The 67,394-nt window shown below is 41.7% G+C and overlaps 4 protein-coding genes across 4 annotated transcripts in view; 1 reads left to right on the forward strand and 3 right to left on the reverse strand.

The window, feature by feature from the left end:
• The first annotated feature begins 39,018 nt into the window (after window positions 1-39,018).
• s1pr5a (sphingosine-1-phosphate receptor 5a) lies at window positions 39,019-42,669 on the forward strand. The gene is made up of 2 exons (XM_083931585.1): window positions 39,019-39,386; window positions 40,050-42,669. The coding sequence occupies exon 2, from the start codon at window positions 40,332-40,334 to the stop codon at window positions 41,535-41,537; it is 1,206 nt and encodes a 401-aa protein (XP_083787711.1). The 5' UTR covers window positions 39,019-39,386; window positions 40,050-40,331; the 3' UTR covers window positions 41,538-42,669.
• Window positions 42,670-47,081: 4,412 nt separating this feature from the next.
• On the reverse strand, window positions 47,082-48,500 carry spc24 (SPC24 component of NDC80 kinetochore complex). Its single transcript, XM_083931586.1, has 5 exons — window positions 48,330-48,500; window positions 47,933-48,077; window positions 47,708-47,812; window positions 47,518-47,594; window positions 47,082-47,204 (listed from the first exon to the last, which is right to left on the reverse strand). The coding sequence occupies exons 1-5, from the start codon at window positions 48,493-48,495 to the stop codon at window positions 47,098-47,100; spliced, it is 600 nt and encodes a 199-aa protein (XP_083787712.1). The 5' UTR covers window positions 48,496-48,500; the 3' UTR covers window positions 47,082-47,097.
• Window positions 48,501-52,194: 3,694 nt separating this feature from the next.
• On the reverse strand, window positions 52,195-60,599 carry kri1 (KRI1 homolog). Its single transcript, XM_083931583.1, has 18 exons — window positions 60,472-60,599; window positions 60,256-60,329; window positions 60,054-60,156; window positions 59,878-59,977; window positions 58,763-58,817; window positions 58,621-58,670; window positions 58,442-58,544; window positions 58,265-58,342; window positions 58,036-58,148; window positions 57,712-57,940; window positions 57,383-57,553; window positions 56,454-56,529; window positions 56,189-56,304; window positions 55,903-56,065; window positions 55,669-55,799; window positions 53,158-53,222; window positions 52,980-53,075; window positions 52,195-52,876 (listed from the first exon to the last, which is right to left on the reverse strand). Exons 1-18 carry the CDS (start codon window positions 60,554-60,556, stop codon window positions 52,393-52,395), a joined length of 2,292 nt encoding a protein of 763 aa, XP_083787709.1. The 5' UTR covers window positions 60,557-60,599; the 3' UTR covers window positions 52,195-52,392.
• Window positions 60,600-66,961: 6,362 nt separating this feature from the next.
• Window positions 66,962-67,394, reverse strand: part of ldlra (low density lipoprotein receptor a) — a 12,643-nt gene continuing 12,210 nt past the window's right edge. The window contains exon 18 of the mRNA XM_083931582.1: window positions 66,962-67,394. This exon is cut by the window's right edge and continues 1,693 nt beyond it. The gene's annotated coding sequence lies outside the window, so the exon portion shown is untranslated.

Below are 67,394 nucleotides of genomic sequence, written 5' to 3' on the forward strand. Positions count from 1 at the left end.
CAGACACACACACACACACACACACACACACACACACACACACACACACACACACACACACACACACACACACACACACACACACACACACACACACACACACAAACACACACACACACACACACACACACACACACACTGAAGTCAGTTTACCACTGACCTCATGATAATGTCTTTGGAAGTTTGAGCCCTGAGAAAAAAAAAGAAGAAAATGTCCATGTTAACAGTTGTAGCCAAATGTTGACAATAAAGATGTCGGACAGGACCTGAGCTGAAATAAATCCTCTTAAAGGAGCTGATGATGCACACAATGTGTCCTGTCTGTTCAAGCGGTCACAGACTATAATGGAATTCACCGAGCAGCTCTCAGCTGTGAGTGGGCAGAGTCACAAATCAATCCGAGCTACGTCGTTAAAAAAACAATTCGGTTTAATCTGTCCTCAAGATACACACTCTTTTAAACACACCAAGCACATGCTGCTCCCCCACACACACACATAACCAAAGAAAAAGTGTGCTTTTAGCCTCCTGCCCCCTCTGTGCTTGGCAGCAAAGCCTCAATCACACGATACTGAAATCCCTCACACGCTGCACCAGCTATATGGGATCTGCATCTTTTCTAATGAATTCTTTCTTTTGTGCAACTCGAGCTTTGTGAAAAGCCCAAATGTCTTTTTTCCATCTTTTTAAGCCCCGGACTTTATGAGAGGAGTCATGTGAAAGGGAAGTAAAACAGACTACGAGTTCAAATAAACCAGATCTGTTTGAAGTCTGAGTGGCTATATATCAGCTCTGTCAATGCAAAATATTTTCTCTTACCACAGTTCAGTGACATGTGAGTGATGTTTCAATCCCAGTGGTGTATTTAAAGGTCCGCACTCTGTTTTGAAGGATGTGTTGTTTAAGTGGTACAAAGTCAACCAGTGAGGTTTGCAGGAATGTGTGTGTGTGTGTGTGTGTGTGTGTGTGTGTGTGTGTGTGTGTGTGTGTGTGTGTGTGTGTGTGTGTGTACGTGGGCACACATTAAGGACTGGTCGCACCAGAAAGTGGCACATTTATCATCATTACATCAAATATTTGGTTCTAAAGGCGCTTTGACAAAGTGGTGGTTCGCAAACTATTGTAGTTTGTGAGCTAACAGCTAACATGCTAGCCAGCCAGAAGTCAATAGAGTTATGAAGTACGATATGGAGTATTTTTAGATGGTTGTATTAATATTTTACTTGTGTATAGGATATGAGTACTTCCCATCAAACAGTCTCTGGGGTTATGAGTTATGAGCAGCTGTTGAATAGAAATTCTTGTGATAAAGTCAGTTTAAACAAAAGGGGTTGTCTTCCAGAGGCTTATGTCTTGGATGCATACGGACAGAGCTGAAGTACTTGTGTCCAGTCTCGGTCTCCAGTCCAGACTCAAGACAACTTCTTTGAAGTCTTGTACTTGTTTTGGTCTTGTGCCTTGTTGGACTTGACTATGAGAACTGGTCAGGTTGTTTCTGGCTGCTGAATTAGGATCAGTTTTACCTAACTTTGCCTAAATTCTGTGCATTGTTGATACTACCTCAGAAGAGATGCTTAAATGGATGCTTAATTTATATTAGAGGCCCCTGCACATACTGAGGTCAAGCTGACTTGCACACCTGGTAGCGGGCGTCGTTCATCAAATAAATAAAAGGCAGCTTTTTCGTTGTTTTGAGCGAGTGGTGAGCGATGTGAGCGTAGTGAAATCTGATTTGAGCATGTCAGACTGCATTCATTTGACAACAGTTCAAATGATCCAATATTTCACCAAAAAAGCAAAGATTATAGAAAAGCTCAAAAAATTATCATTGCATCTGCCAATCAGCGTTGAGAGTGCAGTAAGCGTCATCCCGGGGGTCACCAGGGAACTAGCCCAGCTGCCATTTTTGCAGTTCTTTAGTACATCAATGAAACCGGACTGTTCCTATGGATATAATATAATGGATATAACTCGGACCTGTGGATGGCAGCAACGTGACTTTAGGCCTTAAGTCTGCCGCAAATCTGAAAAAAGAAGAAGAAGAAGAAGAAGAAGAAGAAGAAGAAGAAGAAGAGGAAAGCCGTCATTGCAGAGAGTGAACAAGCCCCCATAACAGCGACTTCCTGGTTGATCCAGTACAGAAGTGCCAAAAACTGCAGTTCTCTAAGTGTCCACTAGGGCAGTTTGCACAATAGAGCAGTTTCTCATTGACCCCCATGTTAAACAGCTGTTTTCACAGCATCATTAAACCTGTTTAAGGCCCGGTAATAAAAAAACACTCCAGTCTGTATGTTAAGGTCACATCTCCATGACAACACTGAGTGGGGTGAATTATTTTGTACCAGGCTAGTTTTTATTTTATTTGAGGTTAAAGTTTCTGAATAGTTCATGACATCTAACCTCTGGCCCTTACTTCACCTGGACATGGAACTACTTGACTAGATACATAAGATACATATACAATACATACATATAAATGTATATACACATATAAATACATATAGGTTGTTGCATACGGTTGTTTGTTACCCTGCTGATGGTGAGAGTGATAGTGTCTCTCCAGGGCTTCAGCCAGGAGGAGTGGGTCTCCGCACAAAGAGACTTGTTAACCAGATTTTGGACGGCTGCTACTGCTCTGACATTAAAAACACTAAGAAAGTTTGCCAATCTGTGGTGAAAGATCTGCAGAAGAAGTTCAGTGGCAGGCGTCTGCTGGACTTTATTATTATTTTATTACAGGATCAAGTTGTGGACACAGCCAGCATCCAGTCTTTGCAAGCCCACATCACACACTTGTCTTCTCAGCTTGCACAGAAAGCTGCCTCCTGCTGTTTGTGGAAAGATGTGTTCCACTCATCCCATAAAGCAACACACCAGCAGCTGCAGGAGTTAGTGTGAAGCGTTGCAGCAATGTCCACTGTCAGCAGTTTATAAGGCTGCACAGTGGCTCAGTGGTTAACACAGGCCTCACAGCAGAGAGGTCAGGGTCACAGCAACCTCCACTGTCACTGTGGGGAGTGTCTCCCTGTGTCAGCTTTCTTAACTCCACTTACTCCCCTTTTCTCCCACAGTTCCAACTTGAAAAAGTGTTTAACTTTATTGACTTTAGATGATGTCTGAGGCACTTCTTCTTAAATTAACACACACACACACACACACACACACACATACACACACACACACACACACACACATACACAAACAAACTTATACCTGTATATGTGTGTGAAACACTGAAATGTCTAGCCCAGAGTCCAGATCTAAACCCCAGAGAGAATCTCTGGAAAATCCTTGGTAACAAAGTAATGTGTAAGGGCGCACTCACACTGTCCGTCTGTACCGTGCCTCGTGCTTTATGGTACTTGTCCCCCCCTCCCTCTCCCCCCGCGGGCCAGGCCCGTTTGTACTCACACTACCTGGGCCTCGGCGGATGCTTCTTGCTGTCCATACGTCATCACGCCGTAACACGTCACACGCATTGATGACGTCATGCGATGCGTGGCTTTGTTTCCAGATCTTTCCATAGACCTCTGAGTTTTTGTGCGTCTTGTCGACTGTTTTTGAATATTTTCATCTGACCAAATCTGCAGTAAACACTCCACCTCCGCATCACACCAACGTGAACCTTTCGCTGCCATAGTTGTTGTTAAATGTCCGCGCATGGTCCTTCCTTCTTTTTTCTATGTTTGAACAGGCGCAAAGAAAATTACCTCAGAACTGCCGTAGGCCTCAGGCTCGTGCTCGTACATGTGCAAACGTGCTTTACAAAAGCCCACCTCTCACAAACGACCTGTGGCCAGTAAGCATGCTGCAATTAGGCGCGGTGCGGTTGAACTCACACTAGTCAAACAAACTGGACTTTACCCGTGGAACTGTTTGGGCACGGTATGGATGGACAGTGTAAAAAAACCCACTGTGGAAGAGACTGAGTCAGAATGGACCCAGATCAAACCAGAGCAGTGTGAGAAACTAGTGATGTCCTGTGGGAGCAGATGGGCTGAAGTCATTCAAAGCAGTGGACTACAGAGGATATTCTACCAAATTATGAACAATAAAATGTTCTGAACAAAATAAATCAAGAATTAATACTTTGTTCTCTATTTCTTATCTCTACTGTATAAAGGCTGGACCAAACCAGTTTAAACTGGGCTGGAGTAGTTCACAATGTGTTTCTGTTTACTTTCTGAATCTTATACATGTAGAAGTTACTTAAATGTAACTCCAGCTCTTTGAGTTCATGCTGAACTCTCTATTCAACGTAAAGTAGGCTGACATGTTTTATGTGTAGAACCAAAAGAACGCTGTGTCTTTTTCCTTCCAAACACAAGTTCCCTGACTAATAATCGTGAAAACAGTGAAACTGCAATTTGTCCTCTGACAATAATCTTGACAAAAACTCTAATGTGTCTGTACTCTACAAGCTCTACATGTGTTTTCAGGGTGCTCTGTACACGCTGCTGTGTTTCATTGTACAAACATGTACAGTATATACTTTTGTGTCCATATGTGAGTGAGGTGACTGTGATTAGAGGGTGGCGCTGCAGTGTTCCCCCCAGGACGCTTCACCCTGTTATTTTCCCCTCGTCAGCCCGTGCTCTCAATAGGGAGGGTGGGTCCGTGACCTCCCTCCCACGCACCACCACGAGAGAGGGAGGCACCCGTTTCACACAACCCCTCTCCAAAGTGTCCACAGAGGATTGACTGAGTTCACGGGCCCCCTCAGGCCTCCACAGCCCCCCAGCAGAACTCCACATTTCTCAGAATCCTCCACCCTCTCCTCCCCACCGTGACACAGACAGTTAACATACTCTCATCACTGTCCCCTCCTCTGGAATCGTGGAAGTCGTCAAAAGTGATTAACCAGTGACACTGAGTCACAGTCGAGGCAAACTTTAAGGGTTTTGGGCTCATTTCCCTGAAACTTTCCAAATTGTGCCAGATAAATGCAAGTGTAAGAGAGCGCTCAAGTGGTGACATAAGCAATGTCTTTAGAAGCTTGCTTTGGCATCCTCTTCTCCTCTTTCTCTTTTTATACACTCTTTTCTTCTCTTCCTCTGGCTTCTCTTCCCACCGACTCTCCCTCCCTTTTTCCCACCAACAGCTTTCAGAAAGCCTGAAAGGAAAGCACCACCGTAAAACAAACAGCCCATGGCCTTGTTCAGCTGGGGAAGTCAGGGGACCATCTGAAGGAGAAAGGGAAAGAAACCAATAACAAAATCACAGTTGGGTTACACACGGTGGACTGTATTGTGCAGAAAGTTTGAGGTTTGGGTTCATTAAGCTTTAAAGAGAGTTAAAAAAAATACGGGACAGCTGACAGACTGTGCTCAACAGCAGTACAATGACTGGCAAACAACTCTATGGTCCTGCTGTCTGCACTTGGCGGTCTGATGCTCCCAGCAGAACAAAAGGATCAGACTACCCAAGTGCTGCAGATTTTGAGTCACAGATTTTTGGTATAAGGGAACTTTAAACTCTGTTTATATGCACGAATAGTCGGGATACTGAAGGTGGTTATCTAGGTCTGTTAACTCAAGTATGAAAACTCTGAATATACCCGGTGCACAGTGCTTAAATGACGTTTGAGAAACCAGACTATTGCCTTAACCTGAATATAATCAGGTTTTTAAACTGCATGTAAATGGGTGTTTCTCCCCCTGGGAACCAAACCACACTTTAAACATCAGACCAGGGTCGCAGGTTTCTATTTAGCTCAGAGGGACTGATTTACCCCCTGCAGTCCGAGGACATTATCATATAAATGTAAGGGTTTTCACCTTCAGGCATGATAGCATCACCACAGGACACTAAGTGCGCACTCACACTGTCCATCCGTACCGTGCCCAAGCAGGCTCACGGCTAAAGCCTAGCTTGTTTGACCAGTGTGAGCCCTTAAAAGTTTGTAGTCTGTGCTCTAAGCCAGATACATGTCATCAGATTCTGCCGCCCCAACACTCCCAGCTCTACAGAGTGTTTTCGGGTAAGGCGTAACAAAGGTGTAATAAAGGTGTAATAAAGGTGCAATAGCGTAACAAATGTGTAGCTACTGTTTTGGAGACGGCCTTTAGTGGTCATTCAAGGAACTACTATTCCTGGCACTTCTGTGTTGGCTTAAGCTAGGTTGCTTCATGTCTGCTGGAGGAGGAAATAGGCAACTGATTGTCCAAATAATTAATAACACATGTAACATGCAGTATAATGAATCATGAGGTGTGTGTAAAGATTACAAATGCATTGTTTAACAGTGAGGATGATTTGTGATGCGTTTCCACTTTTATTTCTTACAAATTCAAATATGGATTGATGAAAAAGATTTGCCACTTTCCCCATTTTAAAGCCAAGTGGGCTCTGGTTACATCAAACATTTATTCAAATGTGCAGCCGGTCAGTCCAAACATTCCTGCCACAGCATGTTCCCAGACTCCCACCGCTCAACAGAACAAAACATCATATGAAACACAAACATATACTCCAGAAGCATCACTATAACATTTTAAAAACACACTCCTCCCACTTGGCTGTTTGTAGATCAAAGAGAGATAGCATATATGAATTCTGCATTTTAGCATTTCTGGTAGGTCTCATGCAGAATATTGTTCAGTCACACACCCAACCACAACCCCCCCTATCCACACACACACGCACACACACACACACACACACACACACATACACACACACACACACACACACGCACACACACACACACACACACACACACACACACACACACACACACATACAAACACTTTCAGACGACAGCAGGTGCCCCTGCACACAAAGAGAAAGCAACAACAGAAACAAAAGTGATGTACAATAGGAAAAACAAGATTGGGCGTCAGTCGTGCCACCTCCAGACACAAACCACAGAGCAAAAAGGGGCCGTCTGTCTTCTGACTATGACAATTGTGGCTGAAAGTCGATATATGTGACTGAAGCTGAAACAGCAATCTGGGTCAAACCTCACCTCGTGCTGCTCGTGCCCCACTCTCTGCAAACTACCTCAAACTACAAAGAGGCTTCAAGCCATTATTTCTATTAAAATAGTATAAAAGTGTGTGTCACGGCCGGCTCCAGATCCAGTTTAATCATATCAGCTAACATGATTCTGCTCTCAGTTTTATGAGGATGGCTTTAATTAGTTCTCCCAGACCGCTGCGGTCCTTCCTGTCACCTCCTAGTTATGACTTATCAGTGAGATCTGGATGTCTAATAGCATGCTGCTGATGTTTTTACATGCTCAGCTTCCCACAGTGTGCTGTACTAACATCCCCCAGACACCAGCACCGGGTCCAGATTGTCGGGTTCATTTGGAGGCATTTATGGGCAGTTTCTAAGGAGGAAACATGGGGCCTGTAAACATCACAGCAGAGGTGATGGGAATCCAAACACAGAATAAGGCAAAGTGTTACATCACTGCAGTCAGCCAGTCAGATCGCACTTCTCTGTAAGCTGATACACTATCTCATTGTTTCCCCATGGACAGAGGCCTCAGAGAGCTCCAAGGCTCTAGCTGAACATTAATCAAGTACAGTTTACTTAAGAAGGCAATCCCCATATTTACTAAACCGAGAGTGTGAGAGCAGTTTCTCCTGCCATGTTATACGACTTGTGATTAACTATGACATAAGACAGAAGGAGTGATAGCGAGGAGGCAGGGGCCCTGTCCCTGAGGAGAAACATGACTTGTGTGCACTTGGCTGACTTATCTTATCAGGAATCACATGTTCTGTTTAGTATCTCCAGCAAGAAAAGGTTTACAGTGTTTTGGGGGTTAGCCCTAAATCCCAGGCTCAAACCTGTCTGGGCTGCCCTTATTCACTGTTAGTACATATACCTATGTAATCCACGTGTTTGTTACTGCAAAAATGATGTCTGGAGCAAAGAAGGGCCGGGGTGGTGGCCGGGTCCCAAAACAGAGGGGGGCGGATTTTTTTCTATTAACCAAGTCATCTGTATGTGCTTAACTTAACTGTCATGGTCACATAGCATGAATCGAATGTCGTAATTCCTAAGGTATACAAATCCGTTTCTGTCATAACAGTGAGTGAAAAATTTGAATTTCCTCTTGTGGGATTAATAAAGTAATGATTCTTCTTCTTCTTCTTCATAAGATATCAAACAAATTGACCTGTCAGCTCTACTGGGATCTCAATACCCTATGACAGTGATCCCTGAGTAGCCCTTATAGTATTGTATGGCATATTTCTACAGCTGCCAGGATGGATTGTTGAGTAGCTCAGCTAATTTAAAAGAAAACATACAAATCCGGATTTGAGTAAAATAAAAAAAATACATATATATTTCCAGACAACCTCCATCAGTTCTAACGCCTGAACACTCCATGTTGTGACTGAGGGTATGTGGAAAGTGACCAGAGAAGTCTAAACAGTTAGTTAGCTAGAAAATAATGGATGAAAAGTGGAAAAAGATAGCTAAAAGTCCAACTTCTGTCACTCCAAATGGTAGAAGTTCAAATGCAAACTGGACCAACCGACCTTAACACGGAGTTTAGTCAATGCGGATATCGCTTTTAGATGATTCATAGTTTTAAATAACATCCAGTTTAAAGTCCAATGAACACATTTGAAACGTGACTGTTCATGAGTCACATAGAAATCTTTCGTTAATGGAAAACAGTTTGTGGTTGTAGTGTATGCATGGGAGATTCTTGTATATCACCTTTCAAATTGTGTGTCATTGAGTCTCCAAATGAAAGGCATTTTGAATGCACACTACCTCCTACATTTGCATGCCATATCTTCAAATGATGAGCTCCTCAGGACTAAAGACAGCTGTCTTACAAAGCAATGCAGTGCTGTTAATCTCATATAGTGAAATCAACAAACTGTGTTTTGTTGTTTCCACATGATATCACGGTATGATGAGGTATGATCTGTGGCAGATACATCAGCTGTTTAGAAGAAATGACCTAATTATGGCGCTGACAGCTTCCAGCTAAAGTTGACCTCACAGCCACAGCTCACCACAGGCCTCAGCAAGGCATCATGTCAGTGATGTCCTCAAAAGTACAGCAATAACATTTCACACACACACACATAAACATAACCCCCCCCCACACACACACACACGCACACACACACACACACACACACACACGCACACACACATACACACACACACACACACACACACACACAGACAGACAGACACAGACAGACAGACACACACAAATACTTCCTTTAAGAGTAGGCACCTCAGCTACAACAAGAAGCTGTGTAGTAAAGAAACAATGTGCCAGGGAGAAACTTTTTTAGCCCTCTGACATGTGCATGGGGCTATTAAAAGTATATTTTTATATAATTTCTTTGATGTTATGATTAATAAACTAAGCAATGGTGGATGCAATGTTTGAGATTTTCGTACTCATTATTCCATTTTTAAAATTGTATGGTTAAAAAGATATTGAACTAATCTAACCTCATTATAGAATTTCATTTCATTATATCGATTTAAAGCTTTGGAAGGATTTCATTTTTTATTAGGAGATGTAATTATAAGATAGAAAAAATACTGCAAATACTAAAGTACTGCACCAACTGCAAAACTGTGAGAACCAAAGCCATTTGTAAAGAACTTGATTAATGATTTATGTTTTCTTTTATTTATGGTATATGCACTACCTTGAGCGATATTGTTATTGTTACTATTTGTGTAATACAGTTATGAAAAGGAAAAAGAATCACATGAAAAACAAACTATGCTTTTTCCCCCTTGGTTGTTGTGTTAGACTTACCCAGATACAATAATGCTATAACTGTAGTTGGCTGAAAGCTAAGCCAATGCTAACTGCTGGTTGGTTTCTGGTTGGGCTAACAAGCTAGTAATGTGTAGTTTGTCTACTTTTAACTGCTTCGACGTGCTAAAAAAGTTTTCACACCCTCAGCAGAGAAGAATACATGTTATCTTTTCATTGCTGTTGTGACCCGAGTCCTGAGTCCTGAGGATATCAGTGACAGATTTGAGGTTGCTGGCACCGACGGTGGCATGCGCATGTATGCCGTTTTCAAGACGTTTGCCGACCAAGGATCAGTTCTTACGGCCACAGTCCTACCATTACTGTAGTAGTTACAGTGTTGCCGTTTGTTGATGAACTTCAGTAACAACCTGTCAGCCCTAATGAGATTGCTGGGGTGGCCATGGGTAGTCAACAACAAGTGTCAATAAGAGCAGTGATGAGGGATTCCTCAGGGCTCAGACTCTGAGGTGAACAAAGACACTGGTTGTCTGAAAAAAAAGCAGCCAGAGAGACTGACTGAAGAGACAGACAGACAGACAGATCTAGTAAAAGTAAACAGTTAATGACAGACAGAAAAGAGTCTCTTGTTCCATCTCCATGGTGCTGAAGAGTGTTTTCCTCAGACCTGGCCCTGTGCCTATCCAAACAGCCCCGTCTGTGCCTTCCACTGACCCCACGGCTCTTCCGTTAACCTCCAGACGTCACACAAGGCCACAGCTGCATCCCAAAAAGACTGTGCAAAGGCTAGAGGTGGGGAAGATGGGCTGAAGAGGGAAAACTTTCCCATTTATATACTTGAGGATCTTTGAGTCCACTTGTTAAGAATAAGCCAAGAAGTGAGTTTTGGCTCAGCGTGCAGAGATACCCAGTCACCCAATGGCCCTTTCGTCTCAGAGGGAGGAGGGGAACATGAGGGTTGGATCGAGTTTATATCTACAGCTGGGAGGTCAGCTTTCCTCTGGGACAATGTGAGGATATGAGTGTTTGATGACAAGTTGTGATAAGGGACTTAGTGTGTGTGTGGAGGGTAATGGGTACAAGGGCAGCCAATCTTTTTTTACTCCTGTTTTCTGAAGACTGTTGCCACAGACTTTACAGCCTTGCTGTGCCATTTAAGTCGTGAAAGCGTTGAGGAGATCTTGTGCTTATGAGAACAACCATCTATTCAATGATCTGTGGAGTATGAATGTGTGCATGTGTCCATGGCAATGAGAAAAGCAATATAGACAATTATGTTACTGTTTTACAACATACAAAAAAGCATATTACTATTTTTACCTTATCTTTGTTCCTCACACCACCGGTCACCGTGTAATTCCCTCACATGATGTTTTTCACTGACAAATAAACAACTAAACGGCACAAACATACAACTTAAAACACACACAGCTGGCAACTATGTCTGATATATTCAGACCTGAGTATATTCTGATATCAAAACAGTAAAACCGAAATGCTAGTAATGGTCTCTCTTTGCACAGAAGAAAACATTAATATGTACAAATACTGCAAGAATAAAAGTGCTTATGGTCAAAGAACTGACAGTCTACATGATGTGGTGGATAAATACAATGAAGCATCTAAGTTTAAGTTTAAGTTAAGTTTATTATGTTAAGTTTATCCTCCAAATAAACTTGACAAACTTGATGTTTGTTCACCATCTGGATGATGTGTGACTGCTTGTGTTTGTTGCCCCCTGGATCTTTTTTGATAATGTGATGATGAGTACAATGTTACCATAACCAACATAACCAACGGTTGGAGCTGTAAAAATAAAAAAACAAAGAGCCCACAGCTATGCTAGCAGCTCTGTGAGCTCTGTGTAAAGGGATAGTTTGGACTTTTTGTATGTGTGGCTGTATGAGGTCCTATCCATAGTCAGTGTATACAGTAGAGGGTGGTCGGCACGCCCCCAGTTTGGAGAAGCAGACGGTTGTCCCGATAATGGCAAAAAAAATCGATATCATATTGGAACTGAAGCCGTTGCTCTCTTCAAAGCCACCAGACTCACAGAACACAGGAGTTGCTGGTCTACTGCTGCCTCCATCGGTTAGTTTGTTTGTTAGTTTTATTAGTCCCTACCTGTTTAAAACACCAAAGTGGCAAAATAACACAAATGAAGGGCCTACGAACTACCATTCAGCTCATTTGACCACTATGAGTGCAACTATACCGTTCCTAGGCAGAGTACGAGCACGAGCACGAAACATTAACGATTCTGATATCTATTTATATATGACTGTTCCCCACGATGGAAATTTAAAAAGATGCCGCCGAAGGGTTAGTAGTGGTTTCATGCGGAGGTGGAGTGTTTACTGCAGATTTGGAAAAATAAAAATGAGGGGTGATGACGTATAAGTAAGAAACAATCAGGCTGTTGCCGGATCTTTTGAAGTGACTGCAGGCAGGGCATCATCTGGGACAAGTGTGAGCAGACCCTAACTAACCGATCAGGGCAACAGTAGACCTGACTGTTTTTGTCAGTGGAGTCTTTGGAGAGAGCATAGAACATTTTCAGTTCTCCTCATGTAAACTTAAACAGGACTGTCTGACAGTAATACACTATGGATAAGTAGCCTACCTCATTCAAACCCCACTTTAAAGCCTCTGAACTCCCACACAGGTGTTTCCAGTTACCTGGTTGATTAGACCTCTTCTCAGGTGTGGGCGTGTCTACTGTGATTGATTGACATCTTCCTGAGTCTCCTGTTAGCTTTGTTTCACCTGTTAAGGTGGGACAAAGTACAGCTTTATCATTCTTAGTGGTAGATGGACATTAATGACCTCATAAATTCCCATCAAATTCTCATCAAAGCCCCGCCCACCTTCAACCCAAGCAGAGGTCGAATCAGCCAGAAGAACTGAAAACTCCTGTGTGGGTGTTCAGGGGCTTTATCTGAAGCATCCCTCTAAATGCTCATGAGAACAGTGTTAACATGCAGGTGCAGGTGAGTTTACCATGTTCACAATCTTAGTTTTGCACGTTAACATTTGCTAAATAGCACTTAAAGTGTAATTCTGGCACAAAATCATCCCATGGTCTTTTTCCACACTTACACTTAAAATACAAGCCATCGAGACGGATTTTTTCGTGTATAAATTATAAACGGAGAAATCTGGGAGAGTCGCTAACAGCTGCACGTGGCTAACAGTGATTAGCTCGGGGCAGTACGGTGAAGGCATTAAAGCGTCTTTTTTACCACTAATACTTCTCAAAATAACAGCAAACCTCTTACTATGAGAGGAGCTGGTACAGGGGCCAGCAGGTAAGTCTTTAAAACACTCTTTTAATAAACTCTGGGTTTCTCTAACTACGTTGTTGGTGCTTTGTTCTATGTGCGGGGACGTTTTAATGCGTTCATCTTGCTGCCCCGAGCTCATCAGTGTTAGCCATGTCCAGCTGTTAGCGACTCTCCCAGATTTCTCCGTTGAGTGTTGATACACGGAAAAAAAACTGTCTTGACGGCTTATTTAATGTATGTTGGTACCGAAAAAGACCATAGGATGATTTTGTGCCGGGATTACACAAAGCTGCACAACAAAGCACAAAGCTGAGGATGATGGGAAAGAATTTGGTCATACAGTAGAGTATAATGGGACAAATTAAAACTTTTCACCTGATGATGGCACCAGAGGAAGAGTGAGGAGATCACCAAGGTCATTAGTCAAGATTCATTCTCTGGGGAACATGTAGTGTATATCTGTACCAAATGTCATGGCAATCCATCCAGTAGTTGTTGTGATACTTCAGTACCAAAGTGTTGCCGCCTGGTTGTCTAGTGGACTCCCAAAAACTGTCATCAAGACTAGCTCAAGCTGTATAATTGTTGGCCACGTTGACCTTTGGGGGCTGAGACAACGAGCAGTGAACGAAATAGCAAAGAACACAGCTGAAGGTGGAGAAATAAACTGTTTCTTCTTTTGTTGAGCCCAAATTCTCCATCCCTCTCACTGAAAATAATTTCTTCTCTTTGATGGCGAGGATCAAGCCTGTCGAACTGTTTCAAAGGTGACTTGTTAGGACTGGACTGCATCGTAAAGATGACCAATGAAAGCCAGTTTCCCAGTCACACTGTCATCTGTTGTTTCCACATAAACTGAAAATAAACTGGTGTACTGACTGTTTATGAGCTTTTTAAGGACTCTCCTTGCTCCTAGTTCACCTCAGGCCACAGTTTACACTGACGAGCTATTTGGCTTCAACATGTACACCCGACCTCTGTGAATCAAATTACAGAAGCATTCTCATGAATTTAAAGTTGTGCACAGCCACGACCACAATTCAGTCTGACAATCTGCAGGGATGGTGGGCACAGTTTACGGTATGAAGCTGCCCTATTTCCTGTGCAATCAGAGGAAATGAAGGGGGCTCATCAGTGGTCAGTGAGACCATGTGTTTCCTGAACTGCTTTCAATAATGAGCAAACGCACATCCTCCTGCAGGCATTTTATCTGCTCTCAGAGCCCACATCAAGGCCTTGGACTGTCCTCCAAACAATGGGCTCAGGAATCCCACTCTCTGCTCTACAAGAAATCAGGCAGTCATTTAGATAGCTGTATCTCTCTGTCTAGACACGCAAGGCATGTCAGTGGTATCACTTGTCGAAACAATGCAGTGTTAATTGCTATTCGAGTGACTCTGAGCAAAACAACAAACACTGAGCAGAGATGGGAATTTTAACATTGTTTAAGGGGATTCTGAGGTTAAACCTCTGATTGCTGGTGTTTGCTCTTTACTTCGTCTGAGATCTGAGACCAGTTGTCTTTGTAGAAGGTAAAACATTTACGTCTTCTAATGAGAAGAACAACAGACCGGGCATTAGCATGCGTCTTGGTTAGGGGTGTGCATCTCTCCCTTATGAGAAAATCCGATACGTATCAGGCTTCGATATGGTTCAGGGAACAATACATTTTAATATATGACGATTCAGTGTGATTGCATACGATGCAATCTGACACGGTTCTTAACATTTGTTTAATGAAGACATTCCTTTTCCTAAAAGACAAGGGAATCCCGAGAATTTTTGTCATTGTGTTTATTACTTTTCCAACAGACACAGGTAGAAAAAAGGCTTACCCTTCCGTCTAAACAAAAAAACTCTATTGCATTTACCATATCACTGAAGCCATTACTGTCAACTTCAATGTAAGCAATAAAGGAGCCTATAGATGCTGTGGATACCTTAGACCTCGAACAGTTGTGTGAAGAAAATAAGATACATGTCTTTGTCTCGTGTTCTTTCTTGTGCTACTGTGGCTGTAACGTTACTAGCATCCATATAATCCTCATCACCCAAAGCTTTCCCCATGTCATCTCACCAGGCGAGTTTTAAGAATCATTGTGCTGCCGCTGGACTTCATAGCTGTTCTACAGACCATACAAATGTTTTCCTTCCTTCTTCAGAGAATCAAAATTTATTCCAAACTTCAGATTTGAGATTTGATGTTGCACTGCAAACGGTGTCGGCCATGTTGTTTAAGCAAAGCTTAGTCAACTGGTTCATAACATCATAATTGGTACACTTTGAGCGGACCATGTATGGTGTCCGCGTATCAATCTAGTCATATCTGTAATGTTAAAATCTGTTTCTGATTTACATCGGTGAATATTTACCCCTAGTCTTGTGCGATCCAATCAGTAGTGAAAACGAAGACATTTGAGAAATTTGAAAAGCCTATAGAGAGTGTGTGATAGTGTATATCACATGTGCATCAAAAATATTGAGTGATAGACCCAGTCTGTATTGGTTCTATTCCTTTTTTTCATTTCTGGCGGACTAGGCCCTGCTCAAAATGTTTATGATGCCTTTTGCTGGTTATAAATATATATTAGACACATATTTGGCAAACAAAAAATCTGCACATGTATATTTATATATAACGATGAAGTGAGATCCGATCACAAGTGATCATTGAAGACATTTGTGGAGATGCATGTTAATGCCAGGTTTTAAAAGTCTGAGAGGCAAACTGAAAGGACCAAACTATTCTGGCTTCTATGAGGGGATTTTTAGGAATCAAGTATCAGCACTAAAAATCTAGCAGGTCAAGAGACACCCACGCCATTCCTGCCCCTCAGACAGAACGAAAGTAGTAAATAATGACTTCCTGTGAAAATGCTGTGCTACCACTTCCTTTCATTTTCCTTCTCATCTTTCATCTAGATTTGTAAAAATCCCAGTGGACGACGATCGAAAATCCCAAACCGAGCAGCGGGTTTTGGTCATAATTAGTTGAAGGAGCAGTTAAAGCGGGGGAGGAGGAAGTGTGGGTGGGGGAGGTTCAAACAGGGCCCTCTCTGAAGAATGGCTATTTTTGCATCGTGTTGTGCAGGGTGGGTAATTCTAAGGTTCACTGCTTCACTGTAATCTTTTGCAGAGTGAGAACCCTTATGTGGTTAACCGCCCATTACCTTCTGCTGCTGCTGCTGACATACACCAGTCGATAGAACAGGAGAGAGAAAGTCTGGCCTTTGGCTAAAAGTTTCTATTACCTTACCAATATGCATTAAAATGTGTGAACCTAAAGGACTGTGGTAGAAAGATATGCAAATGCATTCACAGTAAAGTGGAGTGTGAGGTTACTCATGCAAGAATAGAGGTGCAAACCATAGCAGCTGAGATGATGTACTTACAGGAAATTACATATAACAGCCTCTTAAACGCCTTCACTGTGCCTCATTTGGTGTTGTGCCTGCATAGTAAATCTTTTACAAGTTCTGTAAACAATACAATCAGGTATCCATTAATCATCCATGTGCTATATATAGTCTGGGAGTACAGCCAGATTTCCTGCAGTGATGCAACTTGTTGTCCAGATGTGGACAGCCCTTCAAAACAGCCCAGAGACGACTGAAAACACTGAAGTCATGGGAAAAAAAACAGACACACCCACCTCAGAGTGCAGCCGAGTGATGGCAGAGTGATGCTATTAACATGTCTGTTCCTTCAGGAGACAGGCATGCAGGGCCAGGAAAGTCACTCGAAGCTTCAACACGGGAATTCTCCCACACAAAGAAAACAGACATGAAGGCTCCCGCTGTGACAATGACAGAGGATGTGACAAGAGGCAGAGGTTTTTTACAAGCTTTTTAATTTCTAGAGTATTTGTGCTTTGTTTGGACATGAAGGGAAAGTTGGGAGCGAGAGGGATATGTGTCATAAAAAAGGTTCAAGCACAGTGCACTGGCTGTCTTTATCGTATAGTTTAGTGAGTTGAATTATTGAGTTGACATATTCACCATTCTCTGTCACACTGTGAGACTGGTTAGACTGCAAGGTTGACCTATGGCAAGGGGGGGGGGGGGTGTGAAAGAGGAGAAAAGAAAAGCATGTTGTGTTCGAGATGAAGGTAAAGAACAGTGTGTTGGAGCCTTTAAAAAAATGGAGGGCACATTTCTCTGAACTTGTTTCTGTCTGTATTGACACAAAGAGTAGTTTTGGGATTTGGCCTGTCAAATAAAAATAACATTTTGCAGATGTAAAAAAAAATGTCTGTGTAAAGAAACAGTCGTCAGGCACCTTTCAAGCTCAATAATCACTCCAGAGACTCCAGGAAATTACTATTTCGGGCCAATTCATAGTCAGGTGGTAGCTACCAAACCTGGATGCTGTGTTCAAAGATGACACTATATTCATTACTAGGAAAGTTACTCACTGGAAAAAGCCTCTGCGGGTTTGAAAGAAACATTTTTTTGTGGCACATTATAAGGAACAAAGCATACCAATTTGTAAGAACATACAACTTCATGCATGTTCAAACCAATTCCACACAGTATAATTAACAGAATCAATGCATAAAAGGAATGGGCTGAATGTCAAAATGTCAGAAATACAAAAGAAAAATAAGTAATCTGTCATTTACACAACCCGCTTAAATTACAATTTCCTTTGCTTAATTTAAAAAAAAGAAGCTAGAAAGCGTTTTTTAATACACAATATATAACGTTTTTTTTTTTTTAAATCCTCACACGCATCAGAAAATAATGTATTCAACATTTTACAGCCACCTGTTAATGATTTTGTATGGGGAAACGTGATGAACGCAGAAGTTAATACCCAATGCAGCCACTACGCCAACATCCCTTCACAGTTCTGTTCCTTGATAACCCCCTGTAAAACTAATTAATTATAGCTTTAGAGGTACTGGAAGGCGGCCGTACCTATGCTCCCCAGGTCCTATGTTCCTCGCTTTGTATGTGACCAGGGAACATAGGACCATTTTTAAGAAAAAGGTCCAATGTTCCCCAATTGTCACAGAAAGGGTCCTGCGTTCCCCGATCTGTTATTTTTTCCACAATCAGTGCTGAATTCCCTTGAAAGTAGGCCTATGTAGACCCTAACCCTACCCCCTAACCCTGACCTCTAACCCTAACAAAATGCTGAATTAAATCCACGAAGGCAGAGACTTATGTGGTGTGGGAACATAGTATCCTGGAAACATAGGGAGGACCCCCTGGAAGGTGTATTTTGTTTCCTTTGGACAGAGCCAGCGTAGCTATTTCCCTGTTTCCAGTTTGTGTGCTAAGCTAAGTTAGCCAGCTACTGGCAGTAACTTCATATTTAGCCTACTGCACAGACTCGATGGTGCTATCAGTCTTCTGGTCTGACTCTCCACCAGACAGTGAATGGACATGTCGAACATTATCTTTGAGGTTTTTATTTGTCTGTGCACTTTTTAGTTCCTGAGTGTGTCCTTTGTTGTTGTTTAGCAGGTTAGTTAGCTGGCTACTCAGTTAGTAGCTGTTGTGAATGTTGTTCATTTCCTAGCCTCGCGAGACCATCCTGATCTCATGAGTTCCATTGTATTTTACTCTCAGATCAGTCTGGTAATGTGCGGTAGAGAAAATATGGAAACGGTTGGTTTTGAGGCGGCTCAGAGTGTGACGCAACGAGAAGCGTCTGTTCGGTGTAAACAACATGGTGGCTTCCATGGATGAGATGAGCGCAGCTATGGATCAAGCTGCTCACTCTTTTTTCTCTTGGATCCTTCTGTTGAATATGGACCGGGCTCCTGAAATTGTGCCTTTTTTCTGTAAATTCACGTTACACAAATGGAAAATATCCTTTACCCACATGTTCTTTACTTTGTCTCGACACTCTGTTAGCACGTCATACGCTTCTTTGATCTGATTGGTCGATTTGGCCTGTCTATCACCAACATAGGTGGTGATTTATCCAATCAGCAACCATTATTTCCGCCTCTTCCCAAAAGATCTGCAACTGAGAGTTCCCAGATGGATCTGCTGAGCAAATGCGAATCAATTCATCTGGCAGAGTCAGGTTCTTCATTTCCCTGTTTAGAGAATAATAGTTTAGTTTACTTCAGTTTTTGTTAGCCACCAAACTGACTAGCCAACGAGTTAGCTTGTCTTAGCTTCTGTCTAGCTTTATTACCTGTTCTTGTAAACTTGTTGGCTGTTTCCCTTCCTTCCCCCAAAACGTTTGTTCCCCTCTTCTTTAATTCTACCCTCCCTGACGTATTGTCAGGTTTGTCTCATTTCAAAACAATTTGGTTTGTATTTTCTTCAAGAGCTGAAGCATGTCTTCTCAATTCTATGTTATCTTTATGAACATGTAGGCTATAATGTGGTAAAACACTCAATTATAAAATCTACATTTTGTGCTGGTTCTACTTTGTGTCTTTGTGTCTGACAACTCTTTTACAGTTAGTAAAAGAGTTGTCAGAAACAAAGACACAAAGGTAACCTTCATCCACGCACAGTCTTCTTGTATGAATCATTTTACTACACCCGAAATTTAGGCTAATATTCTTTCAGATACTTCATGTTGATTTCATGTGAAACGATGTCAAAGATGAAGCCACTGACTCAACAGCTCAACAAGAACATGCAGTGCATTTACTTTTGTTTGCAGGAAATGGGTTTTCATGGGAAAAATCCCAAACACGATGGCATAGAGGAAATACATGAACAGGGAGAAATAACAGGAAACTTGGGGGGAGGGGAGTGGGGTTCAATCCCTATCCGTAGCAAACAAGTGTTTTTCATGCCTAACCCTAACCAACACCTTTTATTGCCTAAAATCAGTCCTGTTACGTTGGTTTTTGTTCGTTGCTGCACTTGCGGTTTAGCGTATTCTAACCTCTGGTTCGTCCTGTGGTCTGTCAGCTTGTTTTTTTTCGTATGAATTTCTAAGAATGTGTGCATAACTTTGCGTAGGATTTGGAAATGGAATAGATGATAAAGGAAGAAATAAGAAGTTCATTTATTAACAGTAATACAACAAGGTGTGTCTTAGGAATGTGGGAATTTTTTTTTCCCAAAGTAAAGTTTTAAAGAAGTTTCACAAGGGGATTTAAAATGTGTGAAAGTGATCAAATCATTTTACTACACCTGAAATTTAGGCTAATGCTTCTTTCAGATACTTCATGTGGATTTAATGTGAAACGATGTCAAAGATGGAGCCACTGACTCAACAGCTCAACAAGAACATGCAGTGCATTTACTTTTGTTTGCAGGAAATGGGTTTTCATGGGAAAAATCCCAAACACGATGGCATAGAGGAAATACATGAACAGGGAGAAATAACAGGAAACTTGGTTGTGATAAAGTTGAGTGTTTGGAGACCCCTGCACATATGTATCCTTACGTTCTTGTGGTATAACCTGCTGATATTGACTTATCTAACACAAGATATTACAGAAGCCCTGAGGGAAAGGTGATTGTTTTTTCTCACAGTACATAGTTATTTAGCTTTACTGTCATGCACACTTTTGTTCATTGTTTTAGAAAAAAGCTTTTTACTCAGCTGTCAAGTTGCATTATTATTGTTGAGCCGGGGGCCTGAACAACTTGCGGAAAGCACTTAACACACATCTTACATGCAGTAGGCTTCACATGCATTATTTTAAAGGGTATTGGGAAAAGATGGCGAATGCAATCTACTGTGACGCCTTCCCATATTTTGTTTCAAGCCATGCAATTAGCTTTAGAGTCAATGCATGAAATAAAGCCTGACTCATTTGCTAAAAACTCTGTGTTTCTGTTAGTGATACTGCTGACTTTTTACCTGTTCTTTGTTTTGCTCTGTGGCCCAGTCAGTGAAAGCATGCACACCTTGACCTACTTTACTGACCAGGAATCCCACACCACACAGAGGATACATGCTCATAGAGACCTGTGGTTAAGGGGAAACCAGAACATTACTACAGTAAGAAGGGTTGTCTGTCGGCCCGGCCTGGTCTGCCCAGTGCAGCATGGTCAGCCACAGCTGCTGCATAGTGTAAATATTTCATCCTAATACTCTCCCTTTTTACTGGAACAAAGACAAGTTGGACGTCTGAAAAAACAAATCCTCTCTTTGTTTTGTGTCAGAGGCCTGGTTCACATTGCTCTCTGCCTTTTCATTTCACAGGTGCGCCTGCCATTACACATTTCAGCCCCATATTTGACACTGTGCTTTGTCTGTGCTCACCACTCCGGCAGTGACACCAGTTTGTGATTCAGTGGAAATGGGACAACAAAGTCTGCGCATGCATGCAAGTATGTATGTGTGCAAGATTCTGTGTGTGTCTGTGTGTGTGTGTGTGTGTGTGTGTGTGTGTGTGTGTGTGTGTGTGTGTGTGTGTGTGTGTTTGGGGGGGGGGTCATTAAAGTTCCTACGGGTGAGTCAGACACTTTGGTCTTCTTCCCTTTTCTTTGAGACCCCTGCCTCTCTTGTGGACCAGTGGAGCCGACCAATTGTGTTCAACGGTCAGGCTATTCTCATGCAGTTTTGGTACATATAACAACAAAAAGTAATGCACAGATATTAAAACACAGGACTTTAAGCCAGGGGAGCGGGGTTCAATTCCTGTCTGTACCAAACCAATCCTCTGCATCTTTTCTGACCCTAACCAAGTGTTTTAATGCCTAACCCTAACCGAAAAGGTCAATATCTGCACATTACTTTTAATATCTGCGCATTACTTTTAATATCTGCGCATTACTTTTCGTTTTCGTTGTTATTTTTCTTGGTGCATAATACCTGCAAATGTTTATCAATCTTTGTCTTTCTCCCTCTTCTCCGTTACAGCCTTCTTTCTTATCCTAGGTGTTTTTCACGCCTTACCCTAACCGTCACCCTTTGTTGGCTAAAATCGGTCACATAACGTTGTTTTTTTTGCATTGTTGCACTCCTGGTTAAGTGTATTTTGACTTCCGGTTCGTCCTGCTTGTTTTTTTCCGTACAAATTTCCAAGAATGCCTGTGCACAACTTTACGTAGGATTTGTCACGAACGTGTTCATGAGAACACATTGCAACGGTGAAGGAATAGATGATAAAGGATGAAATGAGAAGTTAATTTGTTATCATTTAGTAATACAACAAGGTGTGTCTTAGGAATGCGTGACGTTTTTTTTCCAGGTAAAGTTTTAAAGAAGTTTCACAAGGTGCATTTAAAATGTGTGAAAGTGATCAAATATGTGTTCTTTCTTCTGGATAAAACTTTACCTGTGGTGTGTATGCGTTTCTTTGAAGTAAAGTGTAAAACCACAAACAACAGAATCTGGCCACCCTCTGACTCTGCCACAGTTTCCTGAGGAAATGCCCTTGTCACAGTTTGCAAACCTCCCAAAATGTTTCACAGTTCTTAGACCAGAGGGTTCACTGCTTCCTCACAAAGCATCCCTCACCAGAGGAGTTTATGGCCGGAGAGGAAATCCGAGACCTTATATGCTGCAAACCTCATATTGGAAACTTTCTTTATCTACACTAGCTAAAAAAAAACATTACTCAAAATGTAATGTTGTGTGATGTCATTAACCCAACTCACCTTATCTGTAATCAACCAGTAAGAAGCAGTAAGTCTGGTACGTGTTTGACCTTGGCCTAGAGCCAAGTACTGTATAAAAAAAAATGAAGCTACAGCCAGCAGACGGTTAGTTCAGCTCAATACAAAGACTGGAAACATGGTAAAACAGCTAGCTGTACAGAATGGCACATGTTTTTTATGGGGGGTTATGTGTTATAGTCTGGCATATAACCCTCAATTAAACCCCAGCTTGCAGATTTCACACCTTGTTTTTTACAAACAATATATAACATGTTAACCAGTGAGTTTCAGAGGATTTGTTACTTTTTGACACAGCCAGTCTAGCTATTTCTGCTTTTCCAGTGTTTATGCAAACAGGCTGCAGTTTCATATTTAGTAGGGATGTGCGGAGTAATCAGCAAAACATTGGTATCTGCCCAAAGATTCACCATCGGAGCATCCCTAACATTTAGCATACAGGCGTGAGAATGAAATCAATCTTCGCAAATAAGAGTATTCTCTAAAATAACAAACAACTCCTTTAATCTTGTCGCAAAAACAAGGCTTGATGTATAGAATTAACTTTGCGTAGCTACATGGCAGAATTGTATTTAGGTCTAAACTTACGCTTTAAGAAAGCAGAACTAATTCCGTTCATATCTGCAAGAGCATCAGTGAAGCACACCCTCTTACCTACAGCATCTTCAGTCACTCCGTCACACTGATTTACAGCTTTAATGAGTCTTTTGACAAGCCGCAGTGTACAACATTAATCACCAAGCTGCTCATTTCCAACCACAGATACAGAGTCAAACGGCACTGATATACAGTACAGTCCTAGAAGCATACAAAGTATGTGGTTAATAAATTATAAAGCTGGACGTAGAGGAAAAGCGCAGCGGGGACCAACATGTGTGTGTGAGAATCAAGATGACCTGCAGGCGGTTTTCCTGCTCCAACAGAGTGAGCGAGTTTTCTCCAGGAGAAGCTACATGTGTCGTCCAGACGCTTTCTATTGCCGACCACAATACTTAAATCCTAACAACACACATATGGCAGCAGGGGCTCTGACTGACTGAGCTGACTGGAGGCAGGATCATCTCATTAAAACCGCGGGTATCCAAACAGTTCTTAAACCCAGCCTCCCATCCTTCCTGCTCTGCTCAATCATCTCCCTCATAAGCTTTCCAACGAAACCTTGTACTTAAACAAAAACCCACTCCATCTGATCTTAAACCTCATTCGACTTGAACGCAGCAATGATCTGTTTATAGAGATTAAGTGCTGCATCTGCCTAAAAACAAGTGAAAGAGTCATGCATAAACATGTGACTCACGGCAGAGACAGTGGGAAAGGGATTGGGGGATAATTGGCTTGAATTGATACAAGACGAGGACACTGGAGCAGTTTCCAAAGAAGATCTGAAGAACGTGGACGCTCAAAGGATAATCATGATAATAGTAACAGCAACCATGTGTTCAAATAAATTACCATCTCTAGCAGTGACACAGCTCTACAGTCATGTTAGACAGCTCATCATAATAAACAATAGAGTAGGGTGAGACTGTTTCCGAAGAACATACACAAAAAAAGGGTAACACAATCTGATTGCTTGGAGCTGCGATTCTTCTCGGTGAAAGTGTCCAGATGAGGTGGGTTTGGGAGAGTTTCGGCTCTCTGGGAACAGAGCGTGGAGGCTGAGGAGTGTCGCTGCAAGCGTTCTCATGCAAGGCTACAGTTACTCAGCCCCAAGGGTCGGGCAAATGGCTGGAAAGAATATACTCCTTGTCTCCTGGTGAGGTTTTACAGTGAAATACCTCGCATAACTCCACAGCCAACAGTAACAGAGCCAGTACTCAACAGGGGTGCTGGGGACCCCTGGTCACCATGTGCCAGGCCCTGTCACCGTTATACTGGCCAGAGTCACTAAACATGACGTCATTCACAGCAACTGGGGTCCCTCAACTGTTTCTTACCTACTGCTGGAAACGATCCATCATCACAGAGTGACAGGCCAACTGTCACAAGGTGTCCTTTTTTCTATTTTTGCTACATTCTTCAATTGAATTAAAAATAAAATTCTTGATTAAGAATCTACGCAACGATTTAGTTCATTTGTGGTCATTTTGAAGGATCCAGTACAGGGCCTTGTAAATATCCTGACTGCTCGTCCTATCTTAAGTTAATTAAATCCCAAAGTCATGATATTTGTCCTAGCCTATCTCATCTTAACTTCAGAAGTCCTAAGTGCGAATAAAACTGTAAATTTGATTCTTCAGTTGGTTCTTGTTCTACCTGGACCATAGTCCTGTGGTGACACGCAAAAAGGTGATTTGTGGATGGTATCTTAACCCTTTTATCCTAATGTTATGGTATCAGAATCTGACCTGGGCATTGGGCCTCTGGCTTTCATCTATGTATGCCTGTATCTTTAATTACAATGTACCGGTAGGCTAATAGGATGGGATGGGACCGGTGGGCTAATAAGATGGACAAGCATAATAATGACCTGTGTTCAGTGTGTTCCAGAAGTTAGAGCGCAAACTTCAGGAAGTTTCTGTAATGAGTTCCTGGTCACATCATCTTTCAAAATGGGGAAAATCAGTCCATTCTAATGATTACAGTTTTATTTTCAACAAACACATTCACACACAACAGCAATGACGACATTGAGTTAGTACGTCTCACAATACTCACAGATACAGTTTCATTTTCAACTATCAGGGCCCTGGTTTTTTTTTTTTTTTAGCATTGTGCAGATGCATACCTGTTACTAAACTGCGATCACACACGAGTATGAAGCGAGCGTGCAGCCTGCAGACAAGCTCAACGCTTTCACATTGTGACACGTGTATTTTGGTCTGTGTATACAGTATGTGTGATCGTGTTAGTATTCAGACTTTATGATTGTGTGTGTGTGTGTGTGTGTGTGTGTGTGTGTGTGTGTGTGTGTGTGTGTGTGTGTGTGTGTGTGTGTGTGTGTGTGTGTGTGTGTGTGTGTGTGTGTGTGTGTGTGTGTGTGCACTGGGCTAAGTTGGTTTTAATGGGTTCCAGAGGTTGGCCATGTCAGCCAATAAAAACACAAGAACCTACAAAATGTTAAGCAATTCACTTCCCGTTGCAATGTGTTTATCAGTGCTATGAGAGCCAAAGACAGATGACCTGTTCTGATGGTTGTGTGCACTAGGTTACAGTATTGCCTTAACACATTTTTTGTTCCAGCCACAGGGAAAGACATAGGGGAGAGTCAGTGCAATAAATCAGACACAGATAAAAAGGATCCTTTTGGATCTGCAGTCAGAGAGAAAGAGGCCCAACTGCAGTAATTTAAAAAGACTTAATATCTTGTCCTTATTACAGTTATTGGATTGATTAAACACACTTCAAAGTGAAGCGTTGAAGCATGAAATCCATCCAAAAAGCCTCCAAATGGGCAGTGTTCCTTCTCTTTCTCCTGTTTTTATGACAGACACGCATGAAACCAGAGAGGGACTAACAATACTCTTGGTTTCAGTTAAGTACAGGATCAGTGAAACATACCCAGTCAGGCTTCTGTGATGGTTGGGGAGGGCCAAACAGCCCTCTGGTTTCCCCTTGCATGGGCCCACACCACACTCTCAGAGCACGCTCGTAATGAAGGGTTTCTGCTCAGCTTTTTTTGGAAACAACTATGCAACAATGTACAGATTATATTTACTTCCCAAAATGTGCCTCAAATATAAGCAGAGACACGGACCAAGGGAGTCCATACCACCAGTTCTCACCAGTACCGTTTTTCTGCTCTACATTACAGAACCTCTTCTTAGGAGGTCTTTTTGATGTTTGGCAAGTCAAAATAGCAATTTTCCAAATTTGCTTCATTACACCAAAGGATTATCACGTACCAATGAAAATGTTTATCCGTCTGCACTGTAATAGAATAGTGAAGCGTAAAGAGGCTCATAATATTCCCATCATATATAATAAATAGCTTTCGCCACAACATCGACAAAATACCAAGTAAACAGATGTCAAGTAACGCAATTACCAGGAATATTTAGTATCTGTGTTTATTTGTAAAAAATAAATCTTTTGCACATCAGTCTGGTATTTTGGATCTTATAAAATACTTTATACTTATACTTTTATATATATATATATCTATATATATAGATATATATATACCGTATCTCACTACTGTAAATATTACTTTCTGTAAATTTAAATTCGAGTTTTTCTAATATATGTTGTCTGTATAATATTTGTTGTTTGTATATCTGGAGTTTTGTAACGAAATAATTTCCCCCTAGGATTATTAAAGTATTGATAAAAACATGTAAGATGCATTCTCATACAGACAGGCCCTGAGCCTGGAACTGTGTTCGCACAATGTTTATAATGTTCATGGTGACAGATTTACCTATTGAGTACACCATTTTTCGAACAGTGGAGCAATGATTTCAGACAGAGGTAAAGTAGAATTTCTTATTCCTGACCGATGACCATGAATTTACTTGGTGAAACTACAACTTTCAGAGTCAGATCTGATCCCCTTAAGCTTGCTAGCTAATTAAGCTAATAGCTCCAGGAATTGGTTGAAACTTAAGTATGATGTGGTCTGTTGGTCTTTCAAGGAGGGGAAGCTCATTTTTCCAGCCTACATCACAAATGTGAGATAGGCTGCTTAAACGGCCTCGGCCCTGCTGGAGCTGCTGCGCCAGGCTACTGTAAAGTGTGACCGCCTGTGAGGGTGAGTGACTGTGATGGGGGGGAGAAGCTTCACAGCTGCTGCTGCTAGTTGGGGAAAGAAACCCCAGAGTGACAGAACAGAGTCGTCAAACACAACGCTAGTCGTTTTTAACAAAGACAAAGTCTCTGGGGATCGGTAAAGTCTCCGGATCAGTTCAGAACAACAGAATGAAAAACTTGGGAAATGATCCGCTGAATGTTTATTCTTCAAGATCGCTGATTTGTTCTTTAGCTGTCAATCAAAAAAGGATTCCGCCTCAGAGAGCTCATCCAATCATCATGCAGAAGCCGAGCATCCGGGCCAGCCCACTGTCCCATAGACCCACATTCTGAACAAAAGATGAAGGCTTTCTAGTGCGTATTTAGTCAATGAAATGTACACACAGCAGTACATATTTCACAACTTTTCTTGTACTTCCACTTCACTTACAGTCTTACAGTCTTAGAGCTAGCGCCACTGGATGAGGAAAAATAACACGTTTATTCACCGGGATCTGAGAAAAAATGTCATCATCAGTTCAAAAACTGCAGTTCATTGAATCAATCCCCAGAGGCTGCTCTCTATAGCTAATTTCCACGTTTATGACAACTATCGGGGGGAATATTGGCTTGGCTGATTTGAGGCAGGTGACTGCTGTCACAGGTGGATTTAGTTGAAACCACACCAAACAGCGATGAAATGCTGCTCACAGTTTGCCACTGCTTGGTGGTATAACACAGTCACAGTAATCTTGTGCAGCAGTCCACTGATCCTGCCCTGGTTTACAGAGTGGGATGTAAATAGTAGAGCTAGCAATTCCACCCCAGATAATAATCTTTTGATTAAATTTGATATTCTAACATTTAAAAATACCGGTCTAAATCTATTTATGTAATGTGAATCTGGACAACGCATTAAAGTCCTCAAGTTATTTTGAGAAGCGATTCAACATTTGTAGTTATTTTACTGACTTTCTGTCCCTCCCACAAGGTTATTCCGCTTGCCTACAGGGTCCATTACAATAACATGCAATTGGCCTATTATGCAAACTAGGCAATGACGTAATTTTGCGACTTCTAGGACAAAACTGACCTTATGAACCCGGCCACATGATGGCAGCTGATTGGGCAAATGTGTCCGATATCGATCCAATCAGCAACTTAATTATTTTTTTAATGTTTCTAAGGGCCCCAATAAGAGGCAAGTTATTTTTCCCAGTGTAGTGAATTACTTTTTCTTTTTTTTTTTACAATAGTCTAGCCGATCCGGGGCCCCTGAACACCTGGGGCCCCTAGGCTGCAGCCTCGACCAGCCTGTGCATTAATCCGCCTCTGTCGCCCATGACTCTCTTCCACTCCTGGTGAAGTAGTCTAGCTAGCTTCTTCGCCTAGGTTGTTAGGCTTGGCTAGCTTGGGGGCTTTGAGACAGGCTTCATTCAGCCGCCTCAGCTCCACCACGCTCCACCTCTTTGCCAATTCTTGAACTGGAGGAGGCGTAGTCAGACATAGATTAAACAGTTTATCAGTTTTAATCTTTCAAAAAGATAAAGCATCGTTGTAAGGGGTCACAAGTAAAAAAGGTTGATAACTTTGTTGAAGAAAAGAATAATTACCTGTAATCTACCCAATATGGCTGTGCCTGTCACCATATCAGCCGTCTTGCATTTTGCTGCATTTGTCATGGAAAAGTCTTCCTGATAGGAAGTCAGTCTCTCAGACTGGCCTGTGAAATTTACAGCCCTTATTTTCTTTGGAAGCAAAATGCTTTTACAATTGTTTAGTGAATAGAAATGTGTGTGTGTGGCGATTGGCCAGTGTATGCTGAAAGGTACAGCTATTGAACTGAGACAATGGAGTGTTGTAAGAGGGTATTTTTAACCACCACGCTAAGTACCATAAAATCACTTTTACCTCATTTTCTATGGCAGTGTTAAGCTCCTTTTATAATTCTTTCGTCTGGCTGATATCTGAGGCATTTCCTGAATACATACATAAAATTGGCTATTGTATTACTAATCTGCCCCTACCTGTTTGCTGCCTGGCTTCCTTTATATACTGACTAACACCCTTGTGGAAGTAATTCATTACTTTGTCCTAGGAAAAGCAGCGAATAAAGCCCAGTGAATGCAGTGTTTGGTGTTCTAATAAACAACACATGGAGTACAGGACAAAGTCACCATGATACATCCCATGTTTGTTCCTTAACTTGTATCATGAGGTACCTGAAACCCAGACAAAGACCAAGGATCACTCCCAAAGAGATGTGGAATTTCCCCCGACATCGTCATCCCACAAAAGGAGCTGTTAATGACTTTATTCCTCTGTGCTGAATGCCCACGCTCGCTCTGTGTGAAAGTGAAGAGATCTCTTCCGAGAATCTTCCCCCCCCGACAGAGAGTGCTGGTGGGTTGTTGGCGTGTCAGTAATTGAAGAAGATTGAATAAATCTCACAGAGGCCGCTTGCTAATTCACATGACTCATCCCAACCATGCAGCCCTCACACATCCCTCCCCGCCCACACCCACCCTCCTCTCCCCCTTCCCCGATGTGGGAACGCTCTTCTACTCTTTCTTCCATTCTGTCCTCCAAGATGAACTCATCCCAAACCGCTGCTGCATGAACAAAACAAGCTTTCATAAAAATTGCCCATTCACATCTCACCCCCCTAACAGCTAATGTGGAAAAATATACATATGTATTAAAGCATGAGGTAGCCTGTCAGTGACCACTGCATGGCAGCCAATGAGTTGTAAATGACAGTCTCTGTGGAGGATATTGTCACTGTGGAAACGTCTCAGTGTCAAGCTCTCAGGAATAAGGAAACGTTTTCAGATTGACCATCATACATTTTTTTTACTTTACCCAGTTTGGTTTTGTAACCGACATAGCATCATGATGATGCGGTTCTTTGATGTAAGTTAAGACATGAAAATCCCCACAACTGGAGTTTTTACTCTCACAGAGGAACCCTATTAGGAAAGAATGCCTCTTTATCAAGGTTGCCCCGGTGCCTTATTGGGGCTTATCAGCGAATGCAGGACGGGGAAAGGGTAAAGGGTGGAAGGTTAAATGTGGGAATGTGGAGACAGAGAGAACAAAATGTCTGGAAATTGAACTAAACATGAAGTGAAACAAAGCCTCCATAGTTTGTAGAAGAAAAGAGGACTGTAGCTGTCATCACTGGCATATAAGCTGCAAAATATCCAGTCTTTAAATTGTTACATAACACCCATTTCCCCTAATATTTCTACAATGCCCCAGCGCTTTGTTTTCTGTTGTTTAAACAACAGAAATGTCGTTTTACCACTTCCCAATCGATGAAAAGATGTCTCATTGAAGAAAGAAGTGATCATAAAAGTTTTTCAGGGGTGAAATGGCCAGTACAATGCAATCAAATTTTTTTTTCACAATAATCAGAAATAGTCTAATTTCCCACAGACTGGAGTGAGACCATAGACGTATCTGGAGCTGTCACGTTCATCTTCTCAATAAACATCTTTGTCTCAGTCTTTGTGCCAAAAACTCCACTTCGCTTTTAATGGTCTTTAAAGTTAAATTTAGCCAAGAAAAGGTGACAGTAGATGGGTATAGAGCACTGTTCGAACACAGTTATTTTTATCGGGCGTTGCTAAATAGTCCAGACGACAAATGAGACTGCCCTGTGGCGGCGACAGTCAAGTGTAGGCTCCAAACTGATTAAGATTAGAAAAAAAAGGGGGGACTTGTAAGTCAGGGGGGAGGTTTTTGGCACAACAACAGAATGAATTTGTCACTCACTCATCTTCAACCGCTTACCCGGGATCAGGTCGCGGGGGCAGCAGCTCCAGCAGGGGACCCCAAACTTCCCTTTCCCGGGCCACATTAACCAGCTCTAACTGGGGGATCCTGAGGCGTTCCCAGGCCAGTGTGGAGATCTAATCTCTCCACCTGGTCCTGGGTCTTCCCAGAGGCCTCCTCCCAGCTGGACGCGCCTGGAACACCTCCCTAGGGAGGCGCCCAGGGGGCATCCTTACTAGATGATCCTGAACCACGTCAACTGGCTGGAGAAAACCCATTTAAGCCGCTTGTACCCGCGTGTGTTTGAGAATAGTTTGAGATCGTTTTGGCCCCAAGACCTCTAATCATTTACTTTACCAGATAAAACTGCGAGACTCTGAGTACCAGCTGTCCTGAGGGAAACTTTGGAGGAAACCAGCTACTAGATGGTTCAATTAGTCTTTCTTAGAATGCATTTGTATGTGCTGTAAATGATGGTGTTCCAGTTTAAATGGAGATATTACCGCCTGAGGCTGCTGTCCATGGTGATGAAGACTGTATTGCTAATGTTACATTAGGTGACTGGGCCCTTTGCAAAATGTTCCTCTTGACCATAACATTTGTCTCATATCAGTGAGCTATTACTCTGACATGAAGTCAATTTGAGAAATGTTCGCCCTAGAAGTTTAATGTACAGTAATATCAGTATCACTCAGCTCAAGTGGAGGCAGAGCTAAAGCCGCCTACATATGATGAGCGGTAAAACTCTTATACTGATATGAAGATCTACAGTGGTTTATTACAGTAGTTGTCGCTCAGATGTCTTTTAATCCTATAAAGGTGTTTATTCTTGAAATATTTTTTTCTTGTCAATTTAAAGGAAGAATATATAAAATTCAATACAAATCAAACGCTCGTAGTTAATTTGCAAACATGTCACCTTTTTCACCACTTGAGAGTTTGCATGTCTGAAGCACAGTACAGTTGTACTCACACTGATCAAACAAACTTGACTTTAGCCGTGAATCGTGCTTGGGCACGGTACGAATAGTACATGCACATGCCCTAACTTGCCCGTAGGTATGAATGTGAAGGCGGTGACGCTTGCCGGCCACGGAGCGTTTGGGAGAGGTGGGCTTTTGTAAAGCACGTTTGCACATGTAGGAGCACGAGCGTGCGCACGTGTACGAGCATGAGCACGAGGCCTACGGCGGTTCTTACGTCATTTTAATGCGTGTGTCGTGTTACGGCGTGATGACGTATAGGCAGCAAGAAGCATTCACCGAGGCCCAGGTAGTGTGAGTACAAACGGGCCTGGCCCGTGGGGGGTAGGACAAGTACCCTAAAGCACGGGGCACGGTACGGATGGACAGTGTGAGTGTGCCCTGAGTGTGAATAGTTGTCTGTCTTTGTTTGTCTCTATGTGTCCTGTGATAGACAGGCGTCCTGTCCAGGGTGTACCCCGCCTCATGCCGGGTGTCAGCTGGGATCGGCTCCAGCCCCGATAGGTTGAAGATGGATGGAATATTAAAACATTCCTTGACTGATTCCACTGAGCTGTTTGAAAGAAAAATTTTAACATTGTGGGAAAGATTCTCATTTTCTTGCTTGTCAAAAAAAGAAGGCCAATACCACTTTTAAGTCAGTACAGTAAATAAGAAGCAACCACCAACAGTCGGTTAGATTAGCATAAAAATGGAACCATAAAAACACTCTGTCCGACGGTAATAAAAACTGAAACAAATTGAACTTATAACAAATGAGTTGATTGGGCGCAGTTACTTTCTGGAGCCTTATCAATAAAGTGTAGTCACGCAAATTAAGGCACTCTGCCCATCTGAGAAACAATCTGGCTCGTTTTTACACATTGGTTTTTGTTAAGATAAACAAAAGAGGTATAACATTGTAGGGTACGTCCACATGATCGAAAATTACCTTTTTTTCTCTCTGTCGTTCTTAAAATGATTTCTGTCCACATGGCCTCGACTCAAGAAATGTCTGCGTTTGTCTACGTGAAACCAGTGAAACTGACTAAAAACGCTGTAGTTCACATGCCAGGCCTGGATGTGGCGCTGTAACTGCCACAGAAATACACCAACAATGGAGAAGAAGAGACGGGGAGATGCTGTGGAGAATACAAACACCAGAGAGTTTCTCTCCAAATCTGGAGACTTCCCAAATCCTCCTCCATCCTAGAGAGAAGTGTGTCAATGTTTCTGGTATTAGTGGAGACTTTTGTGCTGTTTTGGACTCTGATGCACCAATCACTCTGCAGTTAGTGTCCTCACTGAGCAGAGGGTGCTGCTGGGAGCCCGTTCCCCGTCCCAAAGCACTCACAGGAGAGCAGTTCTCGCTAGATTTAGAGACTGTTCACACCTTCTTAGCAACTTTGTTTATAAAAAGAGACTAGCGACCAGGCGAAAGGGAGAAATCATTCCTTCCCATGCATGTGTCTCAGAGTCCAGTTCAGTAAACAGTCTATGGCTCCGCCTCTCTCCTCTCACACAGCAGCACAGTTGTTGTTTTGTGACGCCGTGGGGTTAGAGGTCAGAGGTGGGGCGATGACTGCATTATTTAAAAAAAATATGAGGTTTCTTCGTCCAGACGACAACGCCATGGGGGGAGTTTTCAAATCTTCCCACTCTGGGACCAGGTTTTTAAAGATAATGTTTTCAGGCTCTGATATCGCCGGTTCCATGTGGATGGTCGGACAAAACGATACTGAAGTTGTGCGGTTGCAGGAAAAAGCGATTCCGTGTGGATGGGCCCTTAGTTAGTGAGTTAAAAAAAGTGCTGGTAGGTAAATTGTAAAACTTTTGGACAAAGCCAGGCTAGATTTAACCCTGTGTTTCCAGACTTCATGCTTAGCTAAGCTAATTGGCTGCTAGCAGTAGCTTCATATTTAGCATACAGATATGTTAGTGGTATCAATTTTCTCATTTATTTTTTGTCAAGAAAGTGGATAAACACAGTTCCCAATATATCCAACTATTCCTTTAATATACATATAGTATCTATTCCAAATTGTCAAACTAGTCCTTTAGAGAAAATAACAGATACACAGTCACCACAAACAAATACAAGTCGATATGATGTCATGCCACTAAGCACTAACTGAGCTAATTTCCTTTAATAACAAATTCAAAGTTGATTTCCTCTCTTTGCCTGCAAAGAGAGGAAATCAACTTGGTGGCCAACTTGGTGGTCAACCTAAATCATGTCTCTGCAAAATTTGTGGGATTCGATTTCAGTGATGCCATCGTGAATTCTAATAAACAAAGCTGTATGTGAGCTGAGACAAGGTCAGAACATGGCTAAACAATCATTTATCTGCAGTATGGAAACTGCACGACAGAGCAAATTGCCAGCCTGAGAGTGAGAACTGGTGAGAGCTTTACATAGGAAATGAGGATGTTTGTGTTTGCATATAGACACAACTGACATCCACATACGCTCTCTTTAGGTCTAATCAAAATGGTCCAAAATAGCAGCCTCTTCCTGTGTTTAGTTGTTCCAGAAAATCTCCACCGACTTTAGCAACTTCAACCAACAAAGCTTTTTCCGCCTCCTGACTCTTATGAAAAATATCTACTTGAGAGCACATAAAAAATGTACAAATGTATTTTACTGTGCAAAGGCTCTCTATAAAGACTGTCTGGCTTTGACACACACAAAAAAACTCCAAGTGTGTTCCCCTTGTAAAAAAGGTCTGGATCAGAGTGAAACACAATTCCACAGTCAGCTCTGGTGGAAGAATTTTCACGCGCCACAGACCCACAACATAAAGAATACTGTATGTAAATGTTACTTTTTACAAGCATTTTCTTTCAGATTCGCATCTGCTTGCATGATAGAGAAAACACAATTAAATGACAAACAGGAGAAATGGTACGAACCGTGCCGTGCCCGTGTTTGGGTCTGAGTTTAAGGTTGCAGACGTAATCTGATCTGAATTCAAATGCTCTGACTGTGAGGCTCTGAGTGATAAGAAAAGAAGGGACAACAAACATGCAGACAGAGCAGCTGGAGACTGGAGACTGTATCGAGGAGACTCAGGTACAGTGAGCCGGCCTGACAGAAATACAGTGGGCAGCTTCGAAGCAATGGAAAAGAAACTCATCCAACATTAACGTATGTTCTTCCCATTTCCCCTTATTAGGAGCTCACAGTGAGGTTGCTGCCCAGCCGGCACAGCTGCACATGAAACTGCGTGGCAGAAAAGCAACAAAGGCCAGCTATTTCTAGGATTCCCATAAATCTCTGGCAGCCACAACAGTACTGGACACTACAAAAAAGAGTTCCTGCGTTCCTCTCTTCTCTTAAATAGGCTCTGGTGCAGCCAGATCACTGTGGATCCCCATGACCTCGAGTTAACCTTCACAGTCGCAACATCACCCTCAACACTTTCCAAATGTGAAATGACTACGCCCTGGTGTGACTGCTAATTCATGGTTAACACCTCGTCCTTAATGCCCCTTCTTCAAGACTTCCCTGGTGTAAAAGGGATCCATTCTGCTGTGCTGCCAGTGTATGGAAGACTTTCACTTAAAGCACACCCTGGCTCTATATTCAAAAGCCCCAAAAAGCATTACCAACTGATTGTTTGAATTAGAAGGGTGTGATTTCGTTCTATTGTCCCTGTGAAATGACATTAAACACAGAGGCTGTGTGTTTTTCTAACTGTAAGCGAGAGGTGAGAATCTCATTTTGAGGTGTGATTTTGCATCATACGGGCCACCAGTAACACCTCAGAGCAGAGACATGCAACAGGTTTCGAAGAAGTGTTTTCAGTGTGGGAATTAAACCCAAACAGGCCTTAATTCTATTTTTTAAAATCTTTTAAACGAGCAACATAGGAAGAAGGGGTGCATGACCTTTCACCCCAGTCCCAAAAGGAAAACAGTCACTTCAGGAGTATTTACTGAAACAGCTCATCAGTCACTGACAAACGGGACAAGTAAAGGAGACAACACAAGCAGCAGTAAATCTAAAGTCGACTACCATGACTTCCTTTCTGCAAGCACATAACGTCACAGGAAAAATCACCCAGAGCCAGGCAGTGAGACGACTGGGTGGGTCCCGACTGTCCCACTCTGTTTCTCAGGCCCGAGCGTACTCACACTGCCTGAGGGGAAGAGGCAGTGACACAGCAGATCCCCACTGTGGGAAGAAAGAAAAGACAGAGCAGCGAGTCCTGCTGTCACGTCTTTGTGTGTTAAACAATCAGAGGCAGCACGCTGAGAGCCTGTCACAGTGTCACTGCAGGGGGGGGTTAACTGCCAATAGAGGAGCAGTTCAACCTGGTTATCACTTGGGTGGCCCTCAGGGCGCAGAGGGAGATGAGTCAGGGAGCACCACTCCTCCGCGGCCAGGCAGACACTTAAAGGGGACGATCCCGCACAAGCAGGTGTGGCGTGAGGAGCTAAAATAAGAACTTTTCTGTTGAGGAAAAGAACTATTTAAAACAAAAGTTAGGACCACCAGCGAAGAGCGCTCTCTTAATAAAAATGACGTGGCTACATTACGCACCGTGAACACATCTTATAAAACCATGTGTGGAAATGAGTAAGGTGTTAATTATGTGTGTGCACGTCACTCGGTAGTCACAGCCTCTTCTCTGTGTGTCAATTCCTACCAGTGACCTCATCCGTATTTTTTCTCAAGGATATCCCTCTCCTTTCGAGGCACAATGAGGCAGCTTCCTGTTTAGAGAAAGGCCCGGTCCAGGCCTTCACTCACCCACCCCTCACCTTACGTAATTTCCCTGTTATTCTTCCAGTATCCCAGCAATGTCGCATCAGTGGAAATTTACGGTTAGTTCCATTCTTCTGTGTGTACCAATTTTCTTGTAATTCCATGGAATGTGCATTACATACAAGCAATTCCTCACCTTTGAAAAATCTGGAGCCTTAAAAAATGACTGAAATATTCAATTAACTAACAAAATTATTAGTTAACAAAAATGTGCTGATCATTTAATCAATGAATGATTTCAAAAATGCTTCTTTTAGAAGTTCTCTTAAGCAGCAGCTAAATAAATACTGCATTCGGTGGTAAGGCTTTGGACCTGGATCTCCAGCTGTGTTTGCTAATGTAATGGTGACTTGAGGTGGAGAATAATGACATATGAAGGGTGATTAAAAATATTAGTAATCTTAATTTGTTTAGAAGGAAGTCAGATAACAACTGCGACCCAGAGCTCCAGTGAAAGCGACTCAACAGTGTGTTTTGAGCATGAGGATGAGAAATGGATGTTTTCTCTTTTTTCTTGGATCTAAATGTGTAAAAGTGCAGGATGGTTAAATGTGTCATTTAAGATTACATGTTTATCAAGAATTACCATTTATTTGTATGAAGAAGTAAAATGAGGTTTCTTTACGTGTATAAGTTTGTATCCTATCATCTGCTAATTTTATTTTTAGTCATTCATTTGTTGTGTTTACTGTCTGTTAAAGGTGTCCTATCTTTTATTTCTACTTTTACAAAGATATGTACATGTGTATGTGTATAGGTTTGTGCTTTTGTGCACTTTGTAAACTTTTGTTTTTAAACGTGCAATAGAAATCGAGTTTATTAATATTATTATAAGTGTGTATGACTGTATGTGTTGAGCCCAAGAAGAATAGCCAATGATTATGCTAGAGTGAATGGGGATCCTAATAAAGACATAAGAGCATAAATATGTGCATGTAACTATAGAAACGAACGGTGGTCCCACATGAAAATTAATAATTACACAAATGCGATTTGAAAACATGACGCCTCCAGTGCGCGTACACACACACACACACACACACACACACACACACACACACACACACACACACACACACACACACACACAGAGGCACACACACACACACACACACACACACACACACACACACACACACACACACACTGAGAATTCACTGTTCACTAAGGTAGGAGACATGTTGAATCCAGCTGTTCGACCTCTAAAATGAAGCTCGCCATCATAGATTCTGGACTTTTCAGTGATGGAGATGTCATTTTTAGATTTTTTTGTTTGTAATTTAACTTTTTGCAAAGAACTGATTGCTCAACGCAGAGTATGTTTATGTTTTCACCCATGAAGATCTTTGTTTAAGATCCATAAATGGCATGTATGCCAAAAAAAAATAGGATTTTTTTTTTTAATGTGTCAGCTAAAACATAATTACAGATGATGCCTGTGAGTGAGTTATTTTCTGAAATGTGGGGTTTCTGGTCCACAAAACAGATCCAGCTGCACCTGCCTCACAAATTACTGTTTTTCCACTAACAAATTAACTTGTGGTTTTTCAGTTTAGAGTTTACTTCTGAGTGTGACTTTTCTCTTTTATGAACTGTGGGAGAGAGAGAGAGAGAGAGAGAGAGAGAGAGAGAGAGAGAGGGGGGGGGGGGGGGAGAGAGAAATTTCAAATTTTAAGTCAGATAAAACACAGACAAAACACAGACTCAATGACCATAAACTTGCCATTGAAAACTGAAAAAAAGTCAGGAGAAGCAGAGACAGAAACTCTCTTTCTCACAAAGTGTCCAAAATACAAAGAGATAAGAGAAGAATTACACACAATCATTATTTCATCTTTCTGGGAGAAGACATCTCCACTGTGGAAGTGGCAGGAGAATGTGTCAGTGCATGCCAAGCATCAAGAAATGTTTATATATGTAAGACTGTTTACTGTTTATCTGTGTGTTTATTCTCATGACCACTTATTATTATAGGATTGTTTATTATTTTACACACACATTCCTACACAGACAAACGCGTGCGTGCACACACACTCACACAAACCACACACACAAACACACACTTCTTTTAAGTTTTATTATTTATTATACCTATGAAATGTATTGTTTTGTTGCATTGAGAAAGAGAGAGAGAGAGAGAGAGAGAGAGAGAGAGAGAGAGAGAGAGAGAGAGAGAGAGAGAGAGAGAGATGCACATAATCTGACAAACCTGAAGGGCAACTTAATGATCTACAGCCATAATTACACTTCCGCGGCGTATTGAACAAGACAGAGGAGAACCGCACTTGGCAGCATTTCCCCAGTAGCCTGGCTGTACCTGCGGGCAAACTGAGCGGTGAGGTGAAAATCTCCCTTTCTCTCTCTTCTGTTGCAGTGACAAACAGAAACATCTAATCTGTCATCGAGCTCTAACCCCTCCAGAGGACACATCAGACACAGGTCCAGGGGTCAGGCACGGGAAGGAGGGAGGGAAAGCTGTTGAAGGGCACAAACATTAGAGACCAACCCACTGCGTGTTGAGTCCTGCCCTGCGCTTTTTCCCACATCACACTCACATGTCGCAGTGATCGACTGAGCCCGTGTCCTCCTCTCTCCGGCCGTGGGATCGCTCCTGCTGCTGCTCGACTTTCACTGGATATTTACACATATGTACAGGTGCGTGGAAAAGTCTTTTACAGGTTACGGTTGTACCATGTTGGGCCGATGAGTCGCTTCTGTGCTGCTCGGTAACACTTTTCTATTGGCTTTGCTGTGAGTGGTCATTTTTAACTCGGGCAGTGATATGGACAGTTCGGACGGTAGTTAGACCCACTGATTTTGTTCCTGTGTGCATGGCAATTAAAAGTGGCCTGTATGTAAGAAGATGTTAACTAATAAGATTAGTTTAATAAACTGTATGAGTAACCTTTGTTGGATACTTTACATGCGTTTTTACGCAAATATGTGCGTATTTACGCATTCTGATTAGGATTCTAAGAGTTAGTTTCTCTGTGCCGTGTGATGTAAAACTGAAACAGATGGTTTGAATTTTGTCTGGCAGAAAAAAACACTGCCAGTAAGGATTGAGAAAAATGTCCAATTAAAACTTTCCTTTAGACCATGAAAGTATCCCCTTATTGCCAAGTGGTAATGATCCGGCTTCCCCCTCATTAATCATGTAGATATGACCGCTATTATGTGCAATCATCTATATGTATTCTGGATATTGGAGATTGTTTCTAAATTCATTCAATACTCCGACTTCCTGTCGTTAATCTCCATGTTTATTTTTGCGTTATGAATACTAACCTAACTTTCCTCTCCTCTTGTGTAATGCAGGCTGGCTCTGGTCGCCTCCTAGTGTGCAGCCCGGGCATTGACAACATGTGATTTTTGGAGGAAAATTCTCAAACCACAGGAAAACACATACGATAGCATCAAAGGGAACATATCCTCTGCGTCTAAGAGCTCACTGCTTCTGTCTTTCAAGCTTTTTAACACCAAGAAAGAATGCACAACCAGAGGACTATATGACTCCTTCTCTGTGGATCTAATTTCAAAATAAGAAAAAACGTGAGGAAAAAAGAGAGAGAAGGCATCTACCTGTGGAAGCACCAAAAAATGGCCACAGAGTCTTTCCACTCTGCTTATGCTGCTGTAGCCCCGTCCACCATCCCCATGTCCCCCTCCTCGGGAAACTTGCTTCGGATGTTTCGTCAGTACCAGAGCAATGCGGTCATCTTAGAGCATTACAACTACACCGGCAAACTGCAGGAGAACAAGTACAAAGACGGACTCAAACCGGAGGCCATCGCTTTCCTTCTGGTCTGCGTGCTTATAGTGGTAGAAAACGCTGTGGTGCTTCTTGCTATCTGGAAGAACAAGAAATTCCATCTGCCCATGTACTACTTACTGGGCAACTTGACTCTCTCTGACCTGCTCGCGGGTTTCACCTACATGGTAAACATCATAACGTCCGGCTCCAACACATTAAACATGACCCCGGTGCTGTGGTTCCTGAGGGAGGGGGGTGTGTTCATCATGCTGGCTGCCTCGGTGATCAGTCTGCTGGCCATCGCCATAGAGCGCCACGTTACCATGGTGAGAATGAAGCCGTACCAAGGGGACAAGCAGGGGCGGATGTTTGCTCTGATCGGGGCGAGCTGGGTGCTGTCTGTGTTCCTGGGCGTCCTGCCCGTCCTTGGCTGGAACTGCATGGGGCGGCTGGACCATTGCTCCACGGTCCTCCCCCTCTACGCCAAGAGTTACATCCTCTTCTGTATCACCATCTTCAGCGCCATCCTCATGTCCATCGTGGTGCTGTATGTCCGCATCTTCCGCATTGTCAAGTGCAACACCCACCGCCTCGCTTCAGTTCCACAGCGCAAAGGCCTCTACAGAAAGTCCCAGAAGTACATGGCCCTGCTGAAGACAGTCACCATAGTGCTGGGAGTCTTCATCATGTGTTGGCTGCCCCTCTTCATCCTCCTCTTGCTGGACTTCTGCTGTCCAGCCAAAAGCTGTGGGGTGCTCTTTAAGGCGGATTATTTCCTAGGCATTGCTATGTTCAACTCCCTCCTCAACCCCATCATCTACACCCTGACCAGCAAGGACATGAGGAGGGCCATTCTCAGGCTACTCTGCAGACACTGCCTCTTGACAAAAGATGGACAAGTTAAGAAGATCGGGATGCCCTTCCTGGAGTGCAGCACCAGTAAGACTGATGCAGCCTCTCACAGACTGGAGGGACTGGAGACAACCGTGTCCTCCGGTAACTTTACACCCTCTACTGTCAAAGCCATCTACCCCAGGATGTCGAAAACATGACACGGTGACTCACTGAACACAGAGGCTAAGCATTCGGACTAAGACTTGGCTGATGCAGCCTCTCACAGAGTCTCTCTAATCTCAATTGCATATGTGCTCCAGTCGGCCGAGCGTACAGCAGGAGGTGAAGTTTTGTGTTGCACTCTGCCAGGGTTTCAGTGAACAGAATAAGCGCAACGTATGTGATAGAAGTCCAAATTGGGAGAAAGCATTCACTTTTTAAGTTTCTATAACACTTTTTCTTGTGAAAAACTAGCATTACATACAGTATACTGTATCTATTAGACACTGAAACAAGGCCAGTATTTCCTTTTCTTCTGGAAAGCATTTAATTTTATCAGTGTTGTTTTCCACATATAAAAAAAACCTGTGTGCAGTCGTTTCACATAAATTCAGCTAGTTACGCTGTACATCTGATAGACTTCATGGGTGTAAAGCCAGAGCATGAGGTTTCTCCTTATCTCCTCTCTCTGTGTAGCATATAATGACATGTTGTTACAAACACGAAGCATCCACACCCAAAAGCTGCTGCCAAACCCATGTAATTTCTGCCATGTGAGTTTTGGTCAGCAGCGACGCCGGGTAGAAGTCCCCCTCGGCCAAGATCAGAGGCTCAGTGGCCTGGAGACGCACGGAAGACGTCATACGGAGGGTTGTGCTGAGCGGTTTGCAGCTTTGGAGGTCCCCTCAACATATGTAGCGACACATGATGAATGACTTAAAGCAATAAAGCCGACAGTGGAGGTTTGTTGACGCCTCCCTGGTTTAACAGACTGGAATATTCTATAGCTTGTGGACAAAAAAGATTTTCCTTGATGGAGGAAGTTCACCAATGAAACGATGGGATTCTGTTTTTCTCATGAGAGCGCAGATGTAATCTTGATCCGCACGGCAGTCAGACAGTCAGAGTGGGAGTGTGTGGGCTTCAGAGTACTGGGGGATTTCCTTGTGGTTCTAGTGACATGAAATGGTTACTTTTCAGACTGTAATATTGTACATAAATGTAAAGAGAAAAAAAATATATTTGTTTTTTAATATACATGGTTAATACATATAGCCTTTTCAGAGCTTACCAGAGCTGCTTTTTGTATTACAGAAACCACACTTAAGTTATGATGTCTTTTTTTATATGTGCACTGAATAAAACATATGTGAATGAAGTTTACATGGCCCTTTGGATGTGTTCTTCACTCGTGAGGTTTCAGCTCTCACTGATCGACACCCTTCCCCTTTCGGACTGCCACACACAACTTGAATATAAAGCCTACGGAGCACTCACTATTCTGATTATACATGCAAAGTACAGTAAAGACAAACTACGGAGATATTACCTCATGATGTCTTAGTAATTGGCTGCTGACATGAAACAAAATACTCCACAAATACTGACACATTGAGCTATTGGGAGATGGGAATCTGTGTATTGGTTTAATATTTGAGAAAATAACTTTTTTCTTTTTTCTATAAATGTATATTTACTATGTTAATAAATACTGAGAGAGCAGAAAAAGTAGAAATAAATGGCCGTACAACAAATTTGATTTTTTTTTAAGCTTAAAGGGTGAAATGTTTGTAAAGACAGAAGGTGATTGTCATTGCTGGGGGCGATACACGCTATCAAACACCACCACGTAAGACCTACATTCAGTTATACACCAGGTCAGTTCATGTGTAGTACTAAAAGTACACTAGTTGAGAGCGAGGTAAGCATCAACAGCACAAAGCTTACTCAAACATGAGGGGCAGAGATGAAAGGGAAATGAAAGAGGGCCTTGACTAACAATACCCCACCTCCATGCAAACCACTTGTTAACCAAGATATCACACGTGTGGCAGAGGAATAGATGAAGCTGCAGAAGCACGCTGGTGTAAGCTAGATGAAGCTGTTTACCGTAAGGAGACCACATTATTGGTGCGTGGCTCTTCCACGTTCTGGTACGTGTGAGAGCGAGCCTCCCCCAACGCCGTGTGTCACCCTGCCCACTCTTAACCACGCGCCACGCTGCAGTGGTACGCTGCAGTGGTACATGTCGTGGCATTAAGTCTGTTTCAAAGCAGCAGGAAGTTTCACTTCTCAGTAACGCAGGCTAATAACAATACAACACACACTACTTGCAGTGCAGAAACACTCAGTGTGCACTATCAGTGTTGTCTGATAGAGGTTTACATTTTTTCATCACTGATATAATATTATGCCTGTTTTTCTAACTACTATCATGCCTGAGGTATGACAAATTGGAGATGAATGTAACTGTTTTCTTATGGCACAGTTACAGATACCTATTACAATAATGTATTGCCACAAGGTGATTTCTAAATACATTAAGAGAGAATAATGCCACATTAAATGAAGCGTTAATATTTAAACAATATTACTTTTTAAAACAATCAAATGTCCTGAAACTCATCTGCTAATGAGAGCCAAGCTTGCATTGCAAAGCATTGATTCATTAACAATGGTGGTACATGGAAGATGGGGTGTAAGAACAAAAATCAGTATACTGGTGTATCTTGATATTATGTTTCATGATACTGTATCCATTTTTGATTATCCTCAGAGACCTGGAGGAGGCACCAGTGAGCTCAGCTTACATGAGCGTCTTTGAGAGTCTGTAGCAGGCTCCATTTGAAACATAGAGTGAAGATATTCATATCATATGAAACTAGACAACCTAAGGAATCCATTGGTGCCATGATATGCTACAAGGGCTAAATAAAGCTCCAATGTTAGACAACATTTGGGCAAATGAAAAACTGGCACGGACATGCCAGGACCAGTCCTGGTCCTGGTCCTGGTCCAGGTCCTGGTCCTGGTACAGTCCCAGTCTGGTCAGATGTGTACATGAACTGATGAAGCCTCTTGGATGAGAGGTGAAACAAATCACCAAGTCCAGTTGCTTTGGACTGAAATTGCTTTGAGGATAACAATGACCTGGACGAATGAGAACATTCACAGGCTTATGGCATGGACATGGAATATTTTTATTCCAAATATCTGAATAAAATTAGGTTATTTGGTTCCCCACAAGTCTCCCCCTCACAGACTATAATAATCCTATGCAGGTTTTTGTCAAAAACAACATGCATGCAGTATAAACCTGTTGTTTTCTGTGGTGATGTATCTTTATTGACTCTTCCTCCCCAGAATGACAACAGATGCATATATCCCAATATACTGAATGGCAACCCCTCTATCATGATATTGTATCAGTAGATTATTGCCAATATACAGCCCTGCATGACGAGCTCAATTAATCACATAAACAAGAGTAAGTGTTTGATTAGAATCTATATATCCACATATTTGTGTGAGGGAAGAAAAATAAACAACCCAATAGAATAACAGGTCTGTGTGATGCTGATCTTTAGTAAATCCACAATAACCAGTAAGCTGCATCAATCAGAGTCAGTTGTGAGCACAGGCAGGGGCTTCTATCCTGATATTAGTTCATTTCACGTCTCAATATCCATATATATCACGATATAGCATGATGTACTGGTAATTCAATATATCTTTATTATATAACCACGTTTTAAGTATATTTTTCTGTGAATTCAATATGTGACAAATAAAAAGTGCCATGTATTTCTTCATTTTATTAAGAGTTTTAGTGCAAAGTGAACATAACATGCAAGAATCAGAACGTAAAGTGTGGTCCAAATGAAAAACATATTGCCGTAATATAGTTTGGCCACTGGTTGTTCAACATCGCAAGAGAAACAATACAATTGTTTTAACAATAAATATCGTGTCATCGCCTGACATCAAAAGTCAGGATGAATGGTTGGAATTGTTACAATAATGAATAAAGGATATATAAAGGATAAAAAATATTAAATATGAAGTAGTTAGCAACAAACCAAACTTGTTGAGATGCTAAAAGAAAAAACAATGGACTAGTTGGCTAAATGTATGGGGAAATGATTGAAATAACTTCTGCCACTAGTATGACCACAAAGGCCAAAGCAGCCTAAACACTGACAGTTCAATTGTCTGAAAAATATATTGTAAAAAAAAGAATCAACATTTATAAAATGAATGGTGTTAAAAACATCTTGATGAGGGGGTACTCGAGCTCATCACACAGAGGTGTGAGGGAACAGCAGTCTGACTAATAGGGATGGAAAACAAGAAGCCGTCCCTCCATAGAGCTAGTAACAAACTGGAATGTGATTCATATGCCCTTTATTTGTACGACTAAGAAAAATTTAAAATAAAAAAGATGTACAACTATCCTCTCAGTTCATCTACACTGTGTTTAGACTCCAATAACAAAACAGTAGCACTGATGTTGAAAACCTGTGTAGGACGACCTTTTCCACCCAAAATAATTGATTAAAGGGAAATAGATATCGGCATTGGTATCAATTCAATCTTATCAGGTCCCATTTCTACCGGCTATTCCACACACAAGCCTCTTCTAAAGCTTTGGACAGTTGGCATTTTGTAAACCAGTTATGGAACTATAACCAAATCTTCTGTGGGGGGTGGACAGACGATGGAAACTCAAGCAACAGAATGTTTCTGGATCCATGGACTGGACGCCTTTGACTATGCTGGTCTTAATGAGGATCGTCTTCATGTTTTCTGTGAACATTCTTCCCTCTGTATCCCTATGTTACTCCATTTAAAAAAAGAACTACACTATGGTACCTATGCACTATTTTCTTTATTTCTAATATACCTCACCGGTCGTGCTATTACTCAGCTGTTGTTATATAGGTGAGGCCACACCCATGTTGTCTTGTTTGTTTAAAGCCCTGACAAACCCACAGTAGTTGAAACAGTTAGACTTTTTTAAAGATTAAGCCACTATAATAAAGGCCTTTTCATTATTTTCCTTCACTGTTTGTCATTTTGGAATGCCCAGATTACCTTCCTATTAATACGATTTTGTTCCCCATTTTCCAAGAGCACCCGACACTTGTTCGATCTTGGTTTGAGCACACGGAGCAACCGGTCTATTATCTTTTTTTTCTTCTTTTTAAAAATAAACTATTTAAAACAACCCCCCTGAGAGACAGTTAAGGTGGTTCGGTATCTGGCTGGGCGCCTCCCTAGGGAGGTGTTCCAGGCACGTCCAGCTGGGAGGAGGCCTCGGGGAAGACCCAGGACCAGGTGGAGAGATTATATCTCCACACTGGCCTGGGAACACCTCGGGATCCCCCAGTTAGAGCTGGTTAATGTGACCTGGGAAAGGGAAGTTTGGGGTCCCCTGCTAGAGCTGCTGCCCCCACAACCCGACCCCGGATAAGAGGCTGAAGATGAGTGATTTTTAAAAAACTGTATAAAAGGGTTTCTCTCTGCAAAACCATGTAGGCACTTACAAAACATACCAAGATAGTTCTGCAGTGACATCTAGTGGCCGACACTCCACTCAGCCTCATCAAACACTAGAATGTTCTGATGAATCCATGTTGCTCAGATACAAGTAGAGAATAACTATTAAACCAAAGGTCTGAGATATTTATTGTTTAAAAACAGTAGAAATGTTGTATAGTACAGAAGAAAACAAACACACATTTACAGACAAACAAAAATAACACCTCCATCATTCAGCTACCATTCCGTGTTGACAAAGCCCCACAGCTGGTCACCTATGTCACTCCGAGATCGCACAGAGGTGTCGATGTTGATGGGAGTAGCCAGGTCTGCCCCGTAGTGCACTGCAAGAGGACAAAACAGAACAACAACCTGAGCCCAGACACACACGATAAAGCCAAAACTAGCCGTCAGTTTACAATCAAACTGTCTAGACTTACATAATATATGTTGGGAAAACAAAAAAGGTATTAAGTGTATTTTTTGGTGAAAAGTGGATGCTTTATACAGAACATCTTACAACCACCACATTTTGAAGATATGTGTCACCAATTCAGTATGTGTACGTACGTCTCCCCTTCTGTTCCTGAGTGATGGAGTTGAATAACGGGCAGAAAAATGATGAGGCATAAAAAATAACAGAAAACAAAACCGTACCTCCTTTTAAGATGTTGGGTTGTGTGTCATATTCCCACTTGACCTTGGTTATTAGGTAGTACACCTGAGCCACATATCTGTCGAGGGAAGATTAAAAGCTATAATCAGAAATACATCAAACTATTCACAGTTCCCAAATGTAAGTGCTCTCACATGGGGGACGGACTTTGTTAGGATATCTGAGACTCACACTGCTGAAGGGATGACCTCGGTCGTGTCTTCATCCACCTCGCACTGAAGAGTCTCGAGCTCGTGTTCAGAGTTTCTCAGACTCTCCAACTCTCTCTGCAGAAATCTGGAGGAGGATTGAGGATGCTAACACAGAAAAAGCCAGGTAGGATTCATAATAACACTGAAATGATTCAGGGTCCCTCCAGTGCATTTTTTCATGGCAAACAGATGTAGAAAAAGATACTGTAATTCTGAGTCAGTCATCTGGCTCTTGGCTGTGCACTGCCTCAGCTGTTCCTGCAGGCTCTCCAGCTCCATGTCTCTCTGCTTCTTCTCCTCCTCCATGTCCAGCAGCCTCTGGCCTGCACTCTCCTCAATCTGAGCCACATCTGGGGATGCAAAAGATGCAGAGACAACAAAAGAGGAAGAGAGAGAGTTGCAGAGGAATGGTTCCAAGTCTGAGACACTGTCATTAGGAAAGTTCAATGGATGCATAAAGAATGCAGTCCAGCTAATTGTTGCTGATATTAAACACTATCCAGGACCGTACAAGCTACTGTAGATGAGAGATACGGCCTGATCCCTCTTTATTTAGCAGTAATAATGTACCTAAAATAGAATATTTCCAGCAAAAAACCTGCCTTTTAAAATCTGCGTCAAAATCTTTTTGGTTTCAATGTGTTGGTCAGAAAGAGCCTGATGCTCATCTTTCACTCGTCTCAGTTTCTCCGGTTGGCTGCTGTTGATCAACGCCACCAGCACCTCCGCCGTCTCCTCCAAGTCCTGGAAGTTAGAACTTTGAGCCATTGTGGTGACACTGAAAGCACAAAACAAAAGAGATTCAATCAAAATTAGAGATGCACGATCCGTTTCAGATACCTGGGCTGAGCGTATCGGCCGATACCCGATACCCAATACCGATCCTACTGTTGAATGAATGAAGTGTGTACTTTGACATGTGAGCGGTGAGTGAAGGCATCAGGCTTGACAAACATTTAGGCTTGTTAAAAACAGGTAACAAATTAACACAGATATAAATGTACTTAATAGTATGTACTAACAAATAACAAAGTGTACATTAGCAGCAAAAGAAAAAAACAACACTTCCATGTAAAGTGCACTGCAAACTGATATTTTAAAATGTTATATAAAACTTTAATCGGTAAAACACAGAATTGTCCACAAAGCAATTTCAGTCAAAAGCAACTGGACTTGGTTATTAGTCTAGGAAGACGTTTCACCTCTCATCCAAGAGGCTTCATCAGTTCATGTACGCACCTGACCAGGCTGGGACTGGACTAAGACCAGGACCAGGACCAGGACCAAGTCCATTTGCTTTTGACTGAAATTGCTTTGGGGATAACGATGTCCTGGACAAATGAGAACATTCACAGGCTTAAACATAGAAGTGACTACATCGCTGTAACTGTATTGCTGTGTATGATATTAATAAAAAAGAAATGACTGGATCGGTATAATAGATCGGCCTCATTCATCCCATATCTGACCCAGCTGATAAGTCAATATCGGAGCTGATATTTGATCCAGGCATCGGCTCTGTGCATCTCTAATTCACACAGTGTTCTGTTCAAGGTGCAGTGAGGTCATCAAGGCTTAACGTCATCAACAGTAAACAACCAAACAATATAAAACAGCGACCTCTCCAGTGGTGGAATCAATATCATGATTTATTCAAAGTTATTTCAATAGAGGGGGCAATATACCAAAGTGTAATAATACTAAATGAGATGTAACGGTCATGTGACAGTTTACCGCATTCAAGCAGTACATAGTCATTTTTAAGAAGTACTCATTTTAAGTGTTTACTTCTAGACTGATAATAGAATACCAGGTCATTTGAACTGAAATTATGCATAGTATGAGGGGTCGCCGGTTCGGGTCCCTGTGTGGACCATGAATGGAGCGTGGACTAGTGGCTGGAGAGGTGCCAGTTCATCTCCTGGGCACTGCCGAGGTGCTGTTGAGCAAGGCACTGAACTCCCAACTGCTCGGGGCGCCGGTCACTGGCAGGCCCCTCGCTCTGACATCTCTCCATTAAGTGCATGTATATAGGTACTGTCTGTGCATGTGTGTGTGTATTTCGGGCCGGTGTGTGTAACCTGTATAATAATAATAACAGAGTGAAAAACATCGAATTTCCCCGTTGCGGGACTAATAAAGGAATTCTTCTTCTTCTTCTTCTTGTTAGTGACAACAAGTTGAAATAGAAAAATAGTGTCTTTGGCTTAAGATAAATGAAGCGGAACAAAAGGTGACATGTTTCCTTGTTGGAGTAAAGAGGAACAGCTAAAGCCCTTAACTACTGCATTTAACAAACTTATTTTAGTAAATCACTTTCCAACACTGACACTTTTGCACGAGTTTGAATGGAACAGTCACAGCAACATACACAAGCAGCCACCGCGTCGGCTAAAATGGGCTGTTTACAACGATAGTTAACGTTATAACTAAGCTAACGTTATTTATAAAACGGTAGCTACGTAGCTAGCGACACTAAAATGACACTGACAAACATTACACGTTTCAAACAATATTGTCACCTCTTTAACTAAGTACTAAGAAAGAGGTTTAAGGGAAAAACCAAGGTTTATTGTTGAAGTGAAGCAGAAAACTTACCGAGCAGCTCTTCTCCGTGATTCAAACTCAGAGCCTGAGCGCGCGCCTCTCCCTCTTCTTCTTCTTCGGTGATGCGCGGATAAACAGCAGCCTGTCACGTGCACAGCGCCGCCTGCTGTACAGGAGCGTCACACCGCGTGAACGCCACAAACTACACACTATCCATTATCAGTTTTTTTTGTCCAAATTATTAAGAATAAGAAATGGAATTATACCACGGTTAAGAGATATGACTTTTTAAACGAATTATTACAATACATCCCACGTCTTTATTTAAGTTTTCTGTATTTATTTTTGGCTTATTGCTTTTTTCTATGCCTCTGTATCTTATTAAGTATCTAAGTGTTCTTATGTTATGTCATTATCATTTTAAAGTGTATTGTTTATTGAAAGGAAAACTGACTGTCTTTACATGCATCCCTATCTGTGTCAAGCCCGATGCATACTGTTCTATGTTTGTACTATATTTGTTGTAATTTACAAATAAAGGAAAAAAATTAAACACATTATCCAAGTTTTCCTTAGTTTATGAAGTAAAGACAGACTCAGACAACCCTTGTTTATTCATCATTTGTTCCTTGTTCCTATTGTTTTTCATCCACTTTGTTTTGAAAGAGCGCTTGTTTGGTACATTTCACGGTTTCTATTAGGGGACGATTCAGGTTAAAAAACACAATTACAAAATACCCCACAATATGCCTGCTCAATACCACCCATCCAGACCATAGACATAGACCAAAGAAAGAAGATCCTGACTGGTTTCCCTCCACCAGCTTTATTTATTTCATTTATCTAATCTTAATGCTTTGGTTCGTTTCCTTTTTTAGACCTTAACGTCTTGTTTGTGGTGATCGCCTGTTAGTCTTTTAAAGCTTCTTATTTACCTTAATGAGTAAATGGGACAAATCATTTTTCTAGTCATTAACTTACTGATAGTTTTATAGCCACATGGTGTCATTTCCATTAAGATTAATATATATGAAATCTTGTAAAAGTATTCTACTACCTCATTGAGGTTCAGTTTTAAGCCCTCAGAGCAGGGCTGCCCAGCCCTGCTCCTGGAGGTCCACTGCCCTGCATGTTATAGGTTTCTCCCTGCTCCAACACACCTGAGTCTAACAATTTTCAAACCTGTGTCAAGCTTCAGCTGCTTGATAACGAGCAGATCATTAGAAAAGGGTGTGTTGGAGCAGGGAGAAACCTAAAATATGCAGGACAGTGGCCCTCCAGGAGCAGGGTTTGGCAGCCCTGACTTAGGGGTAAAACACATTTCAACATTTCCATCTCATCTTTCTAAAAACTGAATTCTGAATGTAAAGTGAAGAGCTAGCAGCACTCAGTTTGATATGGTCTGTAAGGGATCATCACCTTTCCTCTGACGTTTTGGTAGCAAACCACCAGTTCTGATTTATGAAGCATCTGTTTGATAAAAATACTAATTGAACAGATAATCTATACAACTTAATCACCCCCCCCCCCCCCCCCAATAATCTTTGGCTTGGGACTTCCAGGTAGCACTCAAATGTAAGCCCACTCATGAATTTGTGTATGGACATACACCGTGAGAAGGGTCCCAAGGAGTTTCAACACTACCTCCTATCTAGTCCACAAACAAGCATGTACTGCTCTGGTTTATTGCATTCATCCACCAGGTTCAAGACAAGTACATTTTATTAATGATTCACCCATCTGCTTCTATCAGCTGGGGAGACAGGCCCGAGAGCTTGCTAATGTTGGTTCAATTTGGAAATATTCAAAGAAAAACATGACATCTTAATAAGCATTAAACATGTTTTTGTTTATTCTACCTAAAAACTGCCAGAAGCTACACCACATCAAAAGGTTACTGCACGTATACAGCTGGTGAAATCTAAATAGCATATGATTGTCTTGAGAGAAATGTTGAATTTTTCATAATCAATTGTTTACTCAACTGGAAGGAACTATTAAGTAAGTTCAAAATGTATAGCCTCCATTTAAACAGTACATTTGAGGCTATTAAAAATAACATTTTCCATAATGTATTTTTTCCTTTATAAACGGTCTACAGTTATTTCAGCTGGTGGCTCACTCCTTATTTTTCTGCTTGTCTCTCTTCTCCTGTGCTTTTCGTTTCTGCCTGCCGAGCTGTCTGAAGAAGAGTCTCTTAGGGTTCAGACCGTAAGCCTTCAGTCTCTGTCTACTGAACTCCCGGCCGCCGATTTTCACCCCGCGGGTTCCCGACAGGTGTCCACCAGAGGGCTTGTGCTTCTTCTTGGACCATTTTGGCCTCTCAGTCCTGTTTTTCACCTCATCAGCTTTATCTGCTGCTTTCACAGCAGTAGCCACTGCGTTGGGCTCCTCTGCCTGTTTCAGCTTTTTCTTGGGTATCAGAAGCTCTTCCTCCTCATCCCCTGCCTCTCTGAGAGCCTGGGCCAGTTTTTCAGTAGAGTCCATGACGGAGGTGCCGTCACCATCCTCTGCTGCTCCGTCTTGCTTCTCAGCGTCCATCAGACGATCCAGTCTCTTCTTCCCCACCTTGGTCTTAGGCTCCGTCAGCTCTTTATCTTCCCTGTAGATTAAATTCAGATAAATACTGTTAGATATTGCTCCAGTTATGGTGGATTTGTTATCAGGGGTGCAGCTGATTATTATGGGTGTTGTTTTAGACTCACTCAGAATACATAGAGTGCAGGACTTCCATCTTTTTCTTTTCATTCTGGGCCTTGATTTTATAGTTCATCAAATCACTCGTCTCTTCCTTGTCAGACCTGAGAGAACCAAAGAAAAAAGATCTGAGTGTAGGCAATGACCAGAGACAACAAAACAGGTGGGAGTCATTAGATCCAGTACCTGAACATGCAGGTCTTCTTCAGAGAGCACCACCGGTTCAGCTCCTTATCATCAGCTTTTAAAATCTGAGGGAAGAGCCAGAGGATTTTATTACTTCAAATCCAAGTCTCATGTCTTTGTGCAAAAACACTTAAATTTCTACACTGGGATGGACCTCTTGAGTAGGGGTGCACAATATGTTGGTACCAATAGATCATCGTCCAATGACCATGCCAAATTGCTGTCATGAACTTAAGGGAAGCATCTACACAGTTCTATAGAGCAGGTGACAGTATGCACCTTTAAAGTTGTTAAAGTAAAACATTTATGTACACTAAAGGCCCCTACACATGAAACGCTGTAAAAACGTGCCGGCCATTCCATTGATTTCATTCAGCAGCACCCAATGTAGCGGCGCGCACCGCTCAGATTTGCCTCTGTCACTGCTCTCAAAGTTCAAATCAGTTGAACTTTGACCTTGTTGCTGCTGACCTTTCAAAAGCACAACCAATGAGATAGGTTTTGAGTGTGATGTCTACATTTCCTAGGCAACATCAAGCCAGCTAGAAAGATGGAGGAAAAACATTGTTTGTGTGTCCGAGTGTCCTAAACTATTCAACGATACATTAAAGTCGTATCAGAATCTCAGAAGAAATCGTGATGGAGGTTTATAAGCATCACAGCAGGTTCGTGAAGAGGCAGTTTAGAAGCTAAAAGTTGTTAAGCTAATGTTGATTTAGACGTTTACAGGGTCTCTGGACCCAACCTAACGGTGAGCCCAGTGCAAAAAGTGAAACATGTGAAGGCCCTTAACATGAAAGGACATGTCAAAACATTCCATTTGAAATCTTGGCAAAATGTTCTGTGGAAGCCAATATAGGTTTGTGACATTTTTTTCATGTATTTCACTGTAATAATTTGAAGTGTCAGAACTGTTTGTTTTTGTTGTGTTAATAGTGATGTCAGAGCGTTGGGATATCATTAAAACATCCCATCTGCAGCTTCTATACCTTCAGGTGTTCAGAGACTACAGGTTATGAACTTTTAAAAATACAATGTGAAATTATCGGTTATATCCAATCAGCCTTGAAAAGCAGGCAATTATTTTTTTATCTGTATCAGCTGGGAAGAAAAAAATAATTGTGCATCTCTCCTTCTTAAGTTCATATCTGCTTTGAAAGTTTCCCATGTGCTGCTGTGCGGTCTGCTCAGAGAGAAGATTAAGTTGATCATTCCCTGGTCAGAGCTCTCCCCAAAAGGAAAAGCAATACCAGGTCAGTCACATCAAGGCTCATCACTGCAGCATCAGCAACCAGCATCCAGTCAGCCTAAATAACAGCCATTGCTGTGATTTTGCTATAGCCATATTACATTTGACCATTCTCTAGAGCCCTCCTGGCTATGGAGCTGAATGTCGGATTGTACATAAAATTGCTCGCTTTCTCCCAATAAATCACGATATATAGCCTATTTTAGAACATGAGCACTTATAACAGCACTCAAGAATGCAGCACTAGCAGAGCACTAAATATATTTTTGAGTTCTGATTGTCAAAATCTGTGCCCCTAATTATTCATATACTTTAACCTCCAGTAAAATAAAAACTAGCCCTGTACTGTGTACCTCTGTCAGTTCATTCCAATGGTAAATCTGCCACTGTTATCACTGAACTGCATGTGTGCTGTGCAAGAACGGAAAGCTTGAGAGGCATAACCACAGTTACTAAGGGCCTGTCCACATAGAAATGCAGTGTCCTGTAACCACACAACTTTAGTATTGTTTTGGCCGACCATCCACACGCAGCCGGCGTTATCAGAGCCTGAAATCGGTATCTTTTGAAACCTAGTCCCAGAGAGGGAAGATTTGAAAACACCCCCCCATGGTGTTGTTGTCTGGACGGGGAAACCTCATACTATGTTAAAGGGGGGCCTCATGGCCCCACCTCCGACCTCTAACCCCGCAGCGCCACATAACAGTGCTGCTGCGTGAGAGGAGAGAGGCGGACCCATAGACTGTTACTGAACTGGACTCTGAGCCACATGCATTGGAATGAATTAGGCCGAGCACAGATTGTTCCCTTTCCTCTTTGTTCCCTGATGCTCTGAATAAGGAGCTAAATTTGTCGCTAGACGCTTTTTTAAATACATAAAGTTGCTAAAAAGAAAGTGCTTTGGGTCGGGGAAGGGGCTCACAGCAGCACCCTCTGCTCAGTGAGGACACTAACTGCAGAGTGATTCATGCATCTCAGACACTCATACGCAGCATCGCTCCATCTCTTCTTCTATGTTGTTGGTGTATTTCTGTGGCAGTTACAGCGCCACATTCAGGACTGGCATGTGCACTGCAGTGTTTTGAGTCGGTTTCACTGGTTTCATGTGAAAGCAAATATTTCTTGAGTCGAGGCTGCGTAGAAAAAACTTTGAGACGGTCGGAGAAAAAAAAGGTTGTCTTACGATTTTGTGGACGTTCCTAAGGGAGGGCCGGGCTTAGTGAATGGTCAATTATTTGGAGTTGAAGTGCTGCTGTTCTCACCTCATCAGTGCTCAGGCCAAAGTCATTAGCCAGGACCTGTCTGTAGCGGAACCTGCACGGAAGGTCGTCTATGATGTCCTCATAGTCCAGCTTATAGTACTCATCCAAGTACTGCTCAAAGCTTTTCTCCTCTGAAACACAGACAGCCTGCAGTTAGAAGACTACACACATTACTGTATGTTGGAAGCCCCAGGATAGTTTTGTTTCAATGGTAGATGGTTTACTGACACGTACGTGGATCAAACACAGGCTTGTTTTTGGTGATGACTTCTGCAAAGTGAGACTTTTTTCTCTTTTTGCCCGTTTGAGGAAGGTCCTCTTTCTTCATCTTCTTCCTCTCCTTTTTCTTCTTCTTCTTGGAGGCAGTCGGCTGATTGGGGTCATAGTCTGCATCCATCTAATTCAACAGGTGACTGTGAGTTTCTCTTTACCAGAACAGAAAACAAAAAGGCCTCCCAGGTGCCCCGCTGACAACATCCCACAATGAATGGATGCTTTCAGTAGAACTGTGTCTACTCACAATGAAGTTTTCATCATCGCAGTGGGGCCCAGAGGCCTCGTACTCCTCTCCATCATACTCTTCTTCCCCGCACTCCTCTTGTTCTTCCCCTGTCCATGTGTCCCAGTTCCAGTGCTCTATTGTAAGCGACACATCAGTGGGAAATTGAACACGTTTAATTACTGACTTTAATTATTGACTCAAGGTAATGAAAGTACTACTGTATTCAAATAAAACATGCAAGTTACAGCACTGCTGCTTCAGCTAACATGAAACACAAGCTTACCCTCCAATTCATCATCATCATCAAACTGAGGCTTCTCCTCCTCTTCTCCTCCGTAGTATTCATCCCCAAAGAATTTCTGCACACAGCAAGGAAAAACATTAAAACAAATGTCAGGAAAGATTAAGGACATTGGTGGTAATATCTTTATCAATCCACATACAACTTGTAAACCTTAAGAGGCAGCTGCACACTGACTTCCCTGAGGACAGATCTAATCATCCAAACCCAGCTCACCTGCGTGAGAGCACCCTTCTCACCGCAGACAGTTTGTCATAGTAGGAAAAGCACAGGTGTTAACACTAACCTTAACAATGGCCCTGTTTTACTCAAGCATACATGAGGGGCGTCAAACCCTGCTCCTGGAGAGCCACCGCCCTGCATGTTTTAGGTTTCTCTCTGCTCTAACACACCTGACTCTAATGATCTGGTCGTTAGCAAGAAGCTGGAGCTTGTCACAGGTTTGATAATCATTAGAATCAGGTGTTTAATGGAGCCTATGGGAAATACCTAAAGCCAACATGAAAACTGCACCTGAATACCCAATCGCATGGTTATTTCCACTGGGGAGCTCATAGAATATTTTGAAACACGAGTTGCTGAGATGAGATAACCTTTGACCTTTTCATGGCGGCGCACAGCGCAATAGTCGTGAATAGTGAGCATTGCACGCTATTACATGTTTTCTGCTGGTGTTAGCGGATAGTTTTTGTAGCCCATACAATGTTGTGGCATACACAATTTCAATATCACTCAATTAACAATTCAATTTAAAAAAATACCGTTATTGTTTGGTTTACCTACCCAGAGCAGATGCTAGCTAGCAGGTCAGGATCCGAGGATCTGCCATGATTCATTTCACTACGACAACAACACTTGAACACAACGCAATGGTAATTTCCAGTTCACAAATAGAAAGTGTGAACACCCACCTGCATGAGCTGGTCGTGTTGCTGTGGATCAAATTCTCCCTCCAGGTCGGTCTGACTGAAGGCGAGCTGCTCGTTGCCAGTCAGCTCCTGGAGCCTCTTTAGTTTCTCCATGATCTCATTTCGCTTCAGGTTCTTCAGCTGCTTCAGCTGCTCCCGCTTCTGCTCTTTCTCCTGAAATAGTTGGTTGGGAAATGGAGCAAAAGAAAAGCAGACAGAAAGATGGGTTTATATTAGCTGATGAAAGAATGCAGATAATGATTCAACAGTGTGTTAATGTTTATATTGGAAGGATCAAGGGCTCAGTAGTTCTTTTTAAACACAAAACACACCTTGTCTTTCCTTTCTTTCACTTCGTCTCTTTTGCGTTTCCTGCTGTCATCTTTGGAGCGCACAGAGGTGGCGATGCTGCGGGGGTAGGTCTTGATCTGCTGGGCATCGGGCTCTTCGTAACGGAAGTTGTAGCTTCTTTCAAAGTCTTCCTGCCGCGCCAGGAAAGTCTCCCCTTCCTCTTCAGAGTCCTCCACATCATCCTGGACCACCTCGTCGTAGGTTGGGATCCTTAATACACAAGGAGAATTTGCATATGAATATTTCCTTCACTTCACAGCTCACTGGGAAAACCAAACCAAGATCCAAACAGTTAAAAAACACACCGCTCCTCATCATCGTTGTCTTCTTCAAGGTATCCCTTGTTGAGGACATAGTCTCTCAGGAAACACTCCTTCTCATCCAGCTTCGGGTCATTCCAGTAGTCCCGTAAGTATTTCTGTCTCAACACAAACATGCTTGTTACTAAGCATGCCCCTTTTTTTGCCAAAATGAATTTCCCATCATGCGCTTTACATTATGACCGGTATCCTTCACAAACACACACTCACTCACCATGTCCTTCACCTCCTCCGGACCCTCAATGTCAGCCTGGCCTTTCAGCCACTCCACAAAATCTGCCTCTTCTTTATCCTACAAACACATAAAGGAGCAGAGAAGCATATCCTGAGCTGTAATGCTTTTGTATGTCTCTACTTCACAACGGGGAAGTAACTGGTGACAGCTTCTGACCTTCTCTTCCTGTGTTTTGATCCTCCTTGTCAGCAGCTCAGATGGCGTGTCTCCGTCAGCACCCTCGTCATCATCGTCGCTGTCTTGGATGAACTTGCGGAAGCTGAGGAGAGGTTTTAGTTTCTGTAAAATTTTTGCGAGTGCTACTGCCAGGAACCTCAAGATCGTTTAAGTCTTACCTGTCTTTCAGCTCCCGCTGCTCCTGAATGTAGCTAGGAGAAGCAGCTCTCTTAGAAAGAAGACAATGACGATTAATAAAACATCTGTCAATCTGTTGGTAAGTACTTTCAGAGGGAATAATTATTTGGTAACCCGGTCTACCTCGATTCTCTTGGCAACCTCCTCGTCATCACTGTCATCATCATCCTCATATTTGCTGTAAAGAAATAACACAAAGATCACAGATTATATGACAATAAAAGACAGTGGTAAAATTGAAGGAAAATGGCAACAGCAGGCTGTATGTGTTTGTAAATAATAAAGGTGATACAGTTACATAGGTTATACATGCAAAATATGTTGCCAAAATAAGTGAGTAGCTTATATATCAATGACATCTACCAATAAGAAACTAGTCACGTTCTAGTCCTCCCATTAAATGGTTTTAATTGCTCTCAATGGGACCAAATTGTACATGTTTTGTGCAATACTAAACATGCAGTTATTCACTTGCTACTACTCAAAGGTTGAACATGGTGAATGAGCAGAACACCTAGTGACTCAAGATTGTAGTCGCAACAACAAAACATAATTCCAGCAGTCAGGTTGCCAGTTGCGTTGCTGGGTATGTCAGTGATGAATCAAACAGGGTAACGACTAATTTGGTCTAATCGATTAATTTGACAACAGTATTTAACGTTAGCCAGTCTACAACTGGAAGTCTTTCTTTGAGTTCTGTGTGATCTATTAGCTAGCTCTCAACTCTAAATGATTCTTGTTTCTGTAGCAACAGGCAACCCTGGCAACCCACAACGCTCAACGCTATTGGCTACTACAATGGAAACAGAACAGGACAGAAAGTCGTTTTTTTATGGAAAAGAAATAGTTTAATTCTGTACCCCTCGAAACGCCCTGTGGGTGTATTTTTATTTATTTATTAAATATAGCTTTTAATAAAGATTCTACATATTCAGCCTTTAAATCAGTTAATCAGAGCATCACAGATTCAAAACTACATTCCCTGTAACTATGTGGTTGCTAGGGCACAATGTCAGTCATAAAAACAATCTTAGTTGATAAATGTTAATAATAAGCTGGTTGCGTCTCTGCCTGAATGTCATATCCTGGCATTGTCTCTGGAGCTCACCTACATATCATCAAAACTACTTCCTAAGTTAAGTCCTCTACCCTGATGGTGGGACATACATCTCTGTGAGACATCCGATGGGGGTGCAGTCAAACATCAGTAAAAGATGACACACCAGTAGCGCACTCACCCCTCCTTTTCCAGTATGACTTTGCGTTCATAGTCCTTGAGATACATGGGCTTCACTGCTTTCTGAGAGGTCGACGGCTTCTCATCACCGGTGGTTGCATCTGAAAGATGTAGATATCTTGTTAATATCAAAACAAAGATGTCCTACAGACCTTGAAGGCAGCACACCAGCATCACCTTCTGAGTAGAACTTTGCATCCGTCTGATAGATCTTGGGGTCTTTCTTCTTCAGCAGGGACAGTGTTCTGTAAAAGTCCCTCTCAACCTCCGGGTCCAGTTCCTGGGAGAGTTAATGACAGTCAGACAGCACATTTAAACACACCGGCACACACGCTGTTGCTACAGTGCGAAAAAAGAAGAAGCGGCGACGCTAACTGACCACTTCGCTGTCTCCGGAGCTGGACTCAGACTCGGACTCGGTCTCATCTCCTCTGTCTCCGTACCGGTCCTTCACTGAACAACAACACAGAGCACACAGATATTATACCCCCAGGGAACACAGCGTGGTAGAAAACAGCGTACAGCCAGCTCCACTGACACGCTGGGCTGTTAGCTTGCCAGTGTAGCCGTCGTTAGCTCGCGGTGACACACTCACGTCTCTGAAGCTCTTCTTTCTGTCGGTATTTCTCATATTTCTGCGCGAACCCGGAGTTAATTTTCCATTCCGTTTTGCCTGACATGGTTGTAGACGAAGGAGCTAGCTTTATGCTACATTTAAAACCACACGCTAGTCAAAGGAAGTCACTCCAGCAGCTGCGTGCGCGTGTGGGAAGCCGAAGCACGTGGTTTCCGATGCCCAGGTCATGGATTACACACAGTGTCCGCCAGGGGGCGCTCCGGTACTGATGATCACACACTTCCGCCAATTAGATATTATTGGCTCCTGTGACGACAAAAACACGTCTCTAGATTATGTTGTCAATCATACTTACTTACTGTTTATGCAAACTATTTCCTCCTCTGAGTACACATTTATTACTCAGCATTATGCATTATTACTACGTGCATGTTTACATTCAGTTTTTTCATTTGCACATACTGATTTGATAAGTAATACTGCATTTATATTTTAGTAGCCCATATTTATATTTTAGCCCAATCATTCAACTATAATTATGTCTCAAAATCTAATTTTTGCTTTTACTTGTGTTTATTTTTAAATTGTTATTTAAAGTGTAACTCAGGCACAAAATCACCCAATGGTCTTTTTTGGCACTTACATGCATCAAATAAGCCACAGAGACATTTTTTTTCATGTATTAACTATTAATGGAGAAATCCTGGAGAGTCGCTAACAGTCGGTCGTGGCCGTACCTGATTAGATCGGGGCAGTACGGTGAAGGCATTTAAACGTCTTTTTTAACCACTAATTCTGCTCAAAATAACACCAAATATCAGCAGCAGCATGGGAAGAGTCCCTACACATAAAACAAAGCACCAATGGGCTCCTTCCTTTGGGATTGACTTTGGTAATCCACTTGAATGGACTTTACTATGAGAGGAGCTGGTACAGGGGCCAGTAGGTAAGTCTTTAAAACACTCTTTTAATAAACTCTGGGTTCACTAACTACGTTGTTGGTGCTTTGTTTTATGTGTAGAGACTCTTCTCAAGCTGCTGCAGGGGTTTGCTGTTATTTTGAGCAGCATTAGTGGTTAAAAAAGACGTTTGAATGCCTTCACCGTACTGCCCCGAGCTAATCAGTGTAAGCAACTCTCCGTATTTCTTCATTAATAGTTCATACACGGTCTCGATGGTTTATTTGATGTATGTAAGTGCTGAAAAAGACCATGGGATGATTTTACACCTCATTACACTTTAATGAGCATTGTTGGAGAGAGCCAACAATAAGCTCATAATTCTAATAACTGCTTCTTTATTGAGCACGTGAGAATTGACTATTTAAAAAAAATTGTTTTACTTTATCAGTAAAATTTTTTATTTAATAACATTTGCATTATTATTTCTGCTTACTAACTTTCTTTTCCACGTTTTATAGTCGATCGAAACCTAGAAACCATAAAAAAGCAACAGGTTCTGAAAACCTAATAGTTACACATTTGACGAAACAAATGAATTCCCTTCCTTTTACTTTTTTCCTATTATCTGAAATGTTTTAAAGTCTCTTATTTCTTTTTCTTTTGTATTTATTATAATAGTGTATCAATAAACACTATTGAATGAATACCAAAACAAAGGTATAATATTCATTATTGTATATTATTTGGGCATTGATGAAGTGATCTCTGAAAACATAAACCTATATATATGGAACAGAGGCTACACTGACATATACACTAGCTCCAAACATTGCAAACAAGTCTGTTTGTGTAATCACTGATTGGACATGACGCTGTTTCCTCCCCAGTTTACTGGAGGATGTTGACTCGATGTGGGCAGAGTGGAGGGGGCAAGGCTGTGTGATGAGACTAAACCGTATTACTTCACATCAGAGCAGTGGAATAAACCTGACTCAACTAACGTGACTCAGATCTGGGTTGTGACAGCATCAGTATAGGCCAAAGACAAGAACATTTCCTGAACAAAATGTAACTCATTCAATGATGTCAGCAGATAAACACAAAGCTTTGACCTGATTTACTTTATAGACAACTGTTATGGTCATCCACAGATAGCTCTGGAGTGTGGCATATGGTGAAACAACAGTTAGGTACGAAATGTGATTGAGTCTTAATCCCACATCCCTTATTGTGTCCCTCTAAAACCCTGTTCCAGGAACAATGTTTTTTCAAAATACTTCCCCTGACTGGAAACACATTATTGTAACTCCACCAAAAAGCCAGACCCAATTAACGTCCAACCAGTACTCGGACCGCTGACAATTTATCTTAACCCAAACAATTTCTGTTTTCATAATTTGCAGTTTGGTTTTAGAGCAAGTCGTTTCTCTGAAATAGTTACCTTACTTCTAATGTAACAAATACAATCTAGGCTTGATAAAGGAGGGGTAGTTGCTATTTTTTCATATTTGTTGTCATTTCTAAGTTTAATTTTGATCTAAATCCCTGGCGTGGATGTCTACATAATTATCTCACAGGATGCAATGCAATAAAGCTGATGACACAACCAATGAAATGAACAATGGCGTACCTCAAGGATCAGTGTTAGGCTCCCTGTTATTTAGCCCGTATATTAATGATCAGTCACAAATGTGTTACAGGAAACATGTATGCTGATGACGCTGTTGTATACCTACAACAGCTATGCTAGCAGCTGCAAAGCTAACAAGTGCTATACTATAATACGGTGGCTTAGTTTGACAACAAAGACAAAAAGTATGTTTTTCCTCAAAACCAATATAACGTATACATTGTCCAAAAGAGTAATGTTGTTTGTGAAGATAGATATCATTGTGTAAGCATGCATTTAAATCTTTATTTTACATATTAAGTATTTCTAAATTAATGGCACACGTGAATTTGGATCATTCAAATCTGGATAAAACGCTAATTCAAACATTCAGTTCTATCATTATTGCAGGATCCTGCTATTTATTTTATGAATGTCATTCCCCATGTCTCACTTCTAATTTCCTGTACACTAAAAATGATCTCCCAAAATTCTGAAAAAATAAATGGATTGAACCGGAGAATTTTCTGAGGGGACCAACTTTAGGAGGATATGAGGATCTTTTTGTTGGAGTGGGCGGATTCTGAGAATATAAACAGTCAAATCTACTCATCTATGAGTAACTGATCAAAAATCGTTAGTACCAATATTGGTCAAGCTGTTGTCTGGTGAGTAGTGTTCGCCTCCCACACAGAGGTGGTCTCTCTCCAACAAACCACAGTCAGAGCAAAGGTCAGTGCTGCTCATGCAGGTTGTTTTTGTCGGATCAGGTGAGTCGAAATGTAGTATCATCACATCGTGTCTTAAAAATCAGGTGAAAGTTATTTGGATCATTCGCAGATATTTCATCAGAATTCATGCGATTGCACAAGATGGGGTATCCTTGTCATGTTAATTCTGCACCAACATTTAAACAAGGAACAAAACCCCAAACTACCTTTAACCGTATATCTGAAGTTGAGTCATACAAGTGTAAAAATAACATGAAATGTGGTGCAAAAACTGTCTTCAGCAAACTGGATGTTAAGGACACACGAGCAGAAAACACTCCATGACTTCAGCAGTATTTATTTGCATCTGTGTGAGTAACTGGAACGATCCAGCCAGTATAACCTTTGTGGTTAAATTAATGATTAATGATGTTGAGGAATTCAACTGAAACTTTTCTTTGAAAACAGATATTTTCCAAACCAAAACAAATTGTGTGGCAGGAGTCTCAATTACTGGTTTGACCGTGAGTGTTGAAAATGAGTGACAAGCAAGAAGAGGTTTGCACGATTCGATGATGCCTTTTTATATAGATTTATTAATAATCATATACAATATTTTTCCCAGAGGGAGATCTAAGTTGGCCTAAGCTGCTTGTTTTATTGTCTGCATTACAGCCCTAATGTGTATACTGTAGATGTGTCACTAACTCCTGTTATCAGCTCAACACTTCCACTCTTCCTCAGCCTTGAACTCTACACGTGACATGCCTATTGGGGGTTTGACCATATCTGCAGCAGGGTCACAAAGCTGTTTATCATCCCTCTCCTCTCCGTCATTCCTCTTAAAGCTACCACAAAACGTGGATTTCAATCAAAAGAAAACTTCATTGAACTGTTTATTAAAGATATTATTTCATTTTACCTGATCTTCAGCCACGATAACTTAAAAAGGCATTAAGCATCTCCAAGTGTAAATTAAAGTTTTTGTTTATAAAGGAAACATTAATAAACACATAAACACAAACTGCTCGTGAACATGTCGACTTAGTTATGTCTGGAGTCACGGTAAGGTGCTCCTGCTTGTACAAATACAAATACAAATCAGTTCAATATAGCTGCTATACTGCACATCATCCGACAATTTACAATGTAACTCAAGTTGACAATGTTCTATCTAAACTAAATATTAGTCAACATGTACATAAAAAAGTGAATATAACCAAATTATTAAAAGGTATCTATTAATGCATTGAGACTACAGTCAAAAAGTAAACGTGTTAAAAGTATAAACTTCCCAAATACTTTCCAGCCCTCATACATGGGTTGATCTATCTTCTAATGTACCAAATAAATACAAATACAGACCCACACGCACAGTGTTTTTAATTTCCATTTCTGTGGTCTCGTGGTATTTGTGAATTTCTAAGAAACTGTGTGGTTTTGCCTTTCACTGTGACATGGCCTTCTAGGAAGAAGGTCTTGTATTCCCTAGAAAAACACAGCCGGCCCCTCTTAAAAAAAGAGAGAGAAGTAAAAAAAAAAGAGAAAAAAAAGGAAAAACTCAAGTCACGTTTTCTGCCGTGGCTACATACCAAAGCTGTGGGATGAAAACAGTGGAACTGGCTGCTGTACATTATTCAAAGCTTTTCATCTGCCACATACCTTAAGCAGCATTTCCACCACCCACACAGAGGGGGAAATGAGGGCATGGCTTTGCACGCCATAGTAATAAAGGAAAATCTGCAAATGATATTCAAATCATTTGGATATAGCATATAGCATTTCCAATTGACACATTTATCACTACCGTATTTTGAGTTGTACATTTCACTGTACATAGCCGAAGTTCTGCTAAATAAATAGTGTAATAGTTAGCGGATAAATAGTTTAACTAGTTAGTTAAAAGCAATCCTGCTGTTAAGACATGGCATTACACCCTTTCAAAATAGGATTTCCAGGTCCAAGACTTGTATTTCTACAACGTTTAACACCCTGTTGTTTGAACTGATCTGTGTTTTTGAAAAACAACATAATTGTCCTTTTATATCTTTCTTATCGATGAATTCTAATTCTAACTGACGAAAAAAGAGATTGTAATTGTTCACATGTACGGCTGTTTTGTCTGTTTTGTTTCAACAGAGCGCTTGGACCCGGAAATCGTATTTTGAAAGGGTGTTACGTCAGACTGAAAAGCCAGATAGATAAACCACTGAAATAGTTAGCTAGCAATGGATAAATGGCACAGCTGTAGTGCTTTTTTGCAGTGCAGTAGTTATCTGGAAACCGCGCAACAAAGTGAGAGCGAGGCGGGAGCTGGGGGGGTAGCAGGCCAGCGGTGAGTTGGGGACGAGGTAGGGGAGATATTAGCCACTAGCCTATGGCAGAGTGACCAAAACAGCGGCACCCCTTTTAAAAATACTTTGCATTTTAGGGGGAATGCTATTTCAGATTATTGTCAGGGTGGTTGCTGTGTGGCCATTGTTTTTTACGATATGGTTATTATCATTCACAATGCTAGTTTCTTTTTTTTTCTTGGTGCTAGTTAGCTAGCTAACATTGGCCTAGAGCATTTTTCCTGCTGCTAACCAATCCTAGCCTGAGGTGGACGTGAACCTGGTGCCACCATCGTAAACTTTTTCCTCTTTAGCTGTTCCAAAAGAAGAGAGGATATTTTTCTTTTCATCTTTATTAACGTAGTTGAGTTAAAAACCGAGAAAATTCACAGTGCTGATATATAGTCTTTCTCTGCTTTAATTCAGTCTTTTGCCACTTTTTGTTGTGTGGACAGCTACTGGAAATTTTAAGGTGGACTGTTTTCTTTCATGTTACTTAGTGCATGGGGCTGACGTTGAATCAAGCCACCTTAAATATCTTAAATGATAACAAACTACTTGTTTTCATTGTCTTTCTTGAGTGATATACACTTTCAGATCTTGAGCTTATTTAAACTGCAATAATAAGCTCGAAGTAATGGATAAACAGTTTAGTTAGCTAACGTTAAAAGTAATTGTTAATCAGTTGAAATACCCTAGTAAGCTAAAATAAATAACACAGATGAAATAGTTAGCTAAAGCTAGGCTAATAGATAAATCACCTGATGTGACTGTTAAGTTCATTCAGAAAGTAAACACAGACAGTAGTGATTCTATAATAAATAGAAGCATTTATTTATGTACAGCAAATGTTTAAAGTGTACAACAACATCTAAAACATCATTATCAAAAAAGCAAAGAACAAATACTGTATTTACATTTATGAACATTATATTTACAAGCTTATTTGCATTATTAGTCTGTGAATGTCAAATGATATTATGTACAGCTTCACTAGCACTTATGAATATTTTCTACCTATAGCCTCACAACGGTTGTCAACCCACATCACAAAACCTTTTAAGTGTAACCACACCTGCATGTAACACTGCCACAGCCCTCATACAATTCACTGTAAACAGGAAGACACATTGATTCTATACATATCCACTGAGTTCAATAGCACCAACATGAACATTTGAACATAATATGTTATTAAAAAGGCACGTTTGTCAGTGATAGAAATAAAGGAGCTCAAACAACCCGGGCGAACTGTGTTTTTAAAACCATGATAGCTTCAAACTGAAGTTCTGGTCCTGAGGCAGGATGCAAATATACACGTGCCACGGTGCAGAGCATAACACATGGCCCCCCTGGTCACACATGGTTGCATTAAAGCCTTTTGGTC

This window comes from Echiichthys vipera (assembly GCF_963691815.1).
Source record: "Echiichthys vipera genome assembly, chromosome: 17".
NCBI classification, from domain to species: domain Eukaryota; kingdom Metazoa; phylum Chordata; class Actinopteri; order Perciformes; family Trachinidae; genus Echiichthys; species Echiichthys vipera.

Bases quoted from the DNA above. Each gene is read 5' to 3' on its own strand.
- spc24 (XM_083931586.1), bottom strand. From the start codon at position 48,495: ATGGCTCAAAGTTCTAACTTCCAGGACTTGGAGGAGACGGCGGAGGTG. The intron at 48,078-48,329 runs GCAGGTTTTTTG...TTGCATCCCCAG, and splicing joins TTTGACGCAGATTTTAAAAG to ATGTGGCTCAGATTGAGGAG. The intron at 47,813-47,932 runs GTATCTTTTTCT...ATCCTCCTCCAG, and splicing joins ATGACTGACTCAGAATTACA to ATTTCTGCAGAGAGAGTTGG.
- s1pr5a (XM_083931585.1), top strand. From the start codon at position 40,332: ATGGCCACAGAGTCTTTCCACTCTGCTTATGCTGCTGTAGCCCCGTCC.
- kri1 (XM_083931583.1), bottom strand. From the start codon at position 60,556: ATGTCAGGCAAAACGGAATGGAAAATTAACTCCGGGTTCGCGCAGAAA. The intron at 58,343-58,441 runs GTCAGAAGCTGT...ATGTGTTTGTAG, and splicing joins TCAAAACACAGGAAGAGAAG to GATAAAGAAGAGGCAGATTT. The intron at 58,149-58,264 runs GTGAGTGAGTGT...GTGTTGAGACAG, and splicing joins CGGAGGAGGTGAAGGACATG to AAATACTTACGGGACTACTG.